We start from the raw sequence: 72,089 nt of genomic DNA on the forward strand, positions 1-72,089 counted from the left end.
CTGTGTTTGCTCTCCTCTTAGGCTACGTCTACTCTGCATGCTTCCCAGCTTAGGTAGACAGACATGCCAGCTCCACTTGATCTAGTGCACTAAAAATAGCAGTGTAGCCTGGGGTAGCAGAGGCAGTAACTCGAGCTAGCCACCGCGAGTACATACCCAGGCAGTTGAGGAGGCTTTGTATTCAGGAGGCTAGCCTGAGCTGCTGCCCGTGTTCCCCCTGGCAACACCGTTACCTGTACCACAACAGCTCAAGCAGAGCTAAGGTGTCTGCCTACCCAAGCTGGGAAGCAGGCTCCCAGCTGCAGTACAGACATACCCTGCCTTAGTGCACTTTCTGCTTTTTCCTTTCAGGTGCTGATACTCTGTCCATTGTCATGGCATTCAGGTGCCCTGGAGCACCGTTAATGCATGAATCCTTCTGGTAGGATGTTCAGAGATAGCTCATCGTGATCATTACATGATATTCCCTATTCTTGGCTTCCACCACCCATACCTTGCATCAATAATAATTGATGTCAATCTGCTTTGACTTCCTGAGGCTGCTAGCCACTGATTTAATATTTTATTTGTTGCTGATACGTATTCTTATTTGACTTTCAGATTCTCTGTTTCTTTCATTCGGTTCCCCTATCCTCATAGCCTGGTATATTTATCAAGATGATGTTCAAATATAAGTTTGCCTCCAGTTTAAGTACTTTTAAAAAATAATTGTTTGATTTTGTGCACAGAAAATTTATCCTTTAGCATCTGCTCTTTTAACTCCACCACCATCAATCTCTTCACAGTGCTTTTACGTGTACCACAATTTCTCTCAAGCGGGGATGTGACAGCGTAGTTCTTCCGGCTGTGACAGTGTGACAGCTGGTCAGATGGGCAGAAATCATACTGATATTAAGTGGTGTAGCATGCTAACCTGAACTCTGAGCTCTTCCACATTCTGCCATGTATGTCGATTTCACTAACAAACGTCTGCAGGTTTGTCCTAAATGAGGCTTTTGATATGAGTCTGTCTTTCACAAAACTGAAACGACAATTTTCTGATATTTACTTTACGTACTGAATTAGTGTTGTTCTCACACACACTCTACTTGCTGGTAGGTACAGATATTCCTGTGGTGCTGTCTGTACCATGACCTAGCTCTGAATGAAAAAGATATATTCCTTCCTCTTATCCATACACATTGAGCAAACTGTGTTCCAGTATCCTCATAACATACTGCCTACAAGCTTATCCACTTCTGCTTCTCTGGTTCTGCAAGTAAAAATCCCTGTTGGAAAGTAAATTTTTAATGCTGTCTTTTTTTCTGGTCCTTTTTCTTCCTTGAGGGCAAATGGTAGAGGGGCAAAAATAGAATGTAGGTTTGCAAAAAGCTTTTAAACTGGTTCTTGATGCTACTAAGTCAGGTATCATTGACAATTCCTCAGGGACAGGGTGAGGGAGGAGACAATTCTGCCTCTGAGTTATGTGATGCGTAAACCCTAGTGAGGCAGATGAAATGACTAAAAATACAAGTTAAACACAATGCACCTTTACTGAGAATAGTATTTATGTACTAGATAAACACACATCAACAACATGTAGGATTTTTTGAGGACCAATTAAGGAAGCCCAACAGAACTATTAGGATTCTATCATCCCTAGTTCTTTAAAAGAGGCTGTCCATAGCGTTCAGTTTATTCACATGTGAAACTAGTTGATGCTTTTATTCAGCATGGTTAGACACCAAGTCTCTAAGGTTCTGTACTGTTTTCAAATATGCCATAATGCATCTGTTCCATGTTTCTTGCAGAGATGCAGTGGGCCATGATGTGCAATATAAACAATGATTTTTGTTTAACTGACATTTCACAGTCAACTGTTTGGCCAAAGGGCAATTCTGATCTTGTTTGACCTCTCAAACAAAACAATAACCTGCCATTTCCCTTTTAACTACTGGCAGGCAGCGTGTCTGCTATTTGGCGTCAATATTTCAGTTCTCATCAAGGAATTCACAAACTACTCCATGCTAACATTCTTTAGTATCCTTTCCCCCGGCCCCCCCAAAAAATTATAAATGGGTATTCTCAAGGCCTAGCTCTTCTGCATCACTCTGTTGGAATGTGATGGGGTCCTGTACTCAGGCTCTGGTTGTCTGGGTTGGGGGTGGTCAGCATCATCAGCCTGATGATGGAAATTCAGCCCTCTGGTTGAGTTCCTCTGGAGTTTACCCCTTTCAGTCCCCCAATGAAACAAAAAAAGGATGATAACAACAAGGAAAAGAAATGAATAAACCAGTCCCAACAAGCTGCCTGCTTCTCTTCATTCAGGGAGCCTTGGGTATGCCTCAATCCAGCTCAATGTCCTCTGGTAATTGTTCACAGTCCAGCCTGCTTTTCCTTCAGAGTATTTGAACAGTTAACAGGCATAGGGGCAGGCTGGGCCCTCTGTCAGGCCATTTCCCAGGAGCTGAAAGGACTAAACATATATCCCACGCAGAGCTAGGCTTCTCCTCTTTTGAGCTCTTCTTCCAGTTCTCGCATGCCTTGCAGGTGTCGCAGGGAGAGGCTACTCAAGCCGAGAGCACCTCCTTAAATCCTTCCAGTCTGGCTCAGGATTTGTACACCCTGTCAAAGGTAGGTATTGAAATAAATTGTCAAGCACAAAGCCATTTCCTTCCCACTGCCAGTACATTTTATAGGTGTATGTCCCAGAGTCAAATGGTATGGTCTCTGCCCCAGCCTGTAACCAGTCCCTTGGAGGTACCCCTTTAGTGTGCCTGACCCCAAGCATCCACACAGTTCCACAGAGGCAGGCTGGTGGCCTCCACGACGCTGAAACTGGACCTTTGAGCACTAGCAAACACAAGCACTCTCACAAGTCTTGGGAGACAGGCCAGTCCTTGCCTACAGACAGCCCCGCAACCTGAAGCAAATACTCACCAACAACCACATACCACACAACAGAACCACTAACCCAGGAACTTATCCTTGCAACAAAGCCCGTTGCCAATTGTGCCCACATATCTATTCAGGGGACACCATCACAGGGCCTAATAACATCAGCCACACTATCAGAGGCTCGTTCACCTGCACATCCACCAATGTGATCTATGCCATCATGTGCCAGCAATGCCCCTCTGCCATGTACATTGGTCAAACTGGACAGTCTCTACGTAAAAGAATAAATGGACACAAATCAGATGTCAAGAATTATAACATTCATAAACCAGTCGGAGAACACTTCAATCTCTCTGGTCACGCAATCACAGACATGAAGGTCGCTATCTTAAAACAAAAAAACTTCAAATCCAGACTCCAGCGAGAAACTGCTGAATTGGAATTCATTTGCAAATTGGATACTATTAATTTAGGCTTAAATAGAGACTGGGAGTGGCTAAGTCATTATGCAAGGTAGCCTGTTTCCTCTTGTTTTTTCCTACCCCCCCCCCCAGATGTTCTGGTTTAACTTGGATTTAAACCTGGAGAATGGTCAGTTTAGATGAGCTATTACCAGCAGGAGAGTGAGTTTGTGTGTGTATGGGGGTGGGGGGGATGTGAGAAAACCTTGATCTATGCAGGAAATAGCCCGACTTGATTATGTAAAGAGTTGTCACTTTGGATGGGCTAGCACCAGCAGGAGAGTGAATTTGTGTGGGGGGGTGGAGGGTGAGAAAACCTGGATTTGTGCTGGAAATGTCCCACCTGTTGATCACTTTAGATAAGCTATTACCAGCAGGACAGTGGGGTGGGAGGAGGTATTGTTTCATGATTTCTGTGTGTATATAAAGTCTGCTGCAGTTTCCACGGTAAACATCTGATGAAGTGAGCTGTAGCTCACGAAAGCTCATGCTCAAATAAATTGGTTAGTCTCTAAGGTGCCACAAGTACTCCTTTTCTTTTTGCGAATACAGACTAACACGGCTGTTCCTCTAAAAGCAATCCCTGGCTATCTCTCTCTGCCTCCCGGTACCAAGTCCAGCCAAGCCAGACTCCTGTGGGAGGCTTGTTCTTTATCCCTTCAGGGTGAAATGCTCTGAATAAGTACCTGCAATGACAGGAGACAGCCTTTTCAAACAAGGGAACAATTAATTAGTCTTGGTCTACACTACATACTTACTTCAATATAACTATATTGCTCAGGAGTATGAAAAATCCGCACCCCTGAGTGACACACTTATATAGACCTTAACCCCCTATGTAGACAGCGCTTCTCCCACTGACATAACTACTGCTTCTCATGGAGGCGGAGTTATTAAGCTGATGGGAGAGGTCTCACCCGTCGGCTTAGAGAAGCAAAGGTTAAGTGATAATCCATACTGGCTAATGCTCTTCTTGAGCCATGCTGCTGTAGGAACCATCTCCACTTCCCTTTTCTTTGTCTCTGTTCCTTTGTCTTAGACCCAGGTGAGATTTTTGTGAGCTTGTAAACACAGCCATGTGACACCTTGTCCCCCTTTGTCTGCTGAGTTTTTGCTCCGCTTTCCTGCAGAGAGGGTAGGGAAAATCTCCTCTTGGCTGATCATCATTAGGTGTGAATGTTCCAAGTATCGGGGGGGAGGGGGGTTCTTCTGTCTCCTCCAGATCTTCCATTCACATATGTAACTTCTATTCAGCTAGTTAATGACTCTGGTCTCCACCAGCTAGGCTCCTACATGAGTCAGATGCCTTGTCCCTTTTCTTTATATTCAGTGCAAACCAGTACAAAGCACAGAGAGGCACGGAGGCATAGGAATCATAAAAAATCTTACCAAAATGCCTACATTCATCACAGCATGAAGAAGAGAAAAGAGGCGGAAAAGGTCCAGGGTTGAATCATACAGAAAGTTTAATATAACATTCAAGAAATATGAGGTCTCTACCACTTTGCTGTATGTGAGCTCCTTCAGACCGGATTCTGGACCCACATAGTATAACAAAGCAATATGTCACCATATTACTGGCTATGTAGGACTCCTAACATAGTAAAATCCTATTCTCAGCACAAACGTATATTGATATGGCATTATGGTTAGATCTGTATATTTAATATTTTGTTCATTAAATTCTAATTAATGTTCTGTTTAGAGGCAGGACTGCAGGCTCAATGCTGGTACCAGTTGGAGGTGCAGTTTCATGACTAGAATAGGTCAAAAATTTTCATCTACAAAGGTCTCTCTCTTTTAAATAAACCTTTTCAAGAAAATTATGGAATTTATCTAAATTTTCAGGAGGGGGGGTTGTTTGTTTGTTTGTTTGCAGAAATCTTATGTGACACTATTACTAGATATTTATCAAAATGTCTGTCAAAATCATTATTGAAAATGTTTCATTTACTGAAATCTGGTTTTCAATAGAAAATGTTGATTTGGAGAAACACAAAATGCGGATAATGATGTAAACATATTTTGATTTAAAAAATTGCAAAATAAAAATCAGGGAAAATTGAGAGTGTCAGTGGTAGGAATCTGGGGAAAAAGAAAGGGGGAAGTCAAAAAGTAGGATGTAAGTGGTGGTGGGGGGGAAGCTGAGAAGATGGAAAGCTTTAACATTTCAACATCCAAATAGCTCTGCCAAGTAACTGGGAAACATTACTCTCCAAGGGTTAACACTTGCCTAGGAATGAGCTATGCTTTTCTCAAAGGTGTCCAAAGACAGTTGCATTCCTTAAGGATCTATGAAAAGGCAAGGCAGCCGTGGTCCAGGAGAGCTGCTCAGCTTGTCAATATCCTCAGGTGTGTTGGTAATGGGGAGCTTAGGAGCCCAAAGATCAGTGAAGGTGAAATACTGATTTAGTCCTCTTGCAATAATATTCTCCTTTTCAAAGAAATGCTGTCCATGTTGTTTTTCTGAGGACCCTGAAATGTGACCTCTGCAATAGCAAGGATAGCAGAAGGACCCCCAGCTCCAATCTTACTCAACCACCTCCAAGCTTGTTGGTACTCTGAGATACTGGAGAAGACCCTGGTTCCTATAAGGCAGCCATGAGCTCCATCAGAGTTACTTGGTTTTGGATAGGGCTGGCACTACAATTCAGAGAAATATTCAGATAACTGAAAGAGCAGATAAGAGGACATCAGGCCTATTCAACAAGTGAGACAGTGTCCCCTCCTCCTCCATCCTTTATTTTGGGCCATCATTCAACAGAGCAGCTAAGTGCATAGCTCCCAAGTCATGCTCTCTGTTTTTTGTGGGGGAGAGGGGAAGAGGAGGGAGGAGTACAGGTATGGCTGTTGGATACCAAAACCACCTGAAGTAAGAACAACAGTGGAACAGCTTACCAGCCACTACCCACAGCCAGGAAGCCCTGTGCAAACCTATGTGGGTCTGATGTTTACTACAGTACCAGAAGTTCACCAAAGTAATGAAAGTTTTAGGTTGAACTTAGTATAGTCTCATCAGCATTCCTAGCTGTTGCCACTGACAGCCTGGAAGAGAAAAATGAAACACAAACAGAAGGAGAGAAGATCAAAGGAAAGCAGTGAAAAACCCACAGCTGTGCTGTGATCTTTTTCCCTTTCCTGGTTCATCCTTCCAGCAACCTACCTCACTACCAACAATTTGTCATTGCTAGGCTTTAAAGCTAGAGACCGTTCAGAAAGCATACAGAGATCACACAGCTTAGGAAGTAGCTTCTTGTTCTGGATGAAAGAAGACTTTAATAAGAAAATAGTATATATAATAGAAATGGGTTTAAATAGACCCTAATGCTATCTACTAGACACCATTACATTGACCTTAGAGTATCATGCTTCTCTCCCTGGTGTACGATTGCCTTGTTTAGATAATTAATAGAAATTATTTAAAGTGAGTTTAGTGCTTGTGAAAGCAATTGGATTGATATTCCTAGAGGTAACATTATTTTTTTGCCAGCAGAAGGAGTGTAACACAAGCTCACAGGGACCAGATAATAGCAATAAGAACTTTCCATTACTAGGTCATCCTTAGTTTGGTTTGGCCAAGAAGAAAATGACAGAAAATTGCTACCATCCAATTAATGGATGTCTAGCAGCCTTTGTGGAATAGCTGTTCTCACTCCACTTCCTGTCCTCAAGAAAAGAATAACTAGTATTAAATGGCACTTGTTATGGGGTATACAAACCCCACACTGAGCAACAGGTCAACAGGAGCTGCTCTGGGCTCAGGCAGCCCTGCCCCTCTGCAACTGCAAGGGATGCACAGTTTGGAGGAGGAGTTAAAAGGGAGCAGAACAGCTCATTTGAAGGCAGGCCAGAGAAGAGAAAGGACCTTTACCTTGCAGCTCCTGAAGAAAGGACTGAGGGAAAGCAGAATGTCTCCCACTCACAGCTGCTTGGAGGTCCCTCCATGAGAGAAGGGAGGATCGGCTTCTGATTGACCCTGAGAGGGAGGCATTTCCCCCTCTCACATACTAACCCAGTTTATTTGTGTTTATTCCCTGTATTTTGTTTACAGACTGCCCCTTGAAGGGGAGAGACTTGGAACTGACCTGGCCCGAGGGCCAAGGCATGAAAGGAGGCAGCTGCACTCCAAGCGAGAGAGAGTTCCTATGCCACACCTGGACACGAAGAAACACCATGTGGTGAGCTGACCCCTTCACGCTTTCCTGTACAGACTGCAAACTGTGGACAATAGAGGGGTGGAAGGAAGTGACCGAAGGATAGCACCCTTAAGGCACTTCTAGGTGTCAGACCCTTTTGTCCCCCTCACAGGCCCTGGGCTGGAGTCTGGTGGAGTAGGAGGGCCCAGGCTCCCCTACCAAAACCCCCTCTGCAGGTCAAAGGACCTAAGCCCCTGACCTCTAGGCAACACTCCCTGTGAACAAAGAGCATCTCAGCATCCTAGTTGCCAGTCTCAGTAGTCTTTATTTAGATTGTAGGCTCTTTAGGGCAAGGACAGTTTATATTGCTGTGCCTGTACGACATCTATCACATTCTTCACTGGTCTTTAAGCATTACCATAACAAACAACAAGCCCTATTACTCCTACTAGTGCCCTCTCCACGTTAAAGTTGGAACACATTTGTGTGACAGCATACCACTGCTGTTTCCACCTCGCCTGCCTGTTCTGGCGATCAATAGAAGACTTCAGTTTTAAGGGCTGTCAAACAGGTACCTTCCACACACCAAATGAAATTTATATATCGTAATTTCCCAACTTTATTCAAATCTCACAAGCAGTTTAGGTTCAATTCAAGGTTTGGATGGATTCTCATTTTGTCCAAACCAATTTGTCTGTCCCTTGTTAACAGTATTGAAAATGTGTAGGAAAAAAGCATAAAGAAAGAAACAAAAATTATGCTCTAAAACCTATGGGCCTGTCATTGTGCTTATGGGAGCTAATGGAAGCCTTGAAGACATTCCCCTGAATCAGGATGTACATATATCCAGGGGACAACAGATCCCTGAATTGGGAGTAATTAATGCTGAAATGGATTGTCCAAAACAATAAATGTCTCAATCAGAAAATGATTAATCCAAACTGAGAAAAAATTACTAATTATGGAACCAAAGAGAAGTTAGTTGCTCCACTCACTGAAATGCTGTCCTCGGAGTCTGTCTCCACATCTGAAGTAATTTAGTTTATGAATTAATCATCTTTTTCCCCCCTGTTGAAGTGCATTCAGTTTTGCTAGTCCCAAGAGGGAATAATCAACCTAAATCCTAAATCTCACTTAGAATCATAGAATATCAGGGTTGGAAGGGACCTCAGAGATCTTCTAGTCCAACACCCTGCTCAAAGCAGGATCAATCCCCAACTAAATCATCCCAGCCAGGGCTTTGTCAAGCCTGACCCTAAAAACCTCTAAGGAAGGAGATTCTACCACCTCCCTAGATAACACATTCCAGTGCTTCACCACCCTCCTAGTGAAAAAGTTTTTCCTAATATCCACTACAACTTGAGACCATTACTCCTTGTTCTGTCATCTGCTACCACTGAGAACAGTCTAGCTCCATCCCCTTTGGAACCTCCTTCCAAGTAGCTGAAAGCAGCTATCAAATCCCCCCTCACTCCTCTCTTCTGCAGACTAAACAATCCCAGTTCCTTCAGCCTCTCCTCAAAAGTCATGTGCTCCAGCCTCCTAATAATTTTTGTTGCCCTCTACTGGACTCTTTCCAGTTTTTCCACATCCTTCTTGTAGTGTGGGGCCCAAAACTGGACACAGGACTCCAGATGAGGCCTCACCAATGCCGAATAGAGGGGAACGATCACGTCCCTCGATCTGCTGGCAATGCTTCTACTTATACAGCCCAAAATGCCACTAGCCTTCTTGGCAAACTTGGTTTATATGAAAAGGGTTTTGTCTTTGCAGAAGTTCTGATGAGATAAAAACATATTTGATAAATATGAATACACGTCTTTGCTTTCCTTCTTCTCATGGTGGGCCAGGGAAGCAGTGGGAAGGGGGCCAGGGGACTGTATGAATTTGACAACAATGACGGGGGGTGGGGAAAATTGGAAGAAAAGGTAAAGGTGAGGAGAGCTTGTCAGTAAAAGTATGAGTTGGGTAAAACACCATCCTTGGCCACTCTGGCTGCCTCAGCGTGTCATGCCAAGAGCCTTAAATTTAGGTGAGATGAACGTGATAAGGAAAATGAGAAAAGATGATGGAATGATATGACAGCAATAGCCCTAGAAGTAGTGGCAGGGTTTGATGTTGCAAGCCCAGCCATGGCACCGGCAGTTGTAGTGGAGGCATAGCAGCAAGTACGGCAGGTTCCTCTCAGTCTTCTCTGTCTGAAGGAAAGGAGCCGTGATAGTCCATCCATTTATTCTGTTTAAAAAAAAAAAAAAGAGGAGAAGGATAGAATCTCACTTTGCCACATCTGAGAGATGTGGTTTGTGTTAATGACATTTGTGTTGATTTGGTGAACAGAGCTGCTTTGTGCTCATCTTCATTCCTTGCCAAACAAGGTAAACAGAGTAAAGCCCAATTTTTTCACCCATCTCCAGCAAGAATTGAAACTGCTTGTTTGAAGATCCATCATATGGCAAATCTTGTAAGCTTTCCAGTATTGCTATACCATCTGGAATGACAACAGACAACTCTTCCAAGGATTCAGCTCTGGTGGAGGTTATCATGCTGTCTGGAATGGCTCACAACTGTGAGTGCCTAAGTCAGGGCAGATTGTCCGAAAACAAGGGCAGATACCCCAAACTGGTGGTGTGTTCTATGATTAGATATCACCAAACCAGTGTTAGGGGGCTTATTCCTTCACCCACTTACTTCCCTGGTCCTTCTCGCATGAACAGAGAGCAACAATACCCGAAGTCCAAAGGTGCAAACAATTCGATGTTTATTGGGGTGAACTTCCAGCAAGCATGATTCCAGTTTCCTTCCTTAGTATCCTCCTTCCCAGCTCTGACACCACAGAGCCTTACACCTGTCCCTGTTCCCATTCCTACCCTTAGCCAAACATGATTCCAACTTCCTTACTCCCATTCCCTGTTCCCATTTCCCCCTTTAGCAAAACATGATTCCAATTTTCTTACCCCCATTCCCTGTTCCCATCTCCCCCTTTAGCAAAACATGATTCCAATTTTCTTACCCCCATTCCCTGTTCCCATCTCCCTCTCACACCCACCCTCCCACCCACACCCACTCACTTCCTCATTGACTACAGATTATATAGTAAAACTTGAGTTCTGCTTAGCTATACCTTAACCAATCATTTTCCTGAAATTTAACTAACCAATCCTAACATATTGTAACATGATTATGTAACCAATTATATCCCACCACCTTAATTAGTTTACACCCAGCAAAATTAATTATACAGCAGACAGGAACAATCACAGAATCAGACAGAGATTATACAGACAAACAATAGCAAAGTGGGAACTATAATGACAAGACAATACAGAAGTGAGGATTCCACATCCCAGCTATTGATAAGTGAGTTCTTGCCAGACAGGATGCTATCAAACTAAGTTTCCTTTTACATTTTCTAGGCACTTCCCTTTCTCTGGAGGTGATAGGAATACAATCCTGTCCTGATAGTGCCTAACAGCCCAATAGCACCTTATTTCAATGTGACTAGTTTGGAATGTGAGGATGTGACTGTTCGCTTCCCAGCTTATGGCTGCCTCTGCTGCTTAGCCAAAGGCCTTAGCCTAAGAACAGGGCCTCAGACTGTCACAGTAAGAGAAGGCCCTTACACCAGCAGACAGTGATTTTGTTTCTTTCTTTTATACCTCTATAATTAGCCAAGTGATAAGAATACACCTAAATTCTTAGAGTATAGGCCTTTACAGACAGGCCTGAATATCTATATCCTAACACTCCACCCCCTTTTTTTTCTTTTGGGATCCTCCTGCCCAGGTATCCCTGGAAAATCATAGGACATATGGCAACACATTTCCTGATAGGGCCAGGCATCAAGGTGGAAGGTGTCGATATTCCATTTGTCCCATGTGTAGTATAGTGCCCTGCACCTTCTCTCGTACGGGCATACCACGCCTATTCCAATTAGTGTTCCAGACTTCCCATTATAGCAGGCCCAAGAAGGTTGGGTCCGGGTTGTCTAGTACACTGTAGGGTTTGGAGGGCTTACTACATTACTTATAGATTATCTCCATATGCAACGTAACATAAGTACAGTTAACAATACAAAATCCACAGCAACACTGAGTCCTGTCCACTGCAGTATGGTCCAACATCCGAGACACCCCCAAAACACTGCCTCTCCTCCTTCGATGGGGTCACAATCTTGTGTCCAGTTGCTGGCAGTTGCAACAAGCTGCCTCTGGAGGTTTTGCTTGCTTTTGTCCATATCATAAGTCCATTGAATGTTCACAGAGAGATGGGATATTGTCCAAACCAGCTTGACCACTTGGTATGGAATCAGGCAGTAAGCCCTGGCTTATTCACAGCAGTAAGATTCACAGATCCATTTGTGCACCAAAGTCCATATAGCAGCATGTAGATGGGTGTAGTTTGGTTATGGGCTGGTGTAATTGTGCCCCCAGTAATATGTACATTCCCAGCAAAACACCTTATACATAGTACACCCAATTGTCCACCCCTTGCATAGGCTCCTCTATAGTCACAGGAGAGGGGCACATCCAAACATCTTCTATTGATTTACACTATTTTACACACCCCTCCATTGATTCCCAGTGAGCTCCTCCCCTTCTCATTAGTTCCATAGGGCTTGTGGGGGCCACCTTAGTTGCCATTCCATTTCCAGGTACCACGGTAGCTAATACACAGATGCTGGCCTCCTAGTTGAGCATTTTGCATTCCCATACACATCTTTCCCCCCAAGGTCAGCCTTTTGAAGCCATCCCCCACCCACATCATGAGGTTTTCTGTTCATTAAAACACAACAATGCTAGCAACAAGACAAACACCACAGACAAACAACACAAAACATAGATCCATGGTATTCTGAGTTATTCTTCCGCTGGCGCCAGCTTGCTTGTAGAGTGTCTGAAAAACAAAAGAAACAATTTCCACCCCCCTGGTGGGGACAGATTATTGCTTAATAATAATACCACTTTCTTTTACAAATTTCCTTGCTACTTGCAGGAAAAACAGAAGAATTACCTCCAGGCTGTCCTTATTTCGTTCTAAAGTCAGGCTAGTGAATTACCTCACTCACTGGTCATTTATGAAATTCATGAGATGGTGTACCTCAGTTTCCCCTCTTGTACAACAGACCAAGTTTGCAATAGTTTCTCTGCTGTACCAAGCTTTAAGTTTATTCTCAGGTAATAGCTGAGACACAGCTTCAGATTTTAGCACTGTACACACACACACACACACACACACACCCCTTAAGGTTAACCTGTCCCCTTATTTTCAGGCTTGACTTGTTTTTTCACCTCCCTTTCCTGGAGGGCCATAATCTGAGTCTTCTAGTAGCTTGTTTGCTGACCGGATGTATTCATTATTTGCAGCTCCTTTGTGCCCATCAGCTAGGTAATTTGCATTTACACAGAGGCTTACTAGCTTGCTTCTGGATCCAAAGCTGTTAGCAGCTCAGACACTGTCTTAAAAGGGAAGCATTTTACTGCCACCAGAGTTCTGATTACTTTCCTCTCCTGCTCCAAATCACACAGAGATCTGAAAAAGAAAGCAAAACCTACTGTGGCTCCTTTTGGAGCCCTATTAGGATTTTAATTACGTACGATGTTTTATTTGCATTTCTTTTACCCTTCTCCAATATACACCGCACATGTCCTGGGAAAATGCAAATTCCTTCCATATAGTTTAACCTCCATAACATCATATTAGCCAAATTAATTTTACACAAGGTGTAACTGCCTCCCCCATGCCTACAGAGTTTTCATGCACACCCACCAAAGCAACAATCTAATCCCCCAGAGCCATCCCAAGGCTCAGTGTTCCCATCATTCCTCCCCTTTTCCTTTTCTTTTACCTGTGCACACACACACAAAATTCTGTTTTGCCTAACATCCCTTGCACTGTGATTACTCTTTTTACACAACTGTACCCCGATTACACTTCCATCTTGTACAACTAGACACAACCAGGGGCAGCCAAGTTAAGTTCCAAAAGAAATCCCTTCCATCCTTTAGTGATTTTGATTACATTACCCAAAAGTCAAATAATTTTGATCAGATTCTCTCTCTGCCTGCTGCCTGCAGCAGTCCCTTATAGACCATTTCTGTGGGAAAAGGGCCCATTTTCCCTCAGAATAGCTCTAAAGGCTTCTGTGGACAGAAGCATAGTGGTGGTAGTAGCCACTCTACCTGACCCCCTTGGATAATTTAATTACCAAGCTTCCATCCAATGTGACTGCACAGAGTTGCACATACAGTTACATGTATATAACTGGGTTTTATCATTAAACAAAAACTTCTTTCTTGACATCTCACATAAGTATCCAAAGTACCCTGCATTAAAACTTCAGAAAAACAAAAGAGTGTGGAAAGGCAGGTTGCACTTTGAAACTTTTTTTTTCTCCACTCCCCCAGAACCAAGTCTCAGATCCAGTCTCTAAAGGTAGTCTGTTAACTCTGCTTTTGACTTTAAACCCTTTTGTGCCAAATCATCTTTAACTACCCCTAACTAATTTACAACCCTTCAGCAGCCCTTGCTGAAGCAGCACCAAACTTGAAAGATTACTGGCAGCTTCCCATAATGCTGCCCTTACTTCAAACCTCTCACAAGCAGACTGAAGTGCCTCCTTTCCCTGGAAGGCATTCACTCCCCATGGGCAGGGACCTTCTTCCACTACCCATGTACCAAGGAGGGTGGGCTCCTCAGCCACCCCCCATCCCTCTGGGTCCCCTAACACTTCCTCCATTTCCTTTTTAATCTCATCCCAGGTTGACCCCTGTACCTGGTATGGGCCCTGGTTCTCCCTTATCCATTTATCCAAAAAATCCTTTATCCTGGCTTGCCAGAACCCGCAACTACCATCACGAGAGTTCGCGATACCCCCTCCAAGCAGCTGCGCGGACTGTTGGGGAGAGGGACTTACAGGCTGCCACTCACCTATCCAATGCGATGCATCCGAGTCACCGGCACCAAGATGTTAGGGGGCTTATTCCTTCACCCACTTACTTCCCTGGTCCTTCTCGCATGAACAGAGAGCAACAATACCCGAAGTCCAAAGGTGCAAACAATTCGATGTTTATTGGGGTGAACTTCCAGCAAGCATGATTCCAGTTTCCTTCCTTAGTATCCTCCTTCCCAGCTCTGACACCACAGAGCCTGACACCTGTCCCTGTTCCCATTCCTACTCTTAGCCAAACATGATTCCAACTTCCTTACTCCCATTCCCTGTTCCCATTTCCCCCTTTAGCAAAACATGATTCCAATTTTCTTACCTCCATTCCCTGTTCCCAACAACTGTGAACTCCTGGATCACTGTAACAGTCTTACCATGGAGTCCCTTAGACTCGCCAGCCTATCTTGCCACCCTGACAAACTGCTCTGGACATGGACATGGAACAACAATCTAGGTAAGCAGGGAGCTTTTCTGGTCTCCTCCTTGCTCCTCCTTTTATCTCCTCCTCCTTTCTTATCTCATCCTCCCTACCCCTTTTATCTGTTTTGTTCAGCTGTCACATCACAATACACATCTTTACTTTTAAGCATCTGAGTGGCCCAACTGTGGAACTACTCACATACTGAGAGTTCAGCCTGTACATAAATCTTTGCAGGATCAAGTATGATTCACATGCTTTGAAGCATGTGGATAAATCTTTGCAGGATCAGGACTGTGTACTGTCAACTTTTTATTTATTTATTTATTTTTGGGTCACAGACTATCTTTTTAATACTTGTCTGTACAGTGCCCAACATAAGGGGGGCTGATCTTTGGTTAAGGTTTCTTGGCAACACAGTAATATAAATAAATAATAATGGTATGAGTCACACAAAAAGACCAGTTCCAATTGGAGGGATAAAAAAAGGAAGGTTATGTTTGTCATTGAGGATGCAAGTGAATTAGCAGCTTACCGCTCCTACCAGTGGGAAATGGCATGTCACAGATAAACAGTTGTACAAAAATAACAAATTTCACTTACTGTACACTCCACTAGAGCTTTGTTGCAGATGTGCGTTTTTGGAAAATTATGTGCTAAGTGGGGGGGTGGGGGGGATTTTTTTTGTTAGTATTTGTATAATGAGTATTGTGTTCTAATATATTTTTCATATTTAACTTACCCCTTCCTGCCAATCGCCCTTTGAATGAAATGTTGCTTCTCAGTGAATATTTCTGTATAAATATTTTATAACCCAACTAAATAAAAAATAACTGTATAACCACTTCAGGTTAAATTGTTGAATGAGTGAAAACAGTTCCATTATACATTTGCTTTTATTTATTTTCAGCATTTTGCAAGGAAACCTCATTGAAGCAAAGTCTCATTTCCACTCAAGTTCATACTAAATGACAAGGAATGAATAGCAATGAAACATTAATGTACTGTGGATATAGGGCACCTTCACTATAATTGAAAGTATAGAGTGTTAGCTGCAGACTTATTGAAACCTGGTATAAACACCAGCCTGCTTTAATATGCAAATTTTGTGGGTCCCCAGAGTCCCTTTTAAATCAGGGTGTTCTATGCTAAAAAAATAAAAAATGCAGGATTATTATTTCCAATGTGAGAGGCATTAACACCATATTAAAATGAAAAATAATCCATACTAATTACCTTTTCCTCAGCACTGTGAACACTGTGAACTGTTTAAATTCAAGGTGAGAGTCAGAATGGGGATAACACCCAAGCATTCTCGTCGGAGGTTCAGAGCCCTAAGGTGGAAACCAGACGTGTCATTTACCCGACATGCCCACCACATTGTGAAACATTGGGATGCCTGGATATCAGGAGCAAGTGTTGAATCTCCAGTAAATTTGCCCTTCCTAATGCAAATGGAACAATTCTTAGAGGGTGTTCCTGAGGAAATAGAAAGATACATCCTAGATGGGAAGCCCAAAACTGTAATCGAGGCAGGAGAGATTGGAGCCTGATGGGTGGAGGTGGCAGAGAAGAAGAAAACTGGTCACAGTTCAAGTGGAGACCAGAAGGGACAACCCCAGACCACACCCTATTACCGGGGGCCGCCCAAGGCCCCACCTACCTCCCAAAGAACCCTCCAGACACCTTATCATCCCACCACCCCGTTCTCCAGCAACCCTCCTCATCCCAGGGACCCGTCAGCTGGACGATGTTTTAAATGCAACGAGCTGGGGCATGTAAAGGCCAACTGCCCCAAGAACCCCAACAGATTACAGTTCATTGCACCGGAATCACACCAGAGGTCCGCAGGCCCAGATACCTCCGAGGTACCCTTGGAGCGGAGGGAAACTGTGGGTGTGGGCGGGAAGAAGGTCACCGCGTGGAGGGACACCGGAGCACAAGTGTCAGCTATCCATGCTTCCTTAGTGGACCCCAATTTAATCAACCCAGAGATCCAAGTGACAATTCAACCCTCTTTCAATTTGCCTACAGCCAAGTTGCCTGTCCAGTACCAGGGCTGGTCAGGAATGTGGACTTTTGCAGTCTATGATGATTATCCCATCCCCATGCTGTTGGGGGAAGACTTGGCCAATCATGTGAAGCGGGCCAAGAGGGTGGGAATGGTCACCCGCAGCCAGGCTAAACAAGCCGTGAGGCCTAGCTCTGTTCTGGAAACTTCTATCAGGACTCAGTCAGAGGTGATGGACCCGGACCCCAGGCCAATGTCTGCAACAGCAGTAGTGGATCCAGTCCCAGAGACCCAGATGGAACCAGTCCCAGAACCGGAACCAGCAGAACAACCAACACCAGACCCATTGCCAGCACTGAATCCAGTACTTGCAACCTCAACACCAGAGGGCCCCACCGAACCTGAACTGGCAGCAGCCCATAACCCTACACAAGAGGCTCAGCCAGAGCCTGAACCCCAACATAGTGTCCCAGCGGAGAGCGGTTCACAGTCAACGGAAACAGCCCCATTCCCAACATCGCTTCCAGAGGGACCAAGCATAGGTCCACAATCCAATGAGGAACTGATGTCTGCAGCATCAAGGGAACAGTTCCAGACCAAACAGAAAGCAGATGAAAGCCTCCAGAGAGCTTGGACAGCGGCACGGAGCAACCCACTGCCTCTCAGCTCTTCTAATCGATCCAGGTTTGTTGTAGAAAGAGGACTTTTATACAAGGAAACTCTTTCTGGTGGACACCAGGAAGACTGGCATCCTCAGAGACAGTTGGTAGTTCCAACTAAATACCGGGCCAAGCTCTTGAGCTTAGCCCACGATCACCCTAGTGGCCATGCTGGGTGAACAGGACCAAAAACCGTTTGGGGGGGTCATTCCACTGGGAGGGAATGGGCAAGGATGTTTCTACCTATGTCCAGTCTTGTGAAGTATGCCAAAGAGTGGGAGAACCCCAAGACCAGGTCAAAGCCCCTCTCCAGCCACTCCCCATCATTGAAGTTCCATTTCAGCGAGTAGCTGTGGATATTCTGGGTCCTTTTCCGAAAAAGACACCCAGAGGACCAGCAGTGCTTATTAGGCTGTCTGGAGACTAGCTCTGCTGCAGGCCCTGATTCCTGACAACACATTCTCCAAATCCTGCCCTGCTATATGCCATGGAACCACACAAGATCCACTGCACAAGGGTGTTTGGCAAAAAACATCTTACTCGCCAAACCAATGTCTGATGCTCTGCACCCGTTGTCCATTTGGCTGCCAACTTCCATCCTACACATGTGGATGAGATTTCATGAAGTGATTCTTATACCTATGTAGGTCCCTATGCTCCACAACACTTCCACTAACTGAGGGGACATGAATCTGGCAAAAGAGGCCATGGGCTATGGAAAGGTGTGAGCACTGAATCTGTATCAAACCCCTCACATGAGCACCGTTGTGTTTAGTCTCCACAGAACTTTGGAGCTGCTTTCCCTGGAGTGCTCCCCACAGACCTCCTGGAAACCTGAAATAGGTATCAATAATGATGATTCAAGAAGCATTGGCTTCCACTGGGTCACCTCCACAGCTACTAGTGTGCCACCAATGCTTCTGAAGGAGTAATTCTGCCAAGGTGAAGTGGTGTAGGCACTGGAGATGGAGAACAGCACATAAGTCCAAGGATCCATGGAGGTAAAAGCAGAGTTCTCGCAAACCCTGAGCTCCACGGCTCATGCCCCTCTGCCTCCTCTGCACACTCCCAAAGCTTTCCCCTCTAGCAAAGGAGAGGGCGTGAAGTGAAACTTGGAGAGTTTTATACCTACCGAAGGAAAACAAAAAAACATTTTCAATGTGTCAGAATCATTACTCACTAGCTGTCATAGATATAAAGGGAAGGGTAACCACCTTTCTGTATACAGAACTATAAAATCCCTCCTGGCCAGAGAAAAAACCCTTTCACCTGTAAAGGGTCAAGAAGCTAAGATAACCTCGCTGGCACCTGACCAAAATGACCAATGAGAAGACAAGATACTTTCAAAGCTGGGGGGGGTGGGAAACAAAGGGTCTGGCTGGCTGTGTGATGCTTTTGCCGGGAACAGATCAGGAATGCTCTTCAGAACTCCTGTAAAAAGTTAGTAAGTGATCTAGCTAGAAATGCGTTAGATTTTCTTTTGTTTAAATGGCTGGTAAATAAGCTGTGCTGAATGGAATGTATATTCCTGTTTTTGTGTCTTTTTGTAACTTAAGGTTTTGCTTAGAGGGATTCTCTATGTTTTGAATCTGATTACCCTGTAAGGTATTTACCATCCTGATTTTACAGAGGTTTTTCTGTTACTTTTTCTTTAATTAAACCTCTTCTTTTAAGATCCTGATTGCTTTTTCATTGTTCTTAAGATCCAAGGGTTTGGGCCTGTCTTCACATATGCAAATTGGTGAGGATTTTTATCAAGCCTTCCCCAGGAAGGGGAGGTAGGGCTTGGGGGGCTATTTTGGGGGGAGGACGTCTCCAAGTGGGCTCTTTCCCTGTTCTTTGTTTAACATGCTTGGTGGCAGCATAGGGTTCAAGGACAAGGCAAAGTTTGTACCTTGAGGAAGTTTTTAACCTAAGCTGATAAGAATAAGCTTAGGGGGTCTTTCATGCAGGTCCCCACATCTGTACCCGAGAGTTCAGAGTGGGGAAGGAACCTTGACACTAGCGCTATCCTGCTTTGCTCTGCATCCAAGCTACCACATGACCATATTGATGCCAATTAAATAGTTATGGACAGCAGTTGTGCAAAAACACAACAGAAAACAATCACTGAGTCTTCAGATTTGGTAGGATGTCCTCGTCCTGTCAGCAAGCTTCTCATACTGGCTGGAAAACTACATATTTAAAAGGTCACTTCACAAAACAGATGACAAAATCTGAGAGAAATTACAGAAAGCCAGGGTTAATATTTGGTGGTTTCCTTAAGCAGTTCTAAAAGCAGATTGCAATTCCTTATAGAATATGATATATTATGATCATGTTTATGATACATTAGGCATTGACCTTTCTTTATAGTGCAAGGAGAAAATACGTAGTGTCGCCTAAGGTTACATTTGACCCTGAAATCATCAAGCTTTTTAACCAGTGTTTTCTCCAAAAGCAATGAAAGAAAATTAGCCCTATTCCAATGGAGATTACCACTGCTTTGAGACAGATATTAATACTAAGAGTACACAGAGAGCTGCAATTCTGGTCCTTTTACAGGCTCAGTTCTTGACTTCTTTCACAGCCATTACTCAAGGCAGCGAAGCACGGAGCCTGCTTCACAGAGGACTGTAGCCTGACACCAATGCCAGATTACAGACTGTGTTCTGGATGATGGCACATCACACAAGAGATTGATTTATGAGGTAGCCATCCCTTGTTGGGAGCAGATGCATTAGCTGTGTTCACATCAGGTAAGCAGAAATCAGATTGGGATTCTTTTATGACTGACTTCATGTAGGAAGCTAAAGATTTCAGGACTGAGACTCATTTACACTATGGTCTCTTTATACCATTCTGGCAGAGTAAAAAGGCCCCATGTGGGTTACCTTCCTGCCCCCTTCCTTCCCCACCTCAAGGCCCATTTATACTGTCCAAGTGATATAAAGGAGCTTAAGAGTATGTCTACACTGGAGCTGGAGATGTAATTTCCAGTTTGAGTAGATGTACGTGTAAACAGAGTCAGGATGAGCCCTACCCTGACATCTGGTGGTGAGTTGTGGCAAGTTGTGGAAAAGAACTTCAGGGGCTGATCTCATTTGCATAGGCACACCCACCTCGCTTAGCATGAGCCCATAGCTGCCCAAATGGTCACTTTGGCTGCTGTGGAATCCCCAGTTTCTCTGTTATTGGGGCAGGAAGAATAAATTGTAATTATCCTGATTATGTGAATCAAGGACAGTGGAACTGTACTTGGCCTTTTGTTATGATGGAGGGGCTCACCATCAACTAACTAGCACTTGCTAGGCAAGGGACATGGGTTCCAAAAGTCAGTGAATGGAAAGAGGCTGGGGATAGGCATTAATATCTGGTGGTATGGGGCCCCTGGTGAGGGCCTTACATTGATAATTGTACTTTCTTCTCTTTCTACTGTAGAGTATCAGAGCTAATTTTGATTCTATTAGGAGTCTAGTTACAGGCTGCTGAGCTGAATTCACTTTGGGCCAATTGTGTACCAGCACTGAAGCTCCCCTACTACAGGCTGAAATCACTGAGTGTTGTGTTAAGTAGTGGGGGAGCCTGAAGATATATTTTAGAGCAGTTGCGGGATAGCTGGCAGAGCAGAGCAGCTGGTGGAGCGGAGCAGTTTGTGGGGTGGCTGGAGCAGCTCATGGGGCTTGGCTGGCAGAGAGGAGTGATTTGTGAGACGGCTGGTGGAGCGGAGCCCCATGGAGAGGTGGGGCAATTGGCTTTGGACCATGTAAGGTGCCCCTTAACCCCCCCTCCCCATCTCCACCCAGGTTGGGAGGTAAAACTCTGCAGATAAACTCAGGGACAGAGACTTTTGGGTTGTTGGACTTTTGGGACTTTGGATGACTTTGGGTTGCTGGACTCAAGAACCAAAGGGAAAGGACACACCCCAAATTGCTTGAGGTGGGGGTTTTTTGCTCATGGTTCATGTTATGAATCCTGTTGGTGGTGTTTCCCCAACATAATGCCACATTGTTTCTCTCTGTTATTAAAAAGCTTTTGCTACACTCAGACTCTGTGCTTGCGAGAGGGGAAGTATTGCCTCTTAGAGGAGCCCAGCAGGGGTGGTATATATTTGTCCTAGATCACTGGGCGGGGGCCCGATCCGGTTTTGCATTGTGTATTGGAATGGAACCCCTAGATACTGAACCCAGCCCTTGTTGCTGCCAACTCTGACGGGTAGAAGGGTTACATATGTGTACTGACTTTGATTTGTCTAGCACACTAAAATAGCTGCCCCAAGTCTCTATTTAGGATTTCAGACAGCATTGTACAGGGACAACTAGCCTGTCCTGCCACACGTGCCTCTACAGCTATGCTTCTCTATTTGGCTTGCTAACACAATCAGATCTAGTGCAGGTAACTCTACACGAGCTGGAGATCACACCTCTACCTCCAGCATAGACATACATTTAGTATCAGTGCAATCCATGATCTTCACCTTGATGAACTTATCTACAAATATAAGCATGTTTCTTAACTGTACTGTAGGATTTCTCTCTAATGGATCTCCTGCCCAGCACACTCTAAACAAGTGGGGTACACTGTGAAGGTAACCCAGTGGTGCTCTATCTACAGCTATTCAAGTCTGGCAAAGTGCTTTTGCTTTAAGAATAACTAGCTGCAAAGGCTTAGCATGGATAACTCACCACTGGTGTAAAAGAAAGAATTGTCCACACACCCAGGCGTTAAATGGAATAACAATCTTACTCTCTCTGAGGCTCAGTGTGGGAGTCAGGGCAATGACTCACTTTCCTCTCTTGACTGAGCTGCTCAGTCTTGATCTGTCTGCTCATTGTAATTTTAATTCCAGAATAATCAATCAAATCAGGTTCCTTAATGAAGATTTTTTGAGGCAAATAGTTTTGGCTGAAATCTAACAATGATGGGTACAAACTAGTTTTGCCTCACTTTATTTCTGCAAAGATTCAGTGTTTCTCACTAAATTCATTGCAATAGAAGGAAGACTGAATAATGGAGTCCTTGATGTTTAAGAGAGTCCCGGGTTTCTCTGTGGAGTTTCTCAGGCAATCAGCACTAGCAGGTTGCAAGGAATGCATTATTTCTAAATGTTGCCTAAGTGAAATTATACCAAGATGGGTTTTCAGCTTGTCACAGCTAATGTTTTTCTTACAATGGCAGAAAATTAGCCTGCATGTACCTGCTGACTAAATGTTGTAGAGGGTTACTCATTTAAACATGCATCAAGAGCGTGTCATCACAAAAGCCTTGACCCTTCAAATACTACCATGTGCCATCCAGCATCAGCAAGTTTTTATCCAATTCCCCCCTGGGGGAAGAAATCAGGGCTCATCCTCTTGTTCATATGCAATTTACTAATGCGTGTTTTCATAATGCCCATAAAGTCCAAGGATTTACTTCCATCACATGCCTACTGCTATGATTTCCAAATGCCCAGCCAGAGGTCTTGGGGCCCTGAACATCATTAATGCCAGCCTGGCTTCTCTTCTTTCCTTTACATCCGAGTTTTTAGACTGATACAGTAATAGGATTATGAAGGGCTTTGTCAGTTTTCGGCAATTTCCTCTAAACACTGATGCAAACTGTGGGCGACACAAGTCCATGTGGCGTTTCCCATCAAGGAGGGGACATGCTGTTTCTCCCCTCTCCCCCCCACCCTCACTATACCAGAAGGTTTGATCTCCAAAAAACATAATAATAATAAAAAAAACCAGTGGATGCCAGGGAATCTCCAGAGCTGTGCACCAGCTCACAGCTAGGCTGACTGGGGTGTCCCACTGAACCTGAAGCCCCACCCCAAAAGAAAGAGAATTAGGAGGATATAGTGGGTGAGAGGGAAGTTCAACAGTGTGGAGAAGGGAGATGAGTAAGTTAACATTACCCCAGACAGAGAACCTAATGGGAAACAGGGCAAGAATTACTAAAATTTGGTGGTGGAATGATGCTACAGGCAGATCCCAACACCCCAAAAGGGGTTTCCATGCAATCAGGGGAAGAGAGGAAAATATAAGCCTTGCCAGGTGGGGGTCTAATCATTTTGCACATCATCCACTTGCAGCAGGAGATGCTGTTCATGTTTCTCTATTCTCCTTGTGTGTATAGTTAACCCTGATAATTGAGTGGGCGTAGGGACAAAGAGTTTGAATCAGAATATTCAAATAATAAACTACACTCCATTATCAAGGAAACAGTGATCAGAGTCTGTTGCTCTCATAACACCATGGTGATGGGAGCAATATAAAAACCTATTCAGTCGTTATTACAGTATTTGCGGAGATTGGAGAAGTTTTTGATTTCCCAGAATATGTGGAAAATTAAGGAACAGATTCTGTCACCATTAGTCATGTCATGTTGAATAGTATCTTACTCCATGAGAAGTCCCATTGACTTTGAAGCTGTAAAATGCTATTTAAAGAGAGCACAGATATAAGAATCTGGCCCTAACATATTTGGAAGTTTTGCAAATTTTATAACTTTTAAAAATAATTTTGCCAAGAAATCTTTCTCTCCTTCTATAGAAATGGCCATAAAACATGAAAGTTTGTGTAAATATTGAATTCATTAAAGGCCTAATAATCAGAAAGCTCTAAATGAATGGACTCTGAGTTCTTCCATTTCTTTTCTATAATACTCCACCGCATTTAACATTTTTGCTCAGCTTTTTGTTGTAGTCACATTATTGCATATGGTGGTTGACTCCCATCCACCATTTTGAGTGAAAACACAGTATAGACAGCAGGGAGAGTTTTTAGACTAAAAGAAAATGAAAGAGAATATGAAAGTGTGAGCAGCTCTCATGTGCTGATGGATATGCTACATGATATTAAAGGAAACAAAAACAGGATTAGAGTTAACAAGGAGCTTCCTAAATGCAGTTCATTAGCCTCCCATTATTGTCCTCAGAGAATAATTCATTGCTTAAATTGGTAAACAAATTAAAAACCATATGAACTGTACAACATGCCATTCTTTACAAGAACACAGCTTGAATGTTTGAACTGAAATCAACTGCTTAAGATACAAAAATATTTTAAAGTTTACACAAAATGTTAATCCTTTTCTAAGTTGCTTGTTTGTACCTTGGAGTAGAATGCAATAGTAGTAACAACAACCAACTGTAGCTCTTTTTATGCTGAATGATCCCAATGATCTTTACTACGTGTCACAAATTCTGCCTCAGGACTCTTGCACAAAGTTCTCAGTGTTGTCAATAGGAAGCCTGTGTATGAAAACCAGAATGCAGTTTAGCCCTGTACAGGATAGGGAGTGAGTGAGAATAAAATATACAAGTGGCAGCAGCAGTCAAAAAAGCAAACAGAATTTTGGGAATCATCAAGAAAGGGATAGATAATATCCTATTGCCTCTATATAAATCCATGGTATGCCCACATCCTCAATACTGCATGCAGATCAGGACACCTCATCTCAAAAAAGTTATTTTGGAATTGGAAAAGGTTCAGAAAAGGACAACAAAAATGATTAGGGGTATAGAACGGATTCCATATGAGGAGAGATTAATAAGACTGGGACTTTTCAGCTTTGAAAAGAGGCGACTCGGGGAAGATGATAGAGGTCTATAAAATCATGAGTGGTACAGAGAAAGTAAATAAGGAAGTGTTATTTATTCCCTCTCATAATACAAGAACAAGGGGCCACCAAATGAAATTAATGGGTAGCAGGTTTAAAACAAACACAAGAAAGTATTTTTTCATGCAACGTACTGTCAACCTCGGGAACTCCTTTCCAGAGGGTGTTGTGAAGGCCAATACTATAACGGGGTTCAAAAGGGAGCTAGATAGATTCATGGAACATAGCTCCATCAATGGCTATTAGCCAGGATGGGCAGGGATGGTGTCCCTAGCCTCTGTTTGCCAGAAGCTGGGATTGGGTGACAGGGCATGGATCACTTGATGATAACCTGTCTGTTCATTCCCTTTGGGGAACCTGCCATTGGCCACTGTCAGAGGACAGGATACTGGGCTTGATGGACCTTTGGTCTGACGCAGTGTGGCCGTTCTTCTGTAAGTGAAAGTACAGCAGAAATTTTGGTAGGTGCTGTATAAATACTAAAAGTGAGGGAATATTTTGCTCCCTCCCTTTTTCTCCTTTCATGAGTAGAATTTCTAGAATGTACTTGTTATTTGTAAGTACTCAGCAATCCTTTTGTAAACATTGTAGTCTGTGAATGGATTAAACAATTCATTTTGAGGATTCGATACTCCATAAGCAAAAGTCAAACTGTTGGTGTGTATTGATAATTACCTAAGTCAATGTGACCTAGAAACCTCTCAAAACCAACTGACAAGAAGATTTCAAGAATATCCTGCTCTTGGTATGTACATTCTGGTTCATCAGTGAATATCATATCATGAGGTCTTAAATGAAAGTCAAGGTCAGATTTGTCATTAATAATGTTGTGAAATGTATGCACAAATACTATGCAAGGAGTTATGTATGTACACTAAAACTACGTTCCTAATATCTGTATCAAGGCAGTTGACAAACAGGTTTCTGCCCGACAAAGGATGTTTTTTTACCTGTCTCTCTTGGTCCACACGTAAATTAAGCATTGTAAACTAACACAAGAGACGCCCCATTTACATATAAAATCTTTGTGGGGGGATGTGAAACCAACAGGGAGAATGAACACTGGATAATAAACTACAGGGGAGTCAACCTGACTGAGGTACAAGCAATAAACTTTAGAGACTATAAGGAGAAGGCAAGAAAGCCATCCCTTTATCCTGCACCTAGGAAGTAATAGGGCAGTGAAATTACATTCATAAAAATGAGAGCTCAACCATGCTTGGCTGAAACACTGCAAAAGACATCTGGGGCGAGATAACGTTCTTTATACCAAAGGTTAGCATGTTATATTTAATCTCCAGAAATTGTGTTATAATTGTTTTATATGTTTTATTTTTGTTTCCATTATCCTTGAATCTCTTGAATCTAGAGCCTTTGATAAACCTGTAATTGTTTTCACTATAAAATATATCTAAGTGCTGTGGTAATATACAAGGAGCTGATACTAAGTTGAATTATTCAAGCTGATATGTTCAAAATGTTTTAAGAAAAAGAAACCATGAACTCAAAATTAAATCCAGTACACCAGAGTACTTGTTCTAATATTCTCAGCATTGCTTGCACTTTGAAGTACACAATTTTAAGAAATGGAAGTTTCAAAAATAAGTTGTTGGTCTTTTTTTAAATCTATTTGGATTTTTTGATATACTTAAATGTTTGGGATAATTTCATGTCATCTTCCCAAGCTTTTGGCAAACTTAATGGCCACTGAGCCAACTTTGAAGCAGATCCTGCTACACTTACTCACATGAGTAGTCCTATTTAAATCAAAGAGGATGGGGGGAAAAGCTCATGCAAATAAACTTAGTCATGTGAGTAACTGACTGCAGATCAGGCCTTAATTATATTATTGACATATTAGTTACTAATAAAGATTTAAAATATTATATAGAAGCCTGTGTTTCAGGAATCAGAACAGAATTACCTTTTAAGAATGCAGTTCCTAATCTGCAAGAAATTACAATACTAATTTTGAGGGATATGACTCATTGAAGGAGATAAATTATCCACTGGAAACTAAATACAGTATCATCTAATGGACTGAGCGCAGGCTTGGTTATATAGTCAATGTTTTCCTAATTTTGATTTTTTTGTTGATGAATTTTATGTTGAAATTTGAAATTTTCAACCAAAAGAAACCTTAAGAAACATTTGACAATATTTTAACCATGTTTTTTGGGTTTTGAACAGTTATATGATTAGTCAGGCTGTTTCCATTTTTCAAACTATCTCAACAAAATTTTGAAGAAGAAGAAGAAGAAAAAAAAAGAAAATTTCAAAGAAAAAAAGTTTAAAATTTCTAAAAAATGTAGTTACAAAATTAACTGGTATTTCAACTTGTTGTATATGGGAGCAGCAACTTGACTTCTAATCCCATCCCTACTAACCATTCGCTGTGTAGTCTTGAAGAAACTGAGAAAGTGAGAGAGGGCATATGCACATCTTTCAAATTTGGGTACCCAAAGCTAAGCACCTAATTAAGTGGCCTAATTTTCAGAGGGCCTACTGAAGCTCCTTCACAGCTCCTACTGAAGTCAACAGGTAATCCTGCTGCTTGGCACCTGCAGATATACCATCCCTGCAAAAAGTTGGTTTCTAGGGCTATTGATAAATATCTTGCGAGCTGAAAAGTCAGTCTGAGTTGGGTGATTAACTCCCATAGGTGTCTTTGGAAAAATCACAGTCTAAATAGTGAGAGGTATATTATTTATTGCGCCTTAGGTCTACTAAAAAATGTAAACACAAAGGCTGAAATCCTGACTCTACTGAAGTCAATGGCAAAACTCCTATTGACTGTCTATTTGCATAATGCCTAGCACAATGGGGTCCTGGTCCATGACTCGGACTACTAGGTGGTATGATAATATTAAAGGGTCCAAAGCTTTCAGTGAAAAAGACAGATGTGAATTACTGGTCACCATTGATCTGTTCTTGGTCTTAATTTTTATTAAAATATAAAATGTTTGGAGGATCAGGTACGCAATATATCAGAAGAGGGTAAAAAGAGGGTAAAAGGATAATACTAGTGCCATCACTTTATTGCCTCTTGTCAGTTATCATCCTTACATTTACTGTTGCACCAGTGAGCATAATGTTCTCTCTCATCTCTTCTGTATACCTGATGAATGTATAAGGGAATGTTTGGGGTGACTTTTGTGAAGTTTAGCTTAACTTCTAAGAACACACTATTTAATTCAGAAAATCTTGCACGAATACTTTATGCTTAGCTCATTCAAAACAGTTTCTTTTTTAATGCTTTGTGCAATCCACGTTAGATGGAAGGTTATTTCTTTTCTTATTTATGAGGTTTTTTGATGCATGCTCTGAAAGCACCACAAACCCTATGATGTACTTCAGGGATACAAAGCCCTGAAAATGGGGAGAGAAAAAGCAAAAAGATGTGGCCTTGTGCTACCCTGCAATACTCATGGACAGCATTTTCTGTTAATTCACCTTGATTCTGTGGTATGAGTGCACTAAAAATAGAATCCTGAGCCAGTCCCCCTGGGGGTCTATGTGCAAGGCCTTTCAGGGCGAGATTCCTGCCAATTTCTGCCTAAATGTACTCGTTACCATTATTGCTCTCTGCATTGCAACCGAGTGGGCTTCCCTTGAGCTTTTTCAAGGTTTTTCTAGAGTAAAACTCCTTAACCTATACATCACACTGTGAAGTTTTGTGTCTGTACATGTGTGCTTATGTGTACATCATGGAATGCATTTTACAGCTAAACACAAAACTTCTTCATCATTCCTAAAAGGTGTGTAGATAAAAACAGTATACGTACTCCAAGACCAAAGGTAATATGAGGCTTTGCCATGTAAATATTCGTACATTTTCATTCACTTCCCATTAGGAAGGAGCAAAAAAACAAACAAAAAAAATCCTGTGGAACCTCAGTGCTTGAAGAGTGATGAATATTTGACAGACATTGCAAAGAGCATCTGTTGGGAGGCAGAGAGAGGGAGAAGTGAAGTGCTAGAGGGGAGGGAGAAGGAAGCATTTTCCTCCCCAGGTGAGTTTCAGAAGAACTGAATATGCCTCTTCCCCAGCAAGTAGTGGTCATGAACAACAGTGATGGAACACTGAGAAATGGCACAGTTCAGATCATTTCAATTTCAATGCAGCAGACCTGGCTGTGAAAGCACTTTGATGTTACTTTATCAGCGCCAGTATAGAAAGTCAAGGAATGTGTAACAGCCATATACTGTTATAGCTCTTTTGTTGTCAAGGTTTGAACGCACAGTTTTCCTTTTATTGTACTAGCTACTTCTGCATTAATATAATAAATAGTAGCAGTCCAGTCTCAGTATTTTTGCTTCCAAGCAAAGTGATACTTCAAGGATTTTGAAAGTCCCAGGTCCTTTAAAGAGGGCACCACACAATAACACAAACACCAGAGACTTTGTCATTTAAGATCATAGTTTGACGAGTGATGTTTAAGGCTCAGAGCTGTTTTTCATAAAGATTAGGCGAAAAAAATGGTTAGATGTTTTGTAATGTACAGTAATCTGCTCATTCTGTTTTGACTTTGTGTTTGCAATCATGTCATGTGAGAAATCTTGGGTTTAAAAACCATGAGAACTTCATAGTGCTTCAGAATATGAAGGCTGATTAGGGCTGAAGGAACTGTATGCGTTTCTTACCTCAGTTCTGATCTCTGGTATTACAAGTATTGAGTCTCCTCAGAAAAAGACTTGCCTATTGTGTCAGAAATGAGAGAGCTGTGCTGTACAGGCATTCATCCCTAGACACAGAATCATAATCCACATAGGTTATTTCACTGTGACAAGAACACTGGGAGAAGTTTCACAACAGAAGCCAAACCAAATAACAGAGGTATCTCTTAAATTTGCAAAAACAAAATGTTGCCATTTAAATTTTGTATTTGGCATAAGTCAAAATGAAAAATTAAGTTCCATTTCATAACCATGTATACCTTTCTCCAAAAAAGGGTATTTAATGAAATAAATTTCACAATACAAATCACTAAAAGTCAGTATGCTGCATGTAAAGTGCTAGTACGTTTACCAGCTTCACCTGCAATATCTGAGGGTTTTTTCCCCCCCTTAAGGCACACATGTGGTCAGAAAATCTTGCAGCTGTAGAGCATATACTGCACATGAAAAAGGTACTTGAATACAGAAATTACCTAAATTCTCTGGCATACTTTTCAGGTTCATTGCAGCGGTGGCCTAATTTTGATTCCGAACTTGTTTTAAAAACCGGTAATGACGTTGGACGACAAACAGGAAACAAGCTGGAAAGCTCGTCTCTCTCACCAACAGAAGTTGGTCCAATAAAAGATATTACCTCACCCACCTTGTCTCTCTAAACAGGAAACAAGTCATTCAGCTACTGTGGAATGTAGGAGACATTCCACATGAATTCTTTTCCTTACGCAAAGAATGCTGCAATGAATCACTTGAGTGAAGAACAGCTGCATAAGATTACTCTGACATAATGAGCTGAAAGTTCAGAAATCCAGTCCAACAATTTACATTACCATGCAGTATGGGGAAGCGTTGAATTTGATTATCAAGAGCCACTCTGACTTGCCTGCTTCACTTCAAAAAGAGAATAAGTAGTGCCACACTTGAATGATATTACTGAAACAGACAGACCAAGGAGATTCACATTACCATTTAAAAAATAAAACACATGACTTCCTGCACAAAGTGGGCGCTATGTGTGTAATCATCTACATTAATAGAAAGGCCATACTTCAGTACCGACTTTGTGCTCAGTGGATAAGGTACTAAAATGATTTCCCATCTGCTCATGTTTTCCTCAGATAACATCAGTAATATCTCACAGAAAGTTACAACAGGCAAGTTAGTTTAGCACTTAGTAGATAAGATCTGCATTTTACAAACAATGGTTCCAGGAAAAAACAAAGCTAATGCAACAATGAATATTATTTTACAGCTTCTTGGTCCAGATGCTAACTTTAGTGTTTTGAGATACCACTGTCTTAACTTTATTTCACTCTTTCATGTAATGATTCAACATGACAAGTGTTTAGTGTTTTGGTTTTTTCTTTCAATGTAATTACTACTACCAGTGACATATAGTAAGTGGACATGACTTCATGCTAAAAAACAATGGATTTCCTGTGGATTGGTGGATTTCACCCATATGAGCACATGAAGAATTCAGCCTCATTATTTTTATAACATGAAATACTAAAGGAAGAATATAATGACTCATTGTTTATGTTAAAGGTTGCCAGCAATGGTTGCTGGATGTTGAATTAATTTCTATTTGATTGACCTGGATCCAAGTTCATCACAGCCACCTGGGACTATACATTTTAAAATAAAACAGGGATTTTTCTGATGTGGTATATTCCTCCTAATAGTATTTATAGATATTCACTCAACCAGAGATTGCAAAAGGATGACAGAGGTTTCTGCAGCCTCAGGCAATCTAGGGATAGACTGACTGTCCCACACATGATAGAGCCATGCCTATTAGTTAAGGTTAGATTGTTTCCTGGGAAAGTTCATGTTAAGTGACTCTAAGGCCAGGTCTACACTATAAACTTACATTGGTAAAGCTACTTCGCTCAGGGGTGTGGAAAATCCCACGCTGTTACACCAACTTAATCCCCAGCATAGACAGCACGATGTTGACAGGAGGGCTTCTCCCATCGACATAGCTCCTACCTCTTGCAGAGGTGGATTACTACACTGAAGGGTGAAGCTCTCATGCTGGCATAGTAACGTCTTCACTGAAGTGCCACAGTGGCGCAGCTGCATCGCTGCAGCGTTTTAAGTCTAGACCTGCCCCAAGTGTAAACATCTTTACTAATGCCATTGGGAAGCTATTATCCCCTTAATTCTCATGTCTTCTTCTTCTTACCATATGTGCCACATGCCTCAGGTAGCAAGTGACCAGGATTCATCACTGAATTTGGTCTGCTGGTTGGATCATTAGCTTTCCCAGCTCCAGCCAAGTACTGATGGGAGTGCAACAGGAACACTGATCCATGCTCCCCATTCTCACATGCAATTCCCATTAACCTTAACAGGAGTTTCACATATAGATCCAAAAGGGGATAGGTTCCTATAAATTTAGAAAACAAAATCCCTTGGAACTGCAATATAGCAGCCTCCATATTTAATGTTAAATTTAGCTTCCAAGAAATGGCTTTCTATTGGACTCAATTAATCTTTTCTAATTTATAATGCAATTCCAATGGAATTTTACATTACTGTATATTCATGTGACTATAAAGAATCCAATGGAGTTAATGTTACAATGAAGACAGAACAAATTGCTGAGGAGTCGCTTGTATGTTAATATATTGGTCAAAGATTCAAATAAGTAATTTCCATTTGCTTCACAACTTATGAAGGAACTTTGAAATCTCCAGGAAATTGGATGTTTTCCTCCATCGATCTACCATGGGGACATCTGGGCACCAAATGGAGTTCCTGATAGAACATAGTAAACAATTAGACATCAAATTAATTGTTTCCTGCAGTCACCTGTTTCTCCTTTCATGGAATGTTCATGAGTGTATCACAAACTTCTTTACCTTATTATTCAAAATCTACATCCCTCCACCCTCACCCCCAAATTTCACTTTGTGAAAGCCATTCAAAATTCAGACCATGTTGCACCATTAAGACTAGTTACAGAATTCACACATTACTTCTCTTCCCAGAGTGGATGAACTTAACTCTTGTAATCAAGGTTACAGTGTGAATGTTTGTGGAAAACCAATTTAAAATTTAAAAGCATTCAAGCATGAGACCTTAAAATTTGCTTTCTGTGAGCATTTATGATATTAAACCTCAATGGCATGGATGGAATGCAAACACAAAAAGGGTGCAAACATGACCAAAGAAAAGTTGTTTACAAATGCAAATTAATATTCACAGAATTTTCTTTTTTTTTTTTTTTTTTAGTAAAAAGAAAAAAAGACTACTTGTGGCACCTTAGAGACTAACAAACTTATTAGAGCACAAGCTTTCGTGAGCTACAGCTCACTTCATCGGATGCACACAGTGGAAAATACAGTGGGGAGACTTTATATACACAGAGAACATGAAACAATGGGTGTTACCATACAGATTGTAACAAGAGTGATCAGGAAAGGTGAGCTATTACCAGCAGGAGACGGGAGCGAGGGAAACCTTTTGTAGTGATAATCAAGGTGGGCCATTTCCAGCACTTTACAAGGACAGTAGGAGGGGAAATAAACAAGGGGAAATAGTTTTACTTTGTGTAATGACCCATCCACTCCCAGTCTTTATTCAAGCCTAAGTTAATTGTATCCAGTTTGCAAATGAATTCCAATTCAGCAGTCTCTCGTTGGAGAGACAATTTCAGCCTGTGCACGTCAGAGGAAGCACTCTATGTAGAAGTCAAGTCTGTTGTTTCGACCTTCAGGAGGAGTCCACCCAGAATCCTTCTTTTTGTAGTCTTGGTAGGAAGGTCTCTGTGGGTTAGTATGTTGTTCAGAGGTGTGTTGAAAATATTCCTTGAGTCAGAGACATCGAAAATAGGATTCTAGGTCACCACAGAACTGTATCATGTTCGTGGGGGTGGAGGGGCAGAAGGAGAGGACCTGAGATAGGACAGATTCTTCTGCTGGGCTAAGAGTATAGTTGGATAGATTAACAATATTGTTGGGTGGGTTAAGGGAACCACCGTTGTGTCCCCTTGTGGCATGTAGTAATTTAGATAGTTTAGTGTCCTTTATCTTTTAAAGAGAAGCAAAGTGTGTGTTGTAAATGGCTAGTCTACTTTTTGTAAAGTCCAGCCATGAGGAAGCTTGTGTGGAAGGTTGTTTTTTTATGAGAGTATCCAGTTTTGAGACCTCATTCTTAATCTTTCCCTGTTTGCTGTAGAGGATGTTGATCAGGTGGTTCCGCAATTTCTTTGAGAGTGTGTGGCACAAGCTGTCAGCATAGTCTCTGTGGTATGTCAATTGTAATGGATATTTTACCTTCAGTCCTTTTGCTATGATGTCCATCTGTTTGCATTTGGAAAGGATCTACAACCTATCCTGAAGGATGACCCATCACTCTCACAGATCTTGGGAGACAGGCCAGCCCTTGCTTACAGACAGCCCCCTAACCTGAAGCAAATACTCACCAGCAACCACACAACAGAACCACTAACCCAGGAACCTATCCTGGCAACAAAGCCCGTTGCCAACTGTGTCCACATATCTATTCAGGGGATACCATCATAGGGCCTAATCACATCAGCCACACTATCAGAGGCTTGTTCACCTGCGCAACTACCAATGTGATATAAGCCATCATGTGCCAGCAATGCCCCTCTGCCATGTACATTGGCCAAACTGGACAGTCTCTATGTAAAAGAATAAATGGACACAAATCAGAAGTCAAGAATTATAACATTCAAAAAGCAGTCGGAGAACACTTCAATCTCTCTAGTCACTCGATTACAGATCTAAAAGTGGCAATTCTTCAACAAAAAAAACTTCAGAAACAGACTCCAACGAGAGACTGCTGAATTGGAATTAATTTGCAAACTGGACACCATTAACTTAGGCTTGAATAAAGACTGGGAGTGGATGGGTCATTACACAAAGTAAAACTATTTCCCCTTGTTTATTTCCCCTCCTACTGTTCTTGTAAAGTGCTGGAAATGGCCCACCTTGATTATCACTACAAAAGGTCCCACCCACACGCTCTCCTTCTGGTAATAGCTCACTTCTCCTGATCACTCTTGTTACAGTCGGTATGGTAACACCCATTGTTTCATGTTCTCTGTGTATATAAAATCTCCCCACTATATTTTCCACTGTATGCATCCGATGAAGTGAGCTGTAGCTCACGAAAGCTTGTGCTCTAATAAATTTGTTAGTCTCTAAGGTGCCACAAGTCCTCCTTTTCTTTTTACAGATACAGACTAACACGGCTGCTACTCTGAAACCCTTTTTTTAGATTCAACCTACCGGGAATAGTGTTCAGCAATTTACCATGGGAAAGCTGGTAAGACACTGGAGTGCCACTTCTCTGTCTGTGTCAAAACTATTACAGATTTTGATACATATATTAATTGGATCAAATCACTTTATTCTGTATCTGGCTCCTACTCTCCCTTCTCCTAGAATCTCCACTACGTCCAAAATCTTTAGCTTTTTCGCTGCATCATAGGTCCAGCCAAAGGTGCCCTCACTTTTTCTCCTCACACTGCCTATTATTTTGGCACTTCCTGTATGATAGGTCTGATTTCCTATCATCCAAATGAATGTGCTTAAATTCAGGGAACTGGTAATTTCAGATACCTATTCCGACAAACATAAAATACACCCACACATGAAGAAAACAGTAATGCTTTCCTATAATGAGGAGAGCAGAAACCTACCTTGATGGTTGGAATCCACTCTCAGTCTTGCTAATTGGCAAGATAATCACCATTACAATTTTTTTTTATTTTACCTTGCTTAATTATTCCAGAGCTTTTTTTGTAATCTGCAAAGTACTATTTCTTTTTAAAAAGAAAATTGAGCCCTCTGATATCAGTGTTTATTTGGGTGAAGGACCATGTTAAGATTAAATGGATGACTTTATAGCATTAGAATTTCCTGATATTTGAATACCCTTGTTATTCAAGCTCAGCTTTTAATTCTAGGATTCACTGAGGGTGTGTCTACACTATGGAAACTATACTGGCATATCTAACTCAACCTAATTGTGCTGACATACCCTATATTGTAGAGACGGCTTACACCAATGGAAGGAACCATGTAGGGACACACCTCTCCAAATGACTGTAACTATGTCTATGGAAGCATTCTTCTGTCAACATTGCTATATCTACACTGGCAATTAGCTCAGCATAGCTACCACACTCACTGTATTTTCTTCCCCTTCTCCCCCACACCTCTGACCAACATAGTGACGTCGGCCTAACTTTTCAGTTTAGACCAAGGTGTTTTGGAAAGTTTTTGCAATGCCTGATGGAGCCAAAACAAGTGACGCAGGGTTGACTGGGAGCATGGGATCAACTTCCCATAATGCAGTGTTCTCCACCCCATACTTTCATCAGCGTCCCATAACATTTCATGTCCTCTTTTCCAAATCCCCACAAACTTGCATATCCCTCCTTGCTGCCTGCCATTGCTGACAGAACCATGGAGCCTGCACAGCTCTGCACGATTGTCATGAGTGTTGCAAACACAGGGCACCTGATCCTACAGTATTTGCAGAGTTGCAAAAGGAGCTGCAGGTAACATGATGATTCCTTGAAGGCTAGATTGCAGTGGGACATAGAAAGAAACAATTCAAAATTGTGGGTGGCATTCACAAGCAGTGGCAGATGGCGGAGCGCTAGTTCTGAGCCTGACAAAGAAGCACTGACTGGTGTGGCTGAAGAACTTTCAGATGCATAAGGCCACATTTCTATATCAGTGTCCCGAACTCACCCCAACCCTCCAGCACAGAGACACCAAAATAAGAGCTGCCCTGACAGTTGAGACGCAAATGGCAACTGCCTGTGGAAACACCAGATTGCTACTGGTCAGTCAGGAATCTATTTGGAGTCAGGAAATCCACCACAGGGGCTGATGTGATGCAAATGGGCAGGGCTGTTAATCACCTCCTGCTACACAGGACTGTGACTCTGGGCAATGTGCACAACATAGTGGATGGTTATGCAACAATGGGGGTTCCCAAAATATGGTGGGGCAATAGATGGCACGCATATCCCCACTTTAGCACCAGACCACTTGCCACAGAGTACATCAACAAAAAGGGCTACTTTTCTATGGTAATGCAAGCACTGGTGGATCACTGGAGATGCTTTACCAATAGCAATGTGGACTGGTCAGGGAAGGTGCACGAAGCATGCATCTTTAATAACACAGGACTGTTCAGAAAGTTGCTAATAAGGGCTTTCTTTCTCAATGGGTGGATTACTATTGGGAATGTTGAAATGCCAAGAATGATCCTGGGAGACCCAGCCTACCCCTTACTCCCATGGCTCATGAAGCCATACACCAGCCACCTTGATAGTGCTTCAACTACAGGATCAGCAGGTGCAGAATGACAGCCGAATGTGCATTTGGTCATTTGATGGGTCGCTGGCATTGCATATTTATGAGATTAGATCTCATTGAAAAAAAAATATCCCAATGCTTATAGCTGCCTGCTGTGTCCTGCATAATATCTGTGAAGCAAAGAGGGAAAAGTTTCCTGCTGCACATCTCTCTCCTTTTCCTGTGCCTGTCTCCTGTCCACTCTAACCTTTTCCATGCTGTCTGCAAGGGTGATCCTCCAGGCCCTGTGCCCATTCTCTGATGCAGCACTGGCTTCCAGATCTCCTGGAACATGTCCTCCTCTTTCTCCTCTTTATCTGTCTCGAGGGTTCCATGGGTTTGGAGGGGGAGGCCCTGAAATCCGCAATGCCAGCAGCTGCAGATACAACACATAGGAGTTCCATTGTCAGAGTATTCACAAAGGAAATTGAAATGTAAGATAATGAATTCACTGTCTTCATTCCCCAAAAGTTGTATGCACTACATTCTCACTTCTGCTTGGGATTGATAGAGCACAGTGCCAGGCATGGTGAGTATGGCCCTCGGGATGGGAAATAAGGGGGGAATAACTTGTACAGGGCAATGGAACTGAATACTGGCCCTGCTTTCCAGGCGGTGGTGATTATAGCTGATATCCAACTCCAGCAGAGTCAGAGAGCGCAGCTGCTGCTGGTGCCATGATGCCGCCTGGGCCTGTACACTGCTCACCTGGGTACTGCAGTGGTGCCTGCTGAAGTAATCACTGAGTGTCATGGGAAAGCGTCCTCCCACAGTAGAAGAAATAAGGCAGCCCTCCCCAGAAACCTCTGCCAGGGGATTGCAGAGTGCCCCCATGAAAGTTTCACTGAGAGCTCTACGGCGGATTCACAGGACGTCCCAGTGCATATAAACAAACTTCTCTGCCTGCCCTCCCCACCTAAATCTAGAGGGAAATGAAAAGGAGACAGCAACTTTCTCTCTCTTGCTTGTTGCACTACTTCTTCTAGAACAACTAAAAAAGAGTAAATAGACAGATGTGTCCTGCTACTTTGGTGGTTCCATCCCTGTGATTTCAAAACAAACTGCACACTTACCACAGGTTCCTTCCCCTGCATCAGGCTTGTCTATGCTTGCCTGTTGGGACTGGCTGGACTCTGGTGGAGTTAAAAACATGTCCTGGTTCACTGTACAGCTGGATCCCCCTGGTCGCCTGTCCCCCATACTCCTCCTCCTTGCTGTTCATGGCAGGGGGCTGTGACTCAGGCTCCTCAGAAATATCCATGGTGCTCTGGGGAATGGTGGTGAGTCCTCCACCCAGGATGGCATGCAGCTCTTTGTAAAAGCAGCAGGTCTGTGGCTCAATACTGAATCGATTGTTAGCCTCCTTGCCCTTCTGATATGCCTGCCGCAGGTCCTAGGCTTCCATGTGGCACTGCTGGTGGTACTTGTTGTAGCCCTTCTCCTGCATCCCCCAAGCAATCTGCTCTCAGATGTCCACATTTCTAGGGCTGGATCGGAGCGGTGTCTGCACTGCCTCTTCTCCTCACAGATCCAGGAGAGCCAATACTTCCTGTGAACTCCAAGCTGGAGCACGTCTTTAGCTGGTAACTAGCATGGTCAGCTGGGCAGTTACACTCAACAATACAGAGGTGCGAGGTGTGCTCGCCCAGCTGGGCAAGCAGGAAAAGGAATTTCAAACATTTGTGAGGCTTTAAAGGGGAGGGTTGGTTTCCTGTCTACTTCACCCCTGAGCAGCAGGGTTCACAACAGTGACTGAAGTAGTCAAACCTTTCTAAAGTGACTGAAAAGTGGGAATTTAAGATACTACTATTATGATTTGTTAGTATTTCACACACACACCCATTTGCCCAGGGGTAAATGACTGCATAAGGTGAGAGGCAGTGGAGAATCAAGCTTCTTATGTGCATTTGATGCTGAACAATGTGTGTGTAGTTACATTTATTGGCTATGTTCAGTAGGCCTGTCTCTACTCCCATTGTCTTCAGTTTTGCCTGAGAAATGACTGAATGAACTGTAGGTAGCAATCCCATGGGATAAGAACACCTGGGCCCAAATTCCACTTTCAGCTTCATTCATGTAGTTTGTAGTTTCATTCATTTGCACAGCTGTAATTAAACGGAAGGCAGAATTTAAGACAGTTTTAATTTTGGACAGGCATTTGCAACAAATAAAAAGTGTTGCCAAGTCTCACAATTATATAGGAGTTCTGCACCGTTTGGGTTTTTTTGTAAAGTCACAGCTCATGGGTTACCGGTACTTATGAATCTTGGTTTTAATTTTTTTTAGTAGGTACATTTTTACCCATGTGATTATAACGAAAAGCTTGAAAACCATGATCCCGCAAAGGCTCAAAAAAGGCAAATACAAAGAACCCCAAATATATATTGTTTAATCTCGTGATTTTTAAATCAATATCATGACTGTTTGGGTTCTCCTGACTCATGATTTTTGAACACGTGGGTATGGCAATGAGACATAGATCTCACTAGATGGGCTTGTGGCTGCACTTAAAAAATACCTATGGACCTGAGAACTCTTGCCAAGATCCAAAGCATCTCACTTAGCTATATTTGGAAATTTGAGTACATAAACAATCAATTGGAAGATGGTTCTAAATCGCTATTTAATGATAACTGGAAACCTACTGTAACAAAGGTAGGGCCTATTGCTGTTGTGTCTATTGAAGTTAAATGGGATTTTGCTATTGACCTCTATGGAAGCAGGAAAGGGCTTTAATAGATTTTTGATTTCAGGAAAACTTAAATTTCAATGTATGTGGTAAAGCAAATGTGGCTAAAGTGATTTATGCTCACAGTTGAATTGTGCATTGGAAGTTTCTGACAGTGGCGGATTAGCCACTGGGCCAACAGTGCCTGTGCCCAGAGGCCACAGCCAACAGGGGGCCCTGGAAAAATGGGTCCCCCTACATTCCACTCTGTCTGCCCAACACTCCTGCTGGGGAGTGGGATGAGCTCCTGTGCCCTGACCTCACTCCCTGGCAGGACCGCCGGGGAAGGGGAGAGGCGCACAGGGCCCCACAAATTCCTAATCCATCTCTGGGTTTTGGGACTTACTTCTGCAAAATATAGAGTAGGCAAACTTTTCTTCCTTATTGAGTGGTCAAAATATTGTGACTTCCAAATGACAAAGCCACATGCTAATTTGGAGAGATGGGTGTGAATCTGCTGAGTCTTATGTGGCTTCATATGACGTTTAATGCTAGACAATGTCTAGATAATACCAGGGGTGGGCGTAGCAGCTGGAGAAGCCAGCAGAGATTGAAGAGGGTGAGGGTGGGGGAGGGGGCTCTGGGCTGGGGAGTGGGGCCAAGGGGTTCAGAGTGCAGGAGGGGGCTCTGGGACAGGGCAAGAGTTGGGATGTGGGAGAGGGTGAGGGCTCCAGCTGGGGCCAGGAATTAGGGGTTTCGAGTGTGGGAGGGGGTCTCCAGGCTGGGGCAGGGGGTTAGGGTGTGGGGGTGTGAGGGCTCTGGCTGAGGGTGCAGGCTCTGGTGTGGGACCAGGGATGAGGGATTTGGGGTGCAGGAGGGGGCTCCGGACTGGGGCCGAGGGGTTCGGAGAGGGATCAGGGCTTACCTCAGGTGGCTCCCAGAAGCAGAAGCATTTCCCCCCTCTGGCTTCTCGGTGGAGACACAGCCAGGGGGCTCTGTGCGCTGCCCTGTCCACAGACACCGCCCCCACAGCTCCCATTAGCCATGGTTCCCAGCCAATGGAAGCTGCAGAGCTGGCGTTTGGGGCGGGAGGAGTGCATGGAGCTCCCTGGCTGTTCCTATGCCTAGGAGATGCTGCCGCTTCCAGGAGCTGCACGGAGCCACGGCAGGTAGGGAGTCTATCTTAACCCTGCTGTGCCGCCGACCGGACTTTTAATGGCCCAGTCAGCGATGCTGACCAGAACCGCCGGGTCCTTTTTCGACCGGGCATTCTAGTCGAAAACTGGATGCCTGGCAACCCAAACTCCCTACCAGGGGCTAAAGCAGGGAGCAGACATGGTCAGCAGCTCTTTTTAAATGGCCTTCCCAATTTGTCTTTGAAGAACTGTCTCCTCAGAATGTGTGTCCTCTAATCCAGCAGGAATAGACAGACCTGCCTCCTAGTCCCAGTCTTCTGGAAAGTGGGCCAAAAGTAGAAGCCATGGACTTACTGACAATAGTTCTGTTTTGGTGGAGCTAGTCTCAGTATTTGAAAAGTTGTCCTGGTATTATATGGAAGTCTCCCTCTTGCTCCTCTTTGCTGCAGCAGGATCCCAGTTTTGACTCATTGGAACTGCCTCTACTGTCCCACTCAGCTGAGGAGGTGATGGAGCTCAGTGCCAAACAGGGTCTTACACCCTAACTATGTAGGGGGTCATATTTTTAAAATTACAAACTGGGACACTTTTGTGGCAATATTTGTGTTCCTTTCTTCAATCTGCTCTACTGGGGTTGGAAAAGCTCCAACTAAAGCACTAGGCACCAGCTGAGAATACATTTCTATTTGATATTTAAATAGTTTTAAAGTTTCTCTTTCAGAATTACTATCTATCCATTGAGTGGATACAAAGCAATGACACCATTAACACAAAATGATTTCAGATTACCATGGGAGCTCAGTGAGTGCCAGTGGCATGGGGATAGAAGTAAATGCACTTGAGAAGGAATTTTCCAAATGTTGAATAAATGTTAATACTCGTGTGTGTGCAGGCGGGCGCAATTCCCAGATTTCGCTTTAAGACAGTTTGGATAGACAACTGTAACCACTTATATAAATGGTTGCCTATTTTAAGCATTTAGCTGGGTATTATTTAATAGATCTACAACAAAATGTAGCAAGGATAGCATAGAGCTACTTATGTAAACTGTAACTGTAAGGTTATTTTCTTTAGTTTAAAAATGGTCAAGAGTGGATGTCAAACTAACATCATAAGCATGCTATTCCCTTGATAGCTATATTGTATTTATTAGTATGAAGCAACTTCTGACAAAGCGGGCTATCCAAGAGCACAGGCAATTTTTATCATGATGTATTTGAATAATTATTATATAACCATTTTAAATAAGCAATGTCAAAAGAGACAATCCTTACTAGTCCATATACCCCAGCTAGCTTTGGCAAATTCCACAGCAATCTCACAGTCTTCTTTTACTGCATGTAGCCATCTGGTTAGCAAGTAAGCAATAGCTTAGATATATCTAATGATCTCCTTTTTCCAGGCACTTAATAATGAAATTCTAGGCAGCTTCTGAGCATTTTCATTACAGCCTCTTACATCAAGCTGGTGATAATTGCCCTTTATCCTTCACATCTTCTTTGTGAACTGATGCAAAGTTCTGATCGAAACCAGCATATCCTAAAATTAGCAAACACCTGTTTGAAGCATCATATGAAAGTTAGAAAATTTCTACACTTGGAAGGCAGAATTCTGCCAGAAAGTGTTTCTATGAGAAAAGTTACCAGTAAAAGAAAGAAAGAACACGACTGAGTTCAAAAGCAACTGAAGAAAGAATAAAAAAGGGAAGCAGAATTATGATCCACAAATGTAGATTGTGCATAAAGTATTGGTTCCAACTTCTGATCTTCAACTCTTTCATCTGCCATTTCTGTCTACCGTGGAAGATGAATAATCATTCAATAAATAAGATTATAAATTCTTCTGTGCAGGAACAAGTCTTCATATATTTTTTTCACAGCACATGGAACAAGAGTGTTCCAATTCTGGTTGGTATCTCTGGGCCCTATTGTAAGAGCAAACAACTAGTAAAGAAAAGTAAAAGAAAACACAAAGGGCCCAATTCTCCTGTCATACCAATTTTACATTAAAGTTCATTGATTTCAGTGGAGTTACTTCTGATTTACATCACTTTATGTGAACAGAATCAGGTGCTGGTGTTTTTCTATTGTATTAAAAAGGGCACTAGCCATTGCAGCCACTGCCAGGGTGAAGGATGGGTCTGTGAGGGTGGGCCATTGTTGGATCATATTAAAGAAGTTCTGTATTAAAATCACAAATGAATTTGATTCTCCATAATTTAAATTCCAGGGTAGTACTAATTAAGAGGTCTCTTGGTTTTTGGGACTGTTTCTCTCCCTCTATATGTGAAACTTGCAAGCTGCTAATTATGTTAGTACATTCTAAGACAGAGTCCGTTTTCAAAGCAATTCTTTGTAACAACAGCTACTCACAGAGAGAGAGAGTCAAAGCAATACTCTGTAACAACAGAAACAGCACCCAGAGACTCCCCGCCCTTTTGTTGTATTCATCTCGCTTTGTTAACAATTGTGATTAAAATAGAGATAGAGGATGGATGTGGATGGATGTTTGGTGTGGATAATAACTGAAGGATCAGGGAGGTGCCAGCCTAAGAATCCAGTGTCCATCGGCTGAAGAAGGCGTCAAGTGGAAATAATCAGAGGACCCCCGGAGGGCAGACTGGAATCCACCCAACAGCCTCAAGAATGGGAGAACCAAAGAACAAGATAACATCTGGCAGCACGGAGCCATCAGAAATGTGCTATCTGCTGATTGATTCAGCAACAGCATGACGAAGCAATTCCCATAGACTGGCATAGGAAGAAATTCCTATAAAAATGGACTCTGGAAAGTGAGAACTTTGGGGTCTGATTCTGCAAACCAACTTCCAGGAGCATCAGATGAGCATCTGACGAGGCCCTGCTCCTTCCTCATGTCCAGGCCACCTGGCCAGTGGCTTGGCATGAGCAACTCTAAGGCTGGTAACTCTGATAACAACCTTGCAGAACCTGTGTGTGTGTGTTTGCATGAATGAATGTGTGAATAAACATGAGATTGAATGGAATGTTATAGCTATAACTAACTGCTTACTATGATTCTTTCTGTATTCACAATAAATGTGGTATTTTGCCTTTTCCCCTTTAATAAGATCCTGTTGGTTTTTATTTTATTGATATAACACCATCTCCTAGAATGGCAGGGTTCCATGGGCTGGACAATGGGAGCTCTCCTTTGTAAGGATAAATCCTGGATGGGTTGGAAGGAAGGAGGGCTGCCAGATATAAAAGTGCTGTGAGGTGGAAGTAGGCTTCTTCCTCTTCCTGTTCTGCCCAACCACAGCAGATAACATGGATATTACCAGTGGTGAGCTGGAGCTGGTTCACACCAGGTCACGGGAACCGGTTGTTAAATTCAGAAGCCCGTTTAGAACTGGTTGTTCCACGAGGGACAACCAGTTCTAAAAGGGCTTCTAAATTTAACAAGCAGCCAAAAGTGGCGCCTTTGGCGCCAACTCCATGGGTGCTCCAGCCCTGGAGCACCTATGGGGAAAATTTGGTGGGTGCCCACCAGCAGCTCCCCACCCAGCCCCAGCTCACCTCCGCTACACCTCATCCCCTGAACGTGCCACCCGGTTCTGCTTCTCCACCCCAATCCCCCGGCTTCCCGCGAATCAGCTGTTCACACAGGAAGCCGGGGCAGGCTGAGAAGCAGGCAGCGGCTTCACGCTCAGGCCCAGGGAGGAGGAGGCAGAGAGGAGGTGAGCTGGGGCAGGGGGGCACGAGGAGTGCTGCCTGCACTGCAGTAACCCAGGGGGCGTGAAGGGGAACCGCTCCCCGCCCCAGGTCACCTCCACCTCCTTGGGCCTGAGCGCGAAGCTGCCGCCTGCTTCTCAGCCCTTCCCCCGGCTTCCCGCACCAACAGCTGATTCGTGGGAAGCCATGGTGGGGACGGAGAAGCAGAGCAGGGCAGCATGTTTAGGGGAGGAGGCGGAGCAGAAGTGAGCTGGGGCCAGGCGGGGAGCTGCCGGTGGGTGGTCTGCACCCACCAAATTTTCCCCGTGGGTGCTCCAGCACCGGAGCACCCACGGAGTCGGCACCTACAGAACCACTTTTGAGGTGATCAGTGGGGGAAGCAGCTGCTACACTACCCAGCCCCTAGGAGCCAGAGGGACCTACTGGATGCTTCCTGGGAGCTGCCCCAGGTAAGCACTGCCGGGACTCCCCACCTCACCCCCCAGCAGGTCCCTCTGGCTCTTAGGGGCAGGGTGGGCACCCACTATGGTGGCCCATGAGACCTTCCTGCCCGGTTCTGGGGGCTGTCAGGGGACAGGGGAGGAGGATGGATGGAGCAGGGGTCCAAGGGAGGTCAGGGAGGTGGGCACTGACCCCCTCATGGCGTGAGGAGGGAACAGGTTGTTAAGATTTTGGCAGCTCATCACTGGATATTACTACTCTGGCTGTAGTTCCAAAGAAGCCACATTTTCCTTACCCCATGGCTCCTCATTTAGTGGTTCCATTAACTCTGGGGAGCTTATTGTTCAGATGGTTTCCTGTGTACCAGGGCATAAGGTTTGAGGCATTGCCAGTGACCTCAGGGTGGCAAAGGGCTATAGGCCAGGAAACTGAGTGGGCCTGCCAGGTAATTGGATTAAAATGTGATTGTTGGCATTCAGAAAATTTAAACTGCTCTGGATTTGAGTAGTGGGGGGCAGACAGATGTCAGTTTGGGTATAGGGGGTTGTTGCCGTTAGGGATACTTCTTGTTTTGTGTTATGGCCCACTTGGCCAGTTCTAATGCTTGTGTCCATCCTCATTGACTCCTGTTGTTCATGTTATATGTTTACAGCTTTACCCTAGTGAATGGGAAATGTATTACTTCATCAAGTAGATGCCTATGGGTAGACAATCACCATATTCATTTGGAGGAATGGGCCAAACTACAGTTGTATTTATAGTCTAGGGGCTTAGGGTACAAAGTTAAAGCCGTCTACTTTGGATCTCTCCTTGATGATAATGGTAGCTTTGAACAAAGATCAAAGGCCAAACAGGCCCCATAGGTAGCAACTAAACTATACATGATGTTGTATTCTGCAGACTCTGAACTGCAAGCAGAATTTAAACACATGCTGGAATTTAATGTCCCTAATGTAGATAAAGCGATTCAACAGCAACAGCATCTTTGCAAATCCCCCATCCTACTTAGATCAAGCAATGGCTGGAAGGGACACAAGAAACCAATTCTGACTTTTGTAAAATAAAATGTGGCATGTTTTATGGTCTATGAAACCTGCTATATTTGTTTCAAATCAAAGTCTGGGAAGAATAATGAACTTTTAGTGAGACAGTGCTCCAAAATGGTTAACTTCTTACTTGTCCTGTAAAGTGACAGGATGGCACCTCATTCCCCATTCTGGTACCGGGAGCAATAAGAATTAGGAAAAGGAACAAAACAGATGCTTCCTGTGGCTTAAACCAAAGACAGATTTAGTTATCTCATGACAATGATGCTAGAAAGAGTGGGGAAAAGGAGCAAGTAAAACATTTTTATTGAATGAACTTTGTGCCTGCAAATAATTGACAAATAGCCACCAGAAAAAACCTACCTTCCAGGATGTCTTGGTCTCTTCCTCAGAAGAGCTTTAATGCTCTACTTATCTCTGCATAAGCATATTGTGAAGGACACAGCCTACATTATAGCACCCTCTCCTGGCTAGACTCAGGCTGGTACCCAGCTCCCTCCCAGGGGAAATCCTGCCTGGGGCCCTCTCACAGAATTCAACCCTTCTGCCCCTCTGTGTCTTGAAGCTGCTCCTTCCAGCAGTTGCTCCACCCTTTTATGAGGATCAGCCAATTAAGTTGCAGGTCTTTTTCCCAGGTGCAGCAAGAGGGGCTCAGTAGCCAGCCAGCCAGCCACAGGGCTCTGGCCCCAGAAGAATACTGGCCCTTATACCTTCACAAACATGAAATCCAATAAATAGCTAAGCACATGGTCTATAGAGCACCAAGGTATTGCAATGAATAGCCTTTAACGTTTATGTACGTCCATCCCTCGCATCAACACAAAGCCAAATTCCTCTGTTACACCAGGTGTAAAGCCAGAGTGGTTTGCAAGCACTGCTTTGCTGTACCATTCAATTCAGATGCAGCCAAATGAAGTCCAACAAGCCCAGAATTCTTAAAAAACATATGCATATTATAGAAGTTGCAGTAGCAACTGCTAAACTTAAAAGACTGAAGTTCAAGTTTCGTTATTAACTCCCCCCCACACACGTTTTTAGTTTCTGGTTTGATGAAGATAAAATTATCAGTGATTGGGCTCAGCCTAAAGCAGCTTAATTTTGAAAGTCTGAGCAACTTCCATCCGAGTGTTTTTTGAATTCTGTATGAGTTTAAAAAAAACAAAAACACAAACACATTCTCCACTTGTTTCAATCAGAAGGTTTGTGGGTCCATAACTTACTTATGTTTGAACCAATTTTATTCAAACTTGGTTTGTTTAGTAGTTCTCACTTTGAAGTGGATTAAGCTAATCCACAAGAAGGCACTCTTATCCCAGCATGAGAGTGTCCACACAGAGAGTTAATAAGGAACAGTTAATCTGGTTTAAATTCACATCCTAGCTTATTCCAGATTAATTTTAACATCGAAACAAAAGCTTGCCAAAGATTAGTCCTGATATCTAACCCTCTGTCACTCAACTGATACATCAGCAAGATTGCCACAAGAATCTATGCATTCAGATTTATTAAATATCAGTGAATTATTTATTGCATAAATATCAGTAGCTCAATCAGTAGGTTTGGAGCATGTCAGCACATTTTAAATCTCCCTGTTCTGTTAATGAAGAATTGTTCCCCCTCTACTTTCCCCACCTCTACCGTGCTATTCTAAATCTTCCTAGCAGCCAGAGAGCTGCAATATTTAGAAGACAAAACTCTTCCTCAGAAGCCATACTCGGTCCAGGTTGGCAAGTGCATGGCCAATCCATCTTCCCAATCACCCGAGAATCGTAAGTGATTCTGCCAAACCATGCTGCAGCTAATGGCATCACTCAGAGGTTTGACAATCTTACTGTACTTGTCATTGAACAACTGCAATGAAGTAGTGTCTCCAGCATCACAAGTGCCAACTCTGATTCCGGATGTTAGCTGCTGAGCTGCTTGTGCCCCGTGTTGCTGTTATGATTGATACAAACAGTGTTATAAATCAGATGGGGAGAAGGGGGCAGAAGAAACTGTTGGCTATATTGTAAATGGTGCTTCTGACTTTGGCCCACAGAGCAATGTTAAAATGCTGATAATGGAGGATGGATGTGTTGACTTTTTCCTGAGATTCCTCTCATGGACAGATTTAAGGTGTAATCTTTGCATTGAATCACAATAAACGAGATGAAATACAGCTACATCTTGTTTAAATTAACACATTTTAAAGTGCTCGTTGCAGTGATAAAGCTGTTAATTTGTGTTTCTTCAGGATATCAGAGAGGAAACCATTCAATAATATCTTAATAAAGTCAGGGTATTCTATCCAAGCTCCTCTCTCACGCTTTTCTGTGAGAGGAATTAATTGAGCAAATTCAGATATGGTTTTCATTAGCTCAAGATTAAATGAATGATCCAAGATTTATGCATCAAACACAATTTGTCTCTAAATAGCTATTTTAAAATATCAGATTTCACAAGAATAGGTTTTATGGCTTATTTTCTTAGAAGAAAATGCAAGCCATCTATTAAAAAAGATATAGTCTCATTTTCTTTGGGTCAGAATCATATTCACAATGTTCTCAGTCTTTTCCGTTTCCCTTCTCTGAACAATGCTCTCAGATACTGCTGATATACTGCTATGGCGTTCACATGCATGTTAAAGTTATTTAAACATTTGTGGAAGGCCGATATCAGAGGCTAGGGTTCACTTCCCAGAATCTATTGTTATTAGAAACTCGAGAGGAAATGACATTATAACTAGTTTAATCAAAATCTTGAAACATTTGGATCATATTGTTTAATATTTTGTTCTGTTTATGCAACATCCTCCCTACTTCCCTCAGCAACTGAATAGCTTTATATTTCCCAAAGGGGAGAAGCCCCTCAAGAGCTGCAAAAATAAAATTAGAAGATTACAATTCACCCTTGAAAGAATAACTAGGAGCAGAATATTACCACCTTTCATTTTGTCTTCAATTAGAAAGTACCCGGAAAACACAAAGGAAAGGCTTTCCAGCTGACAGATGTGATGGTGTGACTTTGCAATATTGCGACACTTTTCAATGGAACTTTCCAACTTCAATGGAAAGTTCACCCTGAACTTTTCAATGGAAATATTATCTTATTCCATTCATTCAGATAGCTGATCTGTATTGTGAGAAGAAAATCAATGTCTTTCATCTCCCTTCTGAAACAGCTTTATCAGATGCTAAAGAAAAAAAAATGTCTAGGGAAAGAAAAAACTAGAGATAAATGGAAAGAGCCTTATGTGAAAGCTTGAGTGTTAAAATAGTTTCTGGAGACAGCAAGTCCACAGCACTGCTGCAGAATGTCCCTGATAGGTAGGACTGAGTTCTGTTCATTGAATCCAATCTGACACTGTCTCACTGTAAAGCTAATCAACCCTCCAAAACACACACACACAAAATTTTGCTCAGCTGTGACCCTTCAGTTCAATCATCAGGGCAACAGAGTGGATCAAAAGCCATTTTCCTCATTAAAAAATCCTGAATATGTTACTTTTATATACTGCAGCACATGATTCTGGTCAAAAACAAGAGAGAATTAGTTATGTAATACACCATAGTTGTTATTAACGCTGCCTTTTAACAATGTTACATCTATTAAGGGAGAAAAAAAACTCATAAAGTAAAAATTATCCTTCATTAAAAAAAACACATACACACACACTTCTTTGGTGACGCCCATGAATGAATTTGCAATTAAACTGGATAGGGTTCAGAGAAGAACTATGAGAACCATTATACGATTAGAAAACCTGCCTTATAGAGATAGACTCAAGGAGCTCAATCTATTTAGCTTTACAAAGAAAAGGATGAGAAGTCATACATACCTACATGGGAAAACAAAATTAGATAATACAGGGCTATTCAATCTAGCAGACAGAAGTCTAACAGAAACCAACAGCTGGAGGATCAAGCTAGACAAATTCAGACTCGAAATCAGGTGCAATTTTTTTATAATGAGGGTAATGAATCACTGGAACAACTGACCACAGGATGTGGTGGATTCTCCATCACTGGCAGTTCTTCAATCAAGATGGGATGTTTTTCTCTACAAGATATGCTCTAATTCAAACAGGAACTAATTCAGGAAAGTCCTATGCCCTGTGTTATGCAAGAGATCACACTAGGTGATCACAATGGTACATTCTGGGTTTAAGATATAGGACTTTATTATGGTTCCAAGGTCAAAAAATAAACTCCACAAAATGTAAAAACTGGGATTCCCACTGTTTCCTGTCTTCAATGTGTCTGTCTTTGAATAGAAGCTTTTCTGGGCAGGAATTGTCTATGTTTGTGGGCCAAGGATAATGCTGGAGCTCACTAAACAGTATATTCTTATAATAATGAGAGACAGTTTAAGTGTCAGCAGATGTGTCAACAAATCTAGGCTTCCAAACTGAGGGAGAGAGTGAAGTCCAGAGTCTGGAACCCTTAACAGAGAGCATTCAACTCCCTCCCATTTAAATGAGGAGGCTTACCATAAGCATCTAACCGACTGCTACTGCAGTATCATTTAAAGAAGAAGTAATCTCCTAGGTGACTTAGAGATGACATGTAAAAGTACAGTGTGGAGTGAAGCAACCTCACAATGGCAAAAGTACATATATACACTTAGCGATGAGGCAACCTAAACATTTTGCGTGTTTGGTTCTGATACACCATTGAACACTAGCCAAACCTGTAGGGGATCCTTCCAGAACCCTTCTTCCTCCACATAATTCCTCCCCTTTTGGCGGGGGGGGGGGGGGGTGAAGCAGGAGGAGGGATAGCTCAGTGGTTTGAGCATTGGCCTGCTAAACCCAGGGTTGTGAGCTCAATCCTTGAGGGGGCCATTTAGGGATCTGGGCAAAAAATTGGATTGGTCCTGCTTTGAGCAGGGGGTTGGACTAGATGACCACCTGAGGTCCCTTCTAACCCAGATATTCTATGATAAGCACAGCAATAGACACCCACCCCTCCCTCCACACACACACACATACCCCTTACCTAGTAGTGTTGTCTTGGGGGTTAGGGACCAGTGATCTTTTACAACTCACCTTCAACATGATGGATGTTGCTTTGGGAAAAGCTGCCAGGCTGGGTCCCTGCCCCAAACTCAGGATGGTCTGGGTCTGGAAAGGAGGAGTCAGTGGCCTTACCCCAATCAAGATGTAACATGACAATGCACAATGCCAATTACTACTGCTGCACCCAGGTCACAGGGTTCTGAGGCAAAGACTTTCCCCATAATCCTTTGAAAATGTTTCCTTGTCTATCTCAGAAAAGAGAGCACACTAAATACAAGCATCTGTGAGAAAACAAGTCAAAATGGCTTCTTCTAACCAGACTGCTGCTTGAAATACTAATAAACAGTGGGAAAAGGTCTCAGTTTTCAGTCAATTCGATTACAAAAAATAATACTAGTGTCCAACTTTCAAGTTGTTACACATGCTTAAATTATCATCTATAAGAATGTCTGTCACGGAAGTGCCACTAAGTCAAGACCAGACATATTTTGACTTTTTTAAAAAAAAATCTGTTGAATACCTCACATAGCCTAGACCAGGGATCACATGCCGCTGAACTAAACATGAGCTATGTTACACTGGAATGTGGTAAGAAATTCACACTGCTGTTCTGTGTGGTTTGGAAATCAAGATGTAACCGAAAGGAAATATCAACCAGGGAGGGCATAACTAGTTTGGATATGCTTGTTTGGGCAGATATGAGGTCTTGTCTACTGTGGCATTTCTCTTAAAATCTCCTACCATTGCACAAAAACATAAGCACATGCTGTTACAGGAGTTCTCTGTGCTTGCATATGTGTAAACAGTTAACAGAGAAAGTGCCAGTAGATGGTGCTCAGAAATATGTAGCATAGTTCCTGGGTTTGTGGGGCCAGTAAAACTTGTGCACGCAATGAAAAGCTCTGTCTCTACGCAGCTGTTTCCATCAGCTCTTAACACCTACAACTGCCAGCATTTTAAGCACGGCTGTGTGCACAGCTGTTCTTAGCAGGGTTAGACAACATGGTGGTTAAAACATTTGAGATTCTATCTATACTTGGCCTATGTGATAGAGAGGATCTTTGTTGACGGGTCCCCTGTTCTTTGTAAACATCTCTTGCTGCAGACCTGAAACTCACTATGCTACACACAGGTTTTGCAGAGTAAGAATAGCCTGTAAAGTACCTACAAAAAGCTTGTAACTGGTCAAAATTCATAGTCATTGCAAGATGTGTGTACAGGTAATATTTAAGGACTATATATATATTGAAAGTATGCTTTATGGTCTTGGATGTAAAAGTTAGTCACCAGAGAATAATATGTCTCTCTGATTTCCCATTCAAGCAGGAGGGAGTTGTCACCCTGCCCAGGTTAGCTGGTGATGTAATAAAAGAATCAGTTGTGTAGCCTTGCTCCATCCCAAGACTATTAATGGAAAGCCATCAGAGACAACTATGAACAATCAAAACCACTTGGACATAAAAAAGGAACGTTACAACAAACAAGGGATTGCCCTGTCTAAGAATAGAGACAAAAGACAGGTTCATTATAACACAGGGTGGGGAAAAGCACTGTGGATCTGTCACCTGCTCCTAGTGTGGTCTTTTGAGAGGTCCCTGCTTGAGAGGTTGACTAGCTTTCCTTTGTTAGTCCCTAGTCAGGGCGGTTCTTGGACCCTCACCCCTAACTGAGTCTAGCAGTCTGCTTCGCCCTCTTAGCTGTGTTTTTGGAAGCAGCCTAGTGCAGGAGTTCTGTGAGGTTGTTTTTTATTTGGTTCTTTCCTCCCGGCTTTTTATTGTCCCAACCTTTTCTGCCTCCATTTCTGCACTGTGCTCTCCCTCTTTATAGCAGGACTTGTTTCCTCCATTGGCTGCAGCTGTGGGTGCCTGCCTCCATGATTGGCAGTTGTGGCAGCTGCGTGGGGGTGTGGTCAAGCTGCTTGCCTGTAAATGCTAGAAACCATTTTTTTTTTGGCTTTTTGGGTGTGAAAATTCTGGAATTGAACTGCTTTCCTGTCTGTTTTTGAAAGTATCGAAGAGCACAGCAATAATAGAGCACTTTAGGTATTTGCTCTGTACAGTGGGATTTTTCATTTCATTGTTCGTTTATGACTTGCTGCAGTAATTTCATAGTCTCAGTACCTCTTCAACAACATTACAAAGGAATGTAACGCCATGGTATCATACTGACATTTACTCTCAGGGGTGGGGGGGACTATGGCTCAAACCCAGCAGACGCTTGCACCCAAGCTTTGCTTTAAGCACATGACTAGCCCTATTGATTTTGTGAGTCTACTCACATGCTTAAAGCTAGGATGGTGTGTAAGTTTTTGCACTACTGGGACCTACAATACTGCACCTAGGCAACCTCTGCTAGAGGTCTCTGATCACCAGCATATTTGGACAAAGTAGAACTACAGAAGGATTTTTTTTTTGTTGTTGGTAAAGGTCAAAGTCATTACAACAGTCCTTTAGCCAGATCCTGAGCTGGGGCACATCAGCACAGCAGGCAATGGAGCTATGCTGATTTACTGCAGCTCAGGATCTGGCCCTCCATATTGCATTGTGATGATATTCTCTACAGCATAACAACACAAGTTGGTCACGGTCATGAGGTCACATAAGGTATTTCCTGAGATCGGCTTTCAGGGCCTGGGACTGACCCATGAAAGACAGGACAGTCCCCCAGCAATCAGGAGGAGCATCAGTCCTGTACTGTAATGTGTACAGAGAGACTTAAGTGAGTTTAGCCTACGATAAGAATATATTAGAGACATGGTGTAGCTAGGGCCAAATCCCACAACTATTCCTCCTCCCCAAATCCCAGTCATCCTAAATCACCAAAGGCTCCTCTGAAGCAAAATAGGAAAAAAATTCCTAAATGGAGCAAAGTTAAATTAATAGTTTGGATATCAATAAAACAAATGAATTCTGAGGCAGAGCCCCCCAACATTTCCAAGCTGGTTACTAAAATAAATCAATATACTGTAACCCTTCTGCCAGGTGTTATCGGCAGCAACAGGGGCCAGGTTCAATATCTAAGGTTCTTCTGCATATTACAAAACAGAGCCAACTCAAGGAAATCTGAGAAATCTAAACACCATGGCGGGGTACCTCTAACAGACAATACTTTCCCGCTCACAAGCACTGAATCTGGGTAGAACAAAATAAAACTCTTATTACAGGGGAGAAGTAATGCAGCATTAATTTGGGGAAATACTGCAACAGTGATTCCAACATATGCAAACAATAAGTAAATGCCTGCCCCACAGTACCTTGGGCAGTAGTGTTTTGCCTCAGTTTCCCACCTTGTGGTGTGAAAGTCCAGCAGACGAATGTCCCTTTAACACGCTGCTCGCATTTTCCTACCACTGCACCCCACTCATGGTTGGCTGTTTTAGATCAGCAAAGCCCAGAATCCAAGAGTATGTTCAGAAAACGGGCAGAGGGCGGTTGAGCAATGCCACCATTGCTATTACAGCTAGCTTCAGCTGCCACCTTTGCCTTTAGCTGCAATGCTGTGTTCTGAGGTTCTATCACTTACCCCAGTTCTCAGTGATTTCAACAGGAACCATGCTGCTTCTGCATTCTCTGTGTTGCCTTTCACCCCCACACATTCCCCATACCAGGTCTAAGATTCAACCACTAGCCCAATCTATCACTGCTTTCAGCTATAGTGATCATGGAGAAGAACAAGGATTCTCACTTGCGCATGATCAGCTCTGTCTTTAAATATTGGAGAAGGAAAGCCAAACAATATCTAGGACTTTTAAACAGCAACCACACCCCCTAATAGAAATATTTATCCCCACCCCTTCTGACTTTCACTTAGATTTAGCATCACTTCCCCCTGCCCGCCCCTCCACCCCACTTATTGAGTGAAGTTAAAGTTAGGGTGACCCCCCTCAGTTTGGGCATATTGAGTTACCATTCTGTCGCCCTTTAGTCAAAAAAATAAGGATAACAACATTTCATTACTCCTGCATCCAAGACTTAAGGGAATTTTAACCCCAAACAGCCAAAATTTATCACTTTGGCAAAGCAGGTCTGTCTGCTGATTTCCTTGAAAAGTAGGCATGTCTATACAAATATAGTCTGCTTGTGAGATCCTTTCCCCCAGTTTATCAATAGAAGGCAGGGGACAGCTCATTCACATCACTGGCTTACTGTATAAACAACCAAAACAACCTATAGCATTTGGACTTGATCCTCACAGCTGCCAATAGCTTCCCTTTGCTACAAAGGAGCAGTTTCCCTGGCAGATCTTTGTGTTAGAGGCTGCCTTCTCTTTATACTTCCCTCATTAGCATTGAAATGTAATTATCTTTGTTAATCAAGTTTTAAAGGGTTCCAGATGTCCTCTCTCAATTCACCTGACATGAAAGAGAAACTCTCCCAAGTCTTAGCTTCTCCTGGAGCTCTCTGGTCACGCTATGTAAGTCAATGTTCTTTCCTTTTAAGAGGGAAAGTGAGATAGAAGGCCCAGAGCCTCAAAGGTTTTTAGGCACTTAAATACCTTAGAGGATCTGGGCTAAAGTACCATGCCTTAGATGCCAACTCTCTGGGTTTGTATCTGCCTCTCACATGTGAATAAAACCTCACAACCATTCTACATGTACACATGCACACCTCAAGAGGGTCCATGGTTTCTGTACTCCAGGGAATTTTAGGGGGCAAAAGTCTAATATAGGCACAGCCTTAATGACACACTGACGATTAACTCTCTGACCCGCACGGGTCAGGAAGAAACTCTCACTGGTAGTGCTAATATGTGTCTTTGTCAACATCTTGAATTGGGAGATCCCAGCTCCCAAGATTAATCAGGAATATGTAAGGGCAGTAAGATTCCCACTTACTTTCCAAGCAGCAGGAAAACCACCTGTCTTCAAAAATGGGCAGTGTTTAGAGGAAATAAAACTGAGCTGTCTCTTGACACAATATAAAATGACTTGGCATGCTCTGAATAATTTAGTGTGATGTCATGGCTGTAATTTAAAGAGAGAAACCCTTTTTTTTCTGATTGGAGTGCCGCTTGTGATCTGTTTCTCATAACACTTTGACCAGAATAGGACAAGGTTAACAAAGCAGTGAAGAGTCTGCAGCATTTAGAAACTGGTTTCAAGCCTAAGTGAATTATTTATCAGTGACTGAGCACATCTCTTCTATTTGCAGGAATATTACACAAATTAAAAAGGGTTCTTGCTTATTTTGGCATCCAAGAAACAAATCTGATTCAGATAAACAAGTAGCAGAGTGCTTTTTTTGAAAGTTATAAATAATGTCTGTAATGAATGTCTACTGGCTGCATGCCTTGAAGCTATTTTTAAACTTTCCATCCTTTCACATTTCATCTAAAATGCATTATACTGCAATTAACAATACAATACGGTCAACTGCATTAGCCTCCCTTAAATTTCCTGATATCATATCTATATTCATGGGGAAAGGCTAGTACAGGAAAGAGGTATCCTGTTTCATTATTGGGCGCATCGTGGTAATATTATGGATAATCCAGAATGGCAGGTTATTTTAATTTTACATTTTCTTTTTAGTCCTGTCTTGGTTTGAACTCAGGGTAGTTTTGAAAAAAATTAGACATTCTAACTTGAGCATGTTCCCTTTCCATGTTAAAATGGTGGACTTAATGTTGGTGAGTATTGTAACCAAGAACCAAGATAATCTTTACCTTCGGCAACTATGGAAAATTGTTTGCCACTGTATGCCACTCAGATGCAGTGGCAATTGACCTTTTGAGATCTAAGGAACCTGTGGAATTTATATGGGGTTTCCGTTGACCTGGGGGAAACTCCAAACTTCATTTGGCTCAAGAGCAGAGCAAGAAAGTTCATGGCACTGCTTGTGCATTTTAAAATCCTCTGCCACTGGTAATGAATGATCAAATGAAATAGCCCTCAGCCTTTTTATATCATACAACAACCGAGAGGAATTTTCTCAGACTCCATAACTACTTGGTTCTATAGTAAGGTTTCCTCTAGGCAAAGGCCCTGGCTGAGGACAAGTTGTGGAAGACAGCCAGTGCTCTGTTTCCTCTAGAGAACAGGCTCTCTTCTACAGGGATGCTGCTGTTGCATCCTCAGGGGTGATATTATTGCAAATAACAAGAGGAGGAGCCTAGAGGGGAAGCTCCTCCTGGTGTCTGTCCAGAGTCTGCATCTAGTCCACACCTGATAAGGGGTGGGACAATAAAAATAGTCACAGGATATTTGATTTCATTTAAATTCAGATTATGCTGAAGAAGAGAGCAACAAGATACTATAAAGTATCAAATACATATAAATCAGGTGACAGGTGAGGTGTTATATTCACTGTAGAACCAAGGGAAATCAGTATTAGCTAAACCAAGATCCCAGCATTAGTTAGAGGCTATAGGTGACCACTGGCACTACCTGTAGGTGATCTGTGTTTCATTCACACAGTGTGAAACTGAATGTAGTTTATGCTGAACATGTGGAATTTTATTAAACAATGTGCACTTCTCTATCCACATGGCTGAGTTGCTTCCAGCCTAACTTTCTACGTTCCCTGTTTCCCTATTCCCTCCAGGGAATATTAGCCTTATGAGTCCATTTCCACTGAATATGATACACTCAGAACTCCTCACATAATACTATAGCTTGATTCTCCTTTCTTACACCACAAGATGTTCAGATGAAGTCAATGGAGTTCCACCAGTGTAACTGAGAGGAGAGGCGGGCCATATTTTACATATATTAATGAAGATAAGTGAACTACAAACTTTTTGTGGGAATCTCGACATGCGGTTTGTGTGTGCATGGTTTTTAAAAGTTCAAGAGCATTAACAAAGAAATTACCATATGCTTAAATTGATCTGACATTTTCATTTCCCTCATCCCCATCCTAAGACATTGTTTACCACCCAGATCAGGTACTACAGTCAACAGCAGTACAAGTTTCCCCACAGTCCCCACTGACAATGTACCTGAACCCCAAATTAGACAGGCAACCACTGAGCTCAGCCTGGCATGTTAATCTGGAACTCTTGGAACGGGTCAGGCCGACAATGAACTCAATGCCTCAAACCAGATTTTTCAGCCTAGCCTTCCCACAATAACCCCAGATACACAAAATAAATGAAAAATAAACAAAGTCTAGCCACTGATGAGAGGAGGAAAGAAAGAGAGGGAGAGAGAGGTATGCTTACATAACCACTATATCATTTTGAGAGGAGCTCAAATCCCACAGTACTAAAGGACCCAACCAAGATCAGGGACCCATTGTGCTAGGCAGTGTACACACACGCTTAGTAAGAGACAGTCTCTGCATTGAAGATCTTACTGTCTAAAGATGAAAGACAAACAAAAGGTGAGAGCGGAAACAAAGGCACAGGGAGGGGAAATGACTTACCCAAGATCACTCAGATGATCAGTGGCAAAGCCAGAACAGAACCCAACTGTCCTGGCTTCCAGTGCAGTGTCCTGTCTCCACACTGATGAGCAACATATAGGAACCTGGACAGGTCCTTCTCCCATTGAAGCTGTTCCACTATATATAAATAAATATTCATAGAAAAAAGGGGACTGCAACACAGTCACACACCTCCCAGGTGAGTTCCCTTATTGCTGGGCTATAGGTGTTGTGATGTATATGTTGCAATATGCTATAGGCCATATGGGCCTACTATAAATGCTGTATGCTTGACATGAGTACGTGAGTTGCGTGCTGGCAGCTGAAGCAAGAATTTAAGATTATGAGCGGTCAAGAATTGTCTGTGCAAAACAAATTTTGTCATGTCCATAAGAGGAAATGGAATGTCTTGGATTATGGCAGCCTGCCTGGAACTGCTCTTCTGGAGTTGTGGATGAAAGTCTTAGTAAACAGACAAAGAGCTAATGACGCGATGGACTGGTGTATAAAAAAGGTTGTTTGCTATAGCTGAAGTTGGAGTCAGACACTGACCCAGAGTCCTGAAAAAGAAGAGGCGTGTAACATGGGGCTCCCCACGCCTTGTGATTGGACTGAATTTCGACTGGCCATCAGGATTTGCTTTGGATCTTCAGACTCTGTTGTAGTATGAAAGGAGGGTGAATGAGGAGTGAGTGGGGTTTATATTGTAATCAAATAAAAATATTTAGAGTATTATAAACCAACACTGTGTCCAGTATCTGCGTGCTCCCCCATCCCATAGGGAGGCCTCTATCAGAGCCTAACATTTGGTGGAGAATGTGGGCAGTGAATTGCCTGAACATTTATATGGATTCAGTTTTTGTAGTACAAGGATTGTTTTATTGGATTGGGACTTGGAAAAGAAGTAATTGGGAAAAAGTCTGGTCCAAAAGGAGGACTGGAAACAAATTTATAATTGGTTAAAAAGGAATCCACGGAAACTGAAGATATGACATAAAGGCCATCAAAAGTGAGAGGGGAGCGAGAAATTCTGGAATGATAACGCTGACACCTTGGCCAAGATAGCAGCAAAAGAGCCTTTGGGAATTGCAGTGGTTACTAGAGCTCAGGCTATAGAGCAGGAGATTAAGCCAGAAGACAAATGGGGAAACTGGAGGGTACAGGGGGATATGCAGTGAACAAAAAGACAGGAGAGGTAAAGTGAGTACCTAAAAAAAACCAAAGGGAAGAAATTATTAATGTCTGCCACTCCATGGCACATCAAGGAACAGAGAATATGCTTTTAAAGGTAAAACAAATTGGAATTTGGCCTAGAGTATGGGAGGATGTAGAAAGTTTTGTTAAAAATTGTATAAAATGCATGGCAGACAGCAATAGAACACCTAATGCGGGGCCATTCTTACATCAGAGAATTGTAGGGCCATGGAGTAGGATACAAATGGACTATATTGATAAGTTGCCGAAAACTTCCAGAGGAAATCAGTACTTGCTGATGGTGGTGGATTCTTTTTCTGGATGGGTGGAGGCAGTTCCTACCCAGAACCATACTTCAGAGACAACGGCTAAGAAACTATGGGAAGTTGTTTTTAGCAGGTATGGAACTCCAAGAGTAATTGCTTCGGATAATGGACCACATTTTGTGGGGGAAGTAGTGAAAAGTTTATTGAAAACTTTAGGAATAAAGCAGCAGTTACACATTCCTTGCCATCCTCAATCATCAGTATCAGTAGAGAGAATGAATCAAATGATTAAGAAGGCTCTACGAAAGGTGGTAGAGGAGACAGGTAAAGATTGAGATGAGAAATTACCATTGGTCTTGGCAGCGATTCGAAGTACTGATCATTTAGGTACAGAGTACCAGCTGTACCCAATTCTCTTTGGAAGGCCTATGAGACTATGGGGCCCTCTACTGTACCCCACATGATATGAAATTGTGGAACATAGGGGATAAGATAATGTATCTGAGGCTGACACCAAAAGATCATGTCTTGGAATCAAAATGGGTTGGACCATTTTCAATTATGAATAAAATTTCCCCACTGTAGTGCAAATTAACAAGGGGGAAAAGGGGAAATGGGTGCACACATCACAATTAAAGTTATCGCCCCAAAATTAGACAACCTTTTGGTTTGTTTTACAGAAATAAAAGGGGAATACCCAGCTGCACTGGAGGATATCCCGAACAGATCCTGGATTGGGAGTGTGGATACGGTGCAACGACATTTGCAGTTGGGCTGCTTATGCTCACTTTGCTTTGCATTATTTGTCTGGTGGAAAGATTGTGTTGTGTGATTTACATTTTAGGAAGAAGAATACCAGAGCTCAAGCGAAGACAGAAGGGTTTAGCAAAGACTTAACAAAAGCACTTGCGGTAGTAGAGTCAGAGGCACAGGACATTATTCTTATGGAATAATGACTATGACCTCAACACAAGAGGGATGCAAAAGTGGAACCAGAAAAGGGGAAAGTTTGCAGGGAATGAAAATTGATTTTAAAGTAAAAGTTCTAACACTCTCAGCAATGATTCGGGAAAAACGGGAAAGTCAATGGCATCCTGAAGGGTGGGGCTATCTATAGCTTCTGGTTTTTATGTTTTGTAAGTTTCTGGGGAAGTTTAGGGATACAAGTATATACACATGGGAGCACCTCTAAAATGGAGGAATGGATTAAAGGGATAAATACGTTCAACTATCCATGGGACACAATGGAGAAAATGGGACCAAACAAAGACAGATGTGAGGGAAAACCTTTTGAGGTGAAATTTGAAATATTGTGAGAAAATGGTAAGAATTTAACATGGGAATATTTAAAACCACAGGACTTCAAGAAGCAATGGAGTGGAGGTATTTTTATATTATAAAAGAGGAGGGCTGGTTGACATTTACATTTAGTTATAATGAAAATAACCCTAATATAAGCATCCTGAATTGCACTTTTTGGAATTTGGGATTTATTGTAACTACCCTGAATGTGATTTATGAAAAAGAATTAGCTAATGTCCATGTGGGATAGAATGAGTCAGCGGCTCTCAAAGTGTGGATGTATAATGCTATGGTAAGTTTTTCCATAATGGTGAAATTGAGCTGTTTCAGGAAAATCGATAGGGGAATATACTTTTGGGGATAAGGTAGGTATTTTGTGTTTCTTAATCAAATACCAGTAAATAAAACAGCACCAAGAATTATGGCGATGAACATCCATATAGAAGGGGGAAAGTAATCGAAGCCCCAACTATTGTGGACCAAACAATCTGACTGGAGGGGTCGCAATTAGATGTGAGTGCACAACATTCAGAGTGTACGCCCTACGCCTTGCCTCTGTTACTAGCATGGCAACAACAATGGGGAGATGGAGCTAAAAAGAAGTAAAAGAGGTATAGGAGAATATATTGTGGGTGACGTTGGTGCTGGGGTTGGGTTGTTGAATACGTTTGATATTGAGACAACACGAGGGAAAATGTCAACCTTGGGTGAGATTTTGGGAGCCATACAGACACATGTAATACAAAATTTTGGCATATTATCTGAGCAAGGAATAAGGAATGTAGTGCTCCAGTTGAAACAAATACAAGTCTTGGAAGCATCTTTAAATGCAAGTTTATTGAGTGTGTCAGAAATTAAAAACAAGACTGCATTAGCAATATGATGTATACAAATTCAAGCTTATGGGATACAGTATATAGAGAGCATAGTCAATATACTGAGGAATGGGCAATGGCCCTTTGAATTGTTCAAAGACTCCCATATATGGAGACAACGAATTATAGGATGAAAGAAACACCTTGGGTTTAATTGGAATCAGACCACTTTAAAAGGGGATTGAAAGGGCAGGATGCTGTTACATAACACTGGAAAAAACAAAAGAGCAGCAATGGCTTGGGTGCTGCCGAAGATTATTAACACAGAATTATGGCAAATAGAAATAAGTGGAACACATTTGATCCAGGAAGAGGGGGGCTATAAATTGGTGGAATTGGTAAAACATTGTGAGGAGTGCGGGCAAAATAAATGTGTGCGCCCAGAGCTAACTTGGTCTTTAGAGGGATGTCATCCAAACCATTCAAGTGGACAATGTATAATACAGTATTTAGCCCCTAATGGCACAAGAGTGTTTGATTTAGGCAATGGGTGCATTTGTGAAAAATATATATTTTGGGGAGATATGACAGAAAAAGGTCCAATTCAGTCATGCAAATGTAATGTAACAGAGGTTATTATTGAAGGAATTGTTTATCGGGGACCCTTATTCTTAAAAAAGGGAAATCGCTTGGGAACCAAAAGATGGGGACTGGTCCTTTGACTTAGGGGTACATTGGGAACAATGGGAGGAATTGGTTGATAAAAGAGAAAAAATAAAGCAATATGCAAAGGAAGTATCTAAATCTACCCAGCTGGGAAAGATAAGTATCTTGTTGCATAGTGGTCAAATATTAAAATTAGGAAAAGAAGGGGAAAATTGACAGTCCACCATTGGTATGATGTCTTTAAGGGATGGTGTCCCAGTGCCACCGCCCTCCTGAATGTAGCATTATATCCTATTTTTATATTGTTCATGTTAATGATTCTATTAATTTTTGTCATGCTGCGTTTGTACTGTCAAATAAGAAAACGACAAGGAGTTTTGGAACAGGAAATATATATAAAGCTGAGCTGCTTCCAAAATTATAAAAGTGATACAGCCTGACAGAGCCAGAAGAGTACCCAGAAGTCACCTACTACAGGACAGGCCCAACAAAGAAAGTAACAGAACACCACTAGCCATCACCTTCAGCCCCTAACTAAAACCCCTCCAGCGCATCATCGAGGATCTACAAACCTATCCTGAAGGACTATCCGTCACTCTCACAGATCTTGGGAGACAGGCCAGGCCTTGCTTACAGACAGCTCCCCCAACCTGAAGCAAATACTCACCAGCAACTACACACTATACAACAAAAACACTAACCCAGGAACCTATCCTTGCAACAAAGCCCATTGCCAACTCTGTCCACATCTCTATTCAGGGGACACCATCATAGGACCTACCACATCAGCCACACTATCAGAGGCTCGTTCACCTGCACATCTACCAAGGTGATATATGCCATCATGTGTCAACAGTGCCCCTCTGCCATGTACATTGGCCAAACCAGACAGTCTCTACGTAAAAGAAATAAATCAGACGTCAAGAATTATAAAATTCAAAAACCAGTCGGAGAGTCGGAGATCTCCCTGGTCATTCCATTACAGACCTAAAAGTGGCAATATTACAACAAAAAAACTTCAAAAACAGACACCAACAAGAGACTGCTGAATTGGAATTAATTTGCAAACTGGACACCATTAAATTAGACTTGAATAAAGACTGGGAGTGGATGGTCATTACACAAAGTAAAACTATTTCCCCATGCTTATTTCCCCCTCCTGTCCACTACTGTTATTCACACCTTCTTGTCAACTGTTGGAAATGGGCCATCCTGATTATCACTACAAAAGGTTTTTTTCTCCTGCTGATAATAGCTCACCTTCATTGATCACTCTCGTTATAGTGTGTATGGCAACACCCATTGTTTCATGTTCTCTGTGTATATATATATATATATATATCTTCCTACTGTATTTTCCACTGCATGCATCCGTTGAAGTGGGTTTTAGCCCACGAAAGCTTATGCTCAAATAAATGTGTTAGTCCTAAGGTTCCACAAGTACTCCTCGTTCTTTTTACAATAACCAATGTTATTAATCATGTATCAAAAGGGGGACTGTTGTGATGCATATGTTGTAATACATTATAGGATATATGGGCTTAGTATAAATGCTGTATGCTTGACGTGAGTTGCGTGCTGGCAGCAAGGATTTAAGATTATAAGTGGTCAAGAATTGTCTGTGCAAAACAAATTTTGTCATGTCCATTAGAGGAAATGGAATGTCTTTGATTATGGCGGCCTGTCTGGAACTGCTCTTCTGGAGTTATGGATGGAAGTCTTAGTAAACAGACAAAGAGCTAATGACGTGATGGACTGGTGTATAAAAAAGGTTGTTTGCTATAGCTGAAGTTGGAGTCAGACACTGACCCAGAGTCCTGAAAAAGAAGAGGCGTGTAACATGGGGCTCCCCACGCCTTGTGATCAGACTGAATTTCGACTGGCCATCGGGATTTCCTGTGGATCTTCAGATTCTGGTGTAGTATGAAAGGAGGGTGAATGTGGAGTGAGTGGGGTTTATATTATAATCAATAAAAATATTTAGAGTATTATATACCAACACTGTGTCCAGTATCTGCGTGCTCCCCCATCCCATAGGGAGGCCTCTATCAGAGCTTAATATTGGGTCATTCCAACTCTCTCTCTAGCCCAATGCCTGCTTCAACAGTAGAGACTGAGAGCAACCAGCCCTAAAACACCCTGTAGCCCAGTGATTAGAGCACTCTTGTGGAGAAGGGGTTTGAATTTCAACCTCCCTAACTTCCACATCAGGCAGAGGTAGAGATTGACCCCGAGTCTCCCACAGCCTGGGTGGATACTCTAACTACTGAGCTAAAAACTATGGAGGGACAACAGCAGCTCCTGCTGCCATTTTGTGTGGGTTTAGAAGTTCTCAGAGCATGCATACTGGATTGGGCCTAAACTGCAAGGTATGTGGGGAACACAGGGGCCATGCTAGCTATAGGCAAACTAGGCAGGGGTCTAGGGTAGAAGATTCTGCCTAGGGCAGCAGGAACAGCCAGACAAAACCTGAGTGGCACTGCGATCCTATGCTCGAGGTTACAACATCACTCACTCAAATTCAGATGGCCATTCCCATTATGATGGAGGGACAGCTGGGCCAAACCTGAATGAGTGGTGCTGTAACCTAGTGCTCTCCCCCCCAATGCCTACCGTAACTGCCAAACCATCAGAAGGCTTGCTGTGCCCCCCCAGTAAGTCCCCCCCAGGTTGAGAACCTGTGTTCAAGAGTGTAGGAGGAAGGCAGCAAATTGTCTTGAGTTGACTCTGAGAAACACCTAATTTGCGAATCCCAGTAGGGCTTAGGCACCAAGCTGTTGGGCAGTGCCAATTTAGGCACTTCAGGGGCTTTACTGGCAGAAACTTAGATGCCTAGGGATTTTAAGTGACAGCTAAGAAGTGGTTTTGTGATGCCAATGACACCTAAATGTTGGACTTAGGTGCCTGAAGTGGTAGTTAGGTGCCTAAATCCCTTTATGAATCTGGCCCTCGTCTCTTCCTCCAGCTCACCAATAGCCAGCACAAAGAGCTCTTTGTCTCTAGAGCCCTAGCCACATATTTAGAGGAGAGCAACATCCAAAAGGAATGTCAGAAACCAAAGAGTGTTGTGTGAAAAGAAATAGACTAGTAGCAATGAGACATTTGAACTCCCCAGACATAAACTAGGACACACTGCAGTAAATGCAAGGATAAAATCAATGAATCAATAACTTTGTGGACTATCGCCTAACACAGTATATAGAAAATAGAACTAGAAAGGGAGAGATTATATTATTTACTTTTGGATAATGCATGGGGATACAATTCGAGCTGTAGAAGCAGGTATCCATAATTAGGCCAACTTTGTAATTAAAACCACAGTGATCCTTGCTATTGTAAATATGATATGGCTAACTTTTAACACAGCGAGTTTTGCAAGACTTGCTGGATAAATCAAATAAAGTAAATCAATGCAGGCAAAGGGGCCCAGAGGGGAAATCTATATATAAGTTATTTTTTATACAAGAGAATTGGGGCACCTCGGTGGAAAGAGAAACATGTCAATTAACCACGATTATCAATGGCTCAGAGGACTACATGGTGGTGGTACAGCATATATCTTTTTTTGTTTTATACATTGCTTCAAAAATAAGCTCTGCACAAAGTATCTTAGAAACTATATTAATTTACGATTGATTTATTAAGTTTTAGAGGCCATAACGGAGCCTAGAAGAAGAATTAAGCACTCGGCAAACAAGGGGGGCCACACAGCAAGAGACATATCCTCTCAAATACCAATTTGCACCTGTGAACTATTTCAACAAGGCTTTTCGACAACACCAGGTGTGCCGTATAAATTGATTTTTCACAAGCTGGTGTGCCAGTTAACCATTGTTTAGGGTCACGGAAATGCATTGCATTAAATATATCCCCTGGCGTGCCATTTATAAGGATCCCAATTAAGTGGATTCTATTGTATAGCAATCTTCAGACAAGACAACACAAATCATTCTGAGACTCCCATACTAGCATTTGTTTGTTGTGTCTGCTAATTAATACAGTGGGATTTTTAAAATTAGTGTGAATTTCATGTATTTATTTAGATTTAAATAACAAAAAGATTGCCTATACAAGATCTTCAGTCGCCCTGTCATAATTTAATGGTGCAACAAGGTCATAACCCCAGCAGCATTAAGAAACAAACACACAACTGGAACAAATAACTCAATTCAGTGGGCCATCTATAAACAAAAAAAAACCCCTCATTTTCACCCCCCATCATTCTGGGAACGTATCCTCAAGCCCCATGAAAAAAACAATTTAAGTAGATGGATTTTGCAGCATAGCTGGAAGGTCTCCAAATTCAAACTATGGGTGAATAAGACGTGCAAAATATAATAAAATGTCAGAAAAGGAGACTATGGAAGGCTCTCTTTAAAAAAATTAGTAAGGCAAAAAGGAAGCTGGGCAAGGACCCAGTTTATTGTGAGTTTGTTATACATTGACTGACTGCTGTCTTTCAAGACTGTTTCATCTGTCTTGTGGCTGAAAGGAAAAAAGGCGAACAAGTACTTTGCTTGCAAACAACTGATGCACGCTGACTGTTTAGAAACACTGTATCATGTAGCATCTGAGTCCTACAGATTAAAATGAACACCTTAAGAATGAATGTTTCTGAAATGTAATTCCTGCCACCGTGAGAGAAGGGAAGATAACTGGCCATTGAAAAAGAGAAACACAACCCTGAAGGAAAACTCTTTCTAGGGCTCGATCCTGTTCCTGATGAAAACAATGAGAGATATGTCATTGCTTCAATGGAAGCAGGAGCCGGCCAGCCTCCAGTGGGAGCTGAGTGCACTACATACCTCCCAGGAAACACTCAGTACATTACAGGATTGACCCCCAAATATAAGATGCAGACTGGTAAAAAGACACAAAAAATAAACATTGGCTATTACATTGGGGAAGGAGGGTAATGGGGACATATGAAAGGGTACACAAAGGTGCCAGGTAAAGATGTTCACAGGGCCAATTTACAGTATGGTGACCAGATAGCAACTGTGAAAAAAATGGGACAGGGGTGGTGGGTAATAGGCACCTATATAAGAAAAAGTCCCAAAAAACAGGACTGTCCCTATAAAAATGGGACATCTCGTCACCCTAATTTACAGCAGCTAGCAAAAATCACACTGTATCTATACCTGTTAATGTCCTCTTTAAAAAAAAAAGTGTATGCTACATATCTACCAATTTAAATAAATTTACACGGAATACTTTGTGAAATTCTCTCACCCGCAGCTATATGCAATTTTGTTTATGGTTTTTTTTCAGATTGTCCAGACAACCCAAGTCCATTTATCTGAATGTATATTGTTGTTTCACTGTTCTGTAAGGATCTGATCCTTTTTTAAAAGTCCAAAATTCACAATAGAAAACATTGCTAAATGGCCTTAATAAGCAGGTAAACAAGTAAAACCTTCTAGTTAGTCAGCAATTCAAACCTTATATGTTACAGAAAAAGTCTATATGATTAGTGACCAAATATGCTTGTATTCAGTAAATTAAATGAGATTTCCCTTTCCACAATATAATTTTGCCTAAATTTTCTCCTATGAATTGTCAAGCATAACCACTACTCTTTGGCTATTAAATCAATAGCTTCCTATCCACACATCTATGCTTCCATAAATCTACCTTAGACCAACACCAAGATTTTAAAAAGTAACTGGTCATTTTGGGTACCTTCAATTTTGGATACCCAACTTGAAAAAGCTTGATGGGTTTCATGGAGGGGTACTCAGCACATTCTGAAAATCAGGGCACCTTACAGTGTTTGGTCACCCAGAACCATTAGTCACTTTTGAAAATCATGGTCTGAGACTTTTCAAGCAAGGATGCCAAAATGTAGGCTTGTAAATCCATATTTAGACACTTGGTAAGTGACCCAAATATCAAAAGTGCTGCTCACACAGTAACTCCTGTTGACTTCAAGACCAAAGAACTCGGTTTTCCCATAGGTATAGCGTGGTCAGTGAAAGAGCGATCATCATCATCTTGGCCAGCTGATGTACCATAATGCTGGCCTGTAAGGACAACTTCTATAGTTGACAGAGAAGCTCATTTTCTCATGGATTTGACTTCTCTGCTGAGACTGCCAGCTGGGGCGCTCTTAGTACCAGTTGTGGCAGTGACTTAGTAACATTAACACCTGTCGACTGGAAACCAGACTGCAGACTCCTAATTCCTTTCACATAGGACACCAAACAGCTATCAGAAGGTAAATGTTTTCATATAATTTCTGACTTCAATCAGGTATGAATGGTTGACCTACAGATGAAAGGCTCCATATTAAATTAACAAACCTCTGAAATATCCAATTGCCTTACACCTGCATTTCCTTTCACTAAGTAATAATCCTTCACTGTGAGCATTTGCATTTACATTGGGACTTATTTATGATAACCAATGTGTCACAGAAGATTAAGGTTTTTCTGCCAGAAGATGTTCAGGTGGGATGATAGCAGAGATTTTTTTTTTCTTGATAGAAATTTTAAAATGTATTAGGAAAAATGAAACCAGATGTTTAAAGAGAGAAAAGCAAAGAGTTAAAATAAGTCAAAAATGATTGGTGCTGTAATTGCACATGCCTTCCTACTGGAGCGGCAGGAAGCTAGACCACTGCTATTTGCTAGTCAACAATTATATAAACAGAAGTAAAGCCCACAGAATTCTTGGCAAGTATCATTACAATAGATTAAATATAAACATAATCCATATCATAAATCATGCAGGAGGAAAAGTGGGGTGGGGAAGGGAATTTATAAAGTATTCTTAACATTTTATGAAGTGCTGTAGGCATCAGACTGCAGAGTCCTCACCACCTAGAGGAATAGGGGGGGCAGATTTTTCTCTCAGCTCAGTCTCCTTCAAACACACTTGCTGAAGAACAAGAGACTAATTAACCCTATAACACTGACATTTAAAAAATATATATAGTAAATTAAAAGCAAGATGGGAAGGCCAAAATGCAAGTAGTTAGCTGGATTGTTTATAAGGTGCTAGGTGCTATTTTTAAAAAATGCTGAACATGTTACCATAGAATCATAGAAATGTAGGGCTGGAAGGGACCTTGAGAAGTCATCAAGTCCAGCCCCCTGCAGTATGGCAGGACCAAGTAAACCTAGACCATCCCTGACAAGTATTTGTCCAACGTGTTTTTAAAAGCTTCCAATGATGAGCCCTCCACAACCTACTTTGGAAGCCTATTCTAGAGCTTAACTAACTTTATAGTTAGAAAGTTTTTCCTAATATCTAATCTATATCTCCCTTGCTGTACATTAAGTCCATTAGTTCTTGTCCTACCTTCAGTGGACAGGGAGAACAACTGATCACCGTTCTCTTTATAACAGCCCTTAACATATTGGAAGACTTATTGGTTCACCCCTCAATCTTCTTTTCTCAAGACTAAACATGCCCCTTTTTTTCCAACCTTGCCTCATAGGTCAGGTTTTCGAAAACTTTGATCATTTTTGTTGCTCTCCTCTGGACGCTTTACAATTTGTCCACATCTTTCCTAAATTTTGGTGGCCAGAACTGGACACAGTGCTCCAGCTGGGGCCATACAAGTGCCAAGTACAGCAGGACAGTTACCTCCTGTATCTTACATGCAACACTCCTGTTAATACACCCCAGAATCATATTAGCCTTTTTTGCAGCTGCATCACATTGATGACTCATATTCAGTTTGTGGGCCACTATAACTCCCCAATCCTTTTCAGCAGTACTGCCAACCAGCCAGTTATTCCCCATTTTCTAGTTGTAAATGTGATTTTTCCTTCCTAGGTGAAGTACTTTGTACTTGTCTTTATTGAATTTCATCTTGTTGAATTCAGACCAATTCTCCAATTTGTCAAGGTCATTTTGTATTTTAAACCTGTCCTCCAAAGTGCTTGTAATCCCTCCCAGCTTGGTGTCATCTGAAAATTTTATAAGCATACTTTCTATGCCATTATCCAAGTCATTAATGAAAATATTGAATTGTACCAGACCCAGGACTGACCCCTGCAGAACCTCTCACTAGATAGGCCCTCCCAACTGGACAGCAAACCATTGATAACTACTCTTTGGGCATGGTCTTTCAACCAGTTGTGCATTCACCTTATAGTAATTTCATCTAGGCGACTTTTCCCTACTTTGCTTATGAGAATGTGCTAGAGAACTGTGTCAAAAGCCTTACTAAAATCAAGATATATCACACCTATTGCTTCCCCCCATCCTATCAAAGAAGGAAATAAAGTTGGTTTGGCATGATTTGTTCTTGACAAATCCATGCTGACTAATCCTTATTATTAAGGCTGCGACTCAGCGACTTTCCGGGACCTCGGTGACTTCTGCAGCGGCACGTGCTGCTGGCCCGGGGACCACATGAGCAGCTTGGGCAGCTCCCAGGCGAGCTGCACCAGCCACTGCTGGAGCAGTCTCAGGCCACTGGGCCCCTCCACCCCCCAGCAGCAGTTGGTCAGGTGTGAGGGGGGCTCAGGGCTGAGGCAGGGGGTTGGGATGCGGGAGGGCTCTGGGACCACCTTAGGGGGGCTCCCTGGAAGTGGTCGGCATGTCCAGCTCCTAGGCAGAGGTGCGGCTAGCCAGCTGTGCTCGCTGCCTCTGCCTGTAGCTACCACCTCCGCAGCTCCTACTGGCCATGGTTCCTGGCCAATGGGCACTGCGGAGTGGGCACTGTGGGCACGGGCAGTGCGCGGAGCCCCCCTGGCCGTGCTTCCGCCTAGGGCCGCTGGAACATGCCAGCTACTTCCAGGAGCTACACAGAGCCAGGTAGGGAGCCTACTAGCCCCACCAGCCTCCCTCTCCCCGCTCCAGCACCAGCAGGGGTCCCAGGCCACAGGTCACCACCCCCACCCCCCGCAGCACCACCCCCACCCCCCAGGCTGCCTGCCGCTGCCCACCCCCCGGAACCAGTGGGGGTCCTGGGCCCCCCACCCTCCTTCCAGTGCACCCAAGTTTTAGTCAGGGGTATATAGTGCAAGTTATGGACAGGTCATGGGCCATGAATTTTCGTTTACTGCCCGCGACCTGTCCATGACTTTTACTAAAAATACCCCTGACTAAAACTTATTATCCTCCAGGTGCGTACAAAATTGATTGTTTAAGAATTTGAAACAATATCTGTCCAGCTACTGAAGTTAGCCTGACTGGTCTATAATTCCTTGGGTTCTCCTTTTTCCCGCTTTTTAAAGATAGGTACTCTGTTTGCCTTTCTGCAGTCTTCTAGGAACTCTCCCATCCTCCAGGAGTTCTCATAGATAATTGCTAATGGCTCTGAGATTGCTTCAGGCCCTGCTGACTTCAATACATTTAATTTATATAAATATTCTTTAGCATTTTCTTTCCCTATTTTGGCTTGTATTCCTTCCCCCTAGTTGTTAACATTAATTGT

The 72,089-nt window shown here is 42.5% G+C and overlaps 1 long non-coding RNA gene across 1 annotated transcript; it reads right to left on the reverse strand.

Annotated features, from left to right (window-relative positions):
• Window positions 1-24,641: 24,641 nt before the first annotated feature.
• On the reverse strand, window positions 24,642-38,263 carry LOC140905293 (uncharacterized). The gene is made up of 3 exons (XR_012156810.1): window positions 38,186-38,263; window positions 37,321-37,488; window positions 24,642-24,721 (listed from the first exon to the last, which is right to left on the reverse strand). It is a non-coding gene; the product is annotated as an uncharacterized LOC140905293 (long non-coding RNA).
• Window positions 38,264-72,089: the final 33,826 nt, after the last annotated feature.

Source organism: Lepidochelys kempii, chromosome 1 (genome assembly GCF_965140285.1).
Source record: "Lepidochelys kempii isolate rLepKem1 chromosome 1, rLepKem1.hap1, whole genome shotgun sequence".
NCBI lineage: Eukaryota > Metazoa > Chordata > Testudines > Cheloniidae > Lepidochelys > Lepidochelys kempii.